Below are 72,089 nucleotides of genomic sequence, written 5' to 3' on the forward strand. Positions count from 1 at the left end.
AAAGATTATTCCATCGCATCGAAAATTAGAAGTGTAACGATAATTTTGAAATGTCAAAAATAGTTCATCGACCATTAAGGATGGCAAAAATTCCCTTAGGATCGGGTCCCTATCCCAATCCCCGATTTGACCGGGGATGGGGGCAAACCAAGGATCCTAATCAGGTCCCGGTCGAGGATGGGGAGGGTATCTCCACCTTGTCTCCGATTAAATTTTTATTTATATATATATATATAAATGGGGATGGGTCCCCGTGGAGACCCATTTACCCAACGGAGAATCCCTGTTCCCGTCCTTGCCTTCAATTGGCGGGGATGGGGAGTCTCTCGCCTCGTCCTGGCTCCGTTGTCAACCCTTGAGATATGCATTTTTTTTTAGTTGAGAGATTTAAATTTTCATATTCCAAAACCTACGGAAGAAATAGAAATTAATTCAAAACGTAGATCAAAAATGTATTTTTTTCCGAAATAAATTAATTCACTTTTTATCTTAAAGACAAACAAAATAAATGTTGTGACTTTTTGCAAACAAAATACAAATGGACAAAAAAATGGAAAAAGAAATTAAACTTTAAATACAAAAAAAAAAAAAAAAAAAAAAAAAAACAATTAGCCTTGTTGGAAGAAAATTTATGTCATAAAATAAGTAAAATGAGGTACAATGAAACACAAATATAAAAAAAAATATAATATAAATAAATAAATTCTTTCTTAATTTCCTTGATTTCTCATCGATAAACATCTATCTATAAAATCTAGAAATGACCGTTATTCATAAAAATTTTGACAACCAGAATTTGACATATTTAGACACTGAACATATGTAATTATATGACACATGTCAATACATGAAGTAACGAGAGAATAACACTTCGACATTTGAACATTAAACATAGACATCTATATTACACCTATATTATTATGGTATTTATAATAATTTGTATATATTTATCAGAGCACCCAAACTTTTGGAAACAATTTTGCATTTAATACTTATATTTGCATCAACCTACTTCGTTAGGAAGATAGTTCTTTTTAGAGGTTGAATTAACAAGAAAAAGGGAAAAAATAAAAAGAAGTTCCCACGATGAATTTGCCACTCAACTGTGACGAACAGAGTTCAGTAATGGCGTAAAAGAAAATCTGAAGATTCTCTCTGTTTCCTCTCTCCCATTTCCCACGATTTAGCTTTTCTTCTTTCCACCTCTCCACTTTTCCCAGCTTTCGCTCTTCCACTCTTCAACCAAACTCAATATCTTATCCCCATTTCCTCCATTGTTTTTCCTTAGCTTCCATTTCATCTTCCCTATTTTGCTTTCTCGCATTGCCACTCTCATTCACACTTTCAGGTAGCACCTCTCTCCCCCTATTACCTCTGTGTTTGATTACACTACTGAAAATGGGTTTGGAATCATGGGTTTGAGCGGGAATAGAAAGTAGCTTCACTGATTCTAGTTTGGGTTTCGTTTTATCGCGTCTCATTCTTGTTTGTTCTTCAATTTACTTCAAGAAATTGATTCGTGCTAATTGAAACTGAGACGGAATGAACGAATACTTGAAGAAAATAGAGGCAGGGACTCTGGATTGAGATGGGTTTGGAATAGAGTAGGAAAAAAAGAAAGCTGAACCGAAAAACTTTGATTACAGAGCTAGGAGAAGATCTTTGAGTCTCATCTCATCACTAATTTTAACAATGTTATATCTAATAGGGAATGTCTTCTTTCTTTTTTCTTCCATTTTCTGCATTTCTCTTGGTATGTAAGTGCATTTGTACAGCAAGCGGGTTCACTTTGTGTATATTTTTTGGTCTTTTCAGTGTGGGTTAAACACTCAGGGAAAGAAGATGGCCAAGATTTTTGTTCAGGTGGTTGTGATTCTGTGCTTGGGTTGGTTGTGGTGGGTGACAATGGTGGACGCGGAGAATTTGAAATACAAAGACCCTAAGCAATCAGTTGCTGTTCGAGTTAAGGACCTTCTTGGCCGAATGACTGTGGAAGAGAAAATTGGTCAGATGATTCAGATTGACAGGAGTGTTGCCAATGCTACAGTTATGAAAGATTATTTCATTGGTAAAACCAATAGATTCTCTTTCTCTCCTGTTCTCATGCTGTCAGTTTTATCTGTATGCTCTTCAAGATTTGCACATTTAATGATAAAAATATCTCATGCTCAAATTGTAAGTTTTGGTTTGGAGCAGTTCAGAGTAGTGTTTGGTGTTTTTTTTTTTTCCAGTTTTGTGAGTGTTATGTTCCTAATCTGGTTCTAGGCTCAACTACACTTGATTCTTGTGGCAAATAGTTGAGATGTTGAACAGGTTCCACTCGCCTCTTTGTCATTGATGCTCTATATAATGTCTTAGAACATTACAGTTCTTCTAAGTAATCCTTCAGTTCCAAAGAGAAGAAAAATAATACTAACTGATATCATTGTCATCATAACAAAATAAATACCTTTGGAAATTTTTAGGAGTTTAAACGTTACAATCTATTAGAATTATATTTGAAGCACTATTGCTGTATAATGTTGTGAGGTCTAGAGTTTTGAATACTGTACTTTGAGCATTAACCTCTTTTCACTAATTCAATGAAGAGACTTGTTTCCTTTTAAAAATAAAGCTCTGGAGTTTTGAAATTTATATTACTAAATATGCCAATTTGCTTAAGCAATCTCGAATTCATGGTCAAGGGCATATAGTGTTGAGGTTATGGCATTCCAGTATGACTTGTCACAAGTAGCAACTGATTGAAAAACCTCTCGTTCGTGCAACTGTTCAAATTTGTACAGGAAGTGTGCTAAGTGGTGGTGGAAGTGTGCCGCTTCCAGATGCTCGTGCTGAAGATTGGGTTAACATGATAAATGATTTTCAGAAGGGTTCTCTTTCTAGTCGACTGGGTATCCCAATGTTTTATGGCATTGATGCTGTTCATGGCCATAATAATGTTTACAATGCTACAGTATTTCCTCATAATGTTGGACTTGGAGCTACCAGGCAAGTGTTTTTCTTTTCTTTATAGCCCAGCACATAAAAGTTGTAATATAGTCAATGTTTTCTAGATCCTTTGCTTCATATATCCTTTTTATGTGGTCTTCAAGTTTAACCTAAACTTATGCTCGATTGAGCTGTGCTGAAGTTTGCCTACCTAGAAAGCTCCAATAAAATTTGTTCTGATAGAGCACGGTAGAATGAAAAATGTACAAACTCTTTACATTTGTTCCTTGTCTTTCCTACACAGAAACCCTGACCTAGCTCGAAGGATTGGTGCTGCAACAGCACTTGAAGTTAGAGCGACGGGGATTTCTTATACCTTTGCTCCATGCCTTGCGGTAAACACATGTTGCTTATTTAAAAAAACAGATGTTTGATTGAATCTCACTATTTGTTTTAGTGGTAAACTAGATGTATAACAGTCTCTTTCCCTGGAAACTTTCTTTTAGGTTTGTAGGGACCCAAGGTGGGGGCGGTGTTATGAAAGCTACAGTGAGGATCCAAAAATTGTGAAAGAAATGACGGAGATTATAATTGGCCTGCAAGGAGAGCCTCCTGCTAATTATCGGAAGGGAATTCCATATGTTGGCGGAACGTATGGCCTTTGAAGATGTAGAATTTTTTTTTTTCTTTTTCAATATAAAATTGTGAATCCATGCAAAATGTTTCCTGAAAGCCTCTTCACGTCAGTAGGGTAATGTTTTCCTCTAGTCACAAAAAATCGTATGGCATATCAAAGTGTGGGTCCATTTTATACAACATTCTGGAAGTTGAATATGGAAATGGAGCATTGCATCCTGCGAAACTGTTATTCTTCTACTAAATTACCGACAGAATGTCTGATTTCTTTGTAAACTCTCTTCCTCCGCTCTTGCAGTAAAAAGGTTATCGCCTGTGCAAAGCACTTTGTTGGAGATGGTGGGACAACTCATGGCATCAATGAGAATAATACCGTTATTAACAGGCATGGACTGCTCAGCATTCACATGCCTGCCTATTTAGATTCGATCATCAAGGGCGTTTCATCAGTAATGGCTTCCTATTCTAGTTGGAATGGAGTAAAGATGCATGCAAACCGTGAGCTGATTACTGACTTCCTCAAGGGCACCCTTAAATATAAGGTATTTCTGACAGTTTAAGTTTGTTTTGAAAAACTATCTTCTGTTTTGTTAAAACCATTTGCTGATATTTTATTTCTGAAATTATGCTACTGTCTGACATTTACTAATTTTACTATGTTTCAGGGTTTTGTCATCTCAGATTGGGAGGGTCTGGACAGAATTACTTCCACACCTCATTCTAATTACACTTACTCTATTCAAGCTGCAATTTTAGCTGGCATTGACATGGTTGGTGGTCTCTCTTTTAAGGGTCTCTTAAATCAAAATTGAACTGTTGACTGATTCGTAGTTTTGAAATGTTGGAATTGAGTGCAATATTTGATAATGGAAGTTGGGGTATTTGGCTTTTGTTCTTTTTTCTGCAGGTCATGATTCCTTACAAGTATGCAGAGTTCATTGATGATCTTACATTTCTAGTGAAGAGCAATGTCATCCCAATGGATCGCATTGATGATGCTGTTGGGAGAATTTTGTCAGTCAAGTTCACAATGGGTCTTTTTGAAAGCCCCTTGAGTGATTACAGCCTTGTCAATGAGCTTGGGAGCCAGGTCTTACTCCAACTATTTCAAAATATATACCTGACCCTTCTTTAGTTAGAAAGTCAGATGGGTGCCAGTTTAATCATCTTAGAAGCATTTATATCGTGTACTTATCTTTTCATTTCTATTGTCCTTGAAAAATTTCTCATCAATGGGTTATAACTTATAAGTATGAGAGGAGCTTAGTGGGAGAAACTTTTGATTTCTCTTAATACCCCTCTAACTTTATCTTAAAGTTAAATATAACCTTGTCTCTCAATTTAAACTTCTGATTTTTCTTAATGCTCGAATACATTCTTTTTCCTCTAGCTAAAGAAATCCCATGAATGTTCTCATGGACATAATTTTGCATTTATAATTAATAGGCACATAGAGACTTGGCAAGAGATGCTGTGAGGCAGTCACTTGTACTGCTGAAGAATGGGAAAAATGATAGCAACCCATTGCTACTACCCCTTTCTAAGAAAGCCCCAAAGATCCTTGTTGCTGGCACTCACGCTGATAATTTAGGATATCAATGTGGTGGATGGACAATTGCATGGCAAGGGTTCAGTGGCAACAATGGTACAAGAGGTGTGTTTCTTTTCACTTATTCATTAGAACCATAAATCAAGAGTTCTCCGAATTTGTGATTTTTCATACATTAAAAAGTATTTCCTGGCTAGTTAGGAAGATACCTGGGGTAAGTTTGAAACATTCTGGAGATGTATGCTAGTTGGGATACAGAAAACAACATTTGTTTGCTAGTCTAAACGTGCTGATAAGAACAATTTTATAAAATGTACATATCTATAGTCTAACTATACTTTTTTAGTCCCTGAATTCTAAAGAACATGTGCATCTGATCTATGAGTTGTCAAAATATACCTTTTCAGTCTCTGAGTTTTTAAGAATAGATGTATCGATTCTTAAAAATCTATTCTTAAAAACTTGAGGACTAAAAATGTCTACTTTGAAACCTCAAGCCCAAATGCACATATTCTTAAAAACTCGAGGATTAAAAAGGTAATTTTCCCTTTCAAAGTTTGTAGATAACAATGAGTTTTCCTTTTGGACTTCTTAGTTACCAAAACTTTCTCAGATAAGCCAAGATTATTCTCTCATTTACTCTCATTGTTCAAGTCTTTTTTTTTTTTCATATTAGAGTAGGAAACATTCAAGTTTTCCATTCTCTACTTTGCAGGAACTACCATCCTCGCCGCCATTAAATCAACAGTAGATCCAAGCACTGAGGTCGTATTCCGTGAGGATCCTGATAGTGACTTTGTCAAGTCCAATGACTTCTCGTATGCCATAGTTGTTATTGGTGAAGCTCCATATGCTGAGACTGGAGGGGATAGTACGACACTTACCATGTTGGATCCTGGTCCAAGCATCATAAAAAATGTTTGTGGTTCTGTAAAGTGTGTGGTGGTTGTCATTTCTGGAAGGCCAATTGTGATGGAACCATACATTTCATCAGTTGATGCTTTGGTAGCTGCTTGGTTACCTGGCACTGAAGGCCTAGGAGTCACTGATGCCCTTTATGGAGACCATGGATTCAGTGGGAAGCTTCCAAGAACATGGTTTAAATCTGTAGACCAACTGCCAATGAACGTTGGAGATCCACACTACGATCCACTTTTTCCTTTCGGTTTTGGACTTACAACTGGATCGGTTAAGGACTTTGTCGCGAGGTAAGTACTAATCTTACTCCATATTAACTGATATCCTTCGATTCGGTTTTGGGCACATTTTTGTTTAATGCCAAGTCACGATCTAATTTCCATTTTGAAATGGAGACCAGTATATTACTTTTCCCATTCTTTTGCTTGCATATTAAAATCGTACTCAGATTTTAAAATCACTTTTAGTTCTTAAATTTTCATAAAAGCAACCATTTAGTTTTCGTAACAATTTAGTCCTTATTGTAGAAATTAGTGTTAAGATTTAATGAGATTTTTTGAATAAATAAACCAATAAAGTAATTAGAGATTCAATATTTTTATAAAATACAAAGTTTATATCATAAAATAATAAAAATTCATATAATTTTGATGACTCGTTTTTACTTTAGGGACGAAATTGCTATAAATTTGAAAGTACAAGGATGAAATTGTATGTATAAAAGCTTAGGGACTAAATTGTTACAAAATTGAAAGTACTGAGATTAAATCGTTACAAACTAAAGTTCAAGAACTAAATTGTTACTTACATGAAAGTTTAGGGACCAAATGTATTTTTTTCATCTATAATGTTTCTGTGATTTTAAGCTTTTGCTAAAATGTTCTTTGTTGATCCATTGCATATGAATTTCAATTTCAACATCATTTTATTCCCAAAGGAACTTCAATGTCATTAAGATGTTGATTTTGTTTCATCCATAGGTCAACATCGGCAGGAATTTGTGGAACGCCATCCTTGATTGCAACGATCGTTGCTACAATTGCTTGTTTGTATATTGTAGGTACAGTCAGCCGCAGGCATTAGTTTGTTGAGGACTTAGTAATTAGTTCGGGAAATTTGAAGTTATGAGGTTAGGTTACGATATCAGCCTTGTAGGTTGAAACAATCTCAAATGCTTGGCCATTTATTCAGTGAATGATTTTATGGATCGTAGTAGTAAAAGCATCCATCTTAGTTACATTAAGCTTTACCTTATTTTAGTTTCTGATAATGTCCTTTGGCATTTAGAAAGCAACTCTTGGAATGATTCTCCATTCTCTGCTGATAGAAAGACATGAAAAAAGCAGAATAGTCACAAACCCATATCTACCAAGTATTAGAGAGAGACCCGCACAGAAGTGCTGTCTTCTAGTAATATATATATATATATGACCGAAAATCAATCGAACAAAACGGTTTATATATATATATGAGCTGAATATTTTTGGTTTCGTTTGGTTTGGAACAAACGGTCTGATCGGTTTGATATATATTCAAAACCATACCTAACCATGAACACCCCTGTAATTCCTATGAAGCCTAACAGTTGTTGATGGCTAAAATAGATGGTAACGAGGCTACCAAAACCAAATTCGAATTTTGGCACAAAGCTTTTTTTGAGGGAAGGTAGAACAAAATTTTTAGTTCTTTTGTTAGTTTGGTGGAAGAACACCAGAGTATGAAATTTTTTTGCATGAAAAAGTTGAAGGATGAAATTGCAACAATCACTTGATTTAAGGGCAGTTAATACGAAAAAGAAAATTAGAGAGAAGAATCTATAAGAAAAGAATTAGAGAAATAAAAAAAATGCAAAAATGATAATAAAAGATGTTGGAGAGAGATATTGTTCTAGACAATAATCTAATTCCAACAAAAGTATAGTTTAATTGATATAAATTATGAATTATCTACCATTCATTCCACATATTGTTGGACTTAAAAACAACTAAAATTTAATAAAAAATAAAAACCAGTTATCCTTCTAACTTTTAATCTCAAAGGGAGCCAAGCTAATCATTTGATTTTTGGTAAAACTAAGTTTATGAATATTATTTCTACCACTAGGCTTCTTTCTTTCTTTCTTTATTTTTTGTCTACTTTTTTGAAATCTAAGCCATACTTGGAAAACTAAAACAAGTCATTTTTTAAAACTTGTTTTTGTTTTTAAGACTTGGTTAAGAATTCAAATATTTATTTAATACTTAATAAAATGAAAACTAACAAGCATAATTTTTAAAAATAAAAAATTTAAAATGAAATTATTATCAAACAAAGCCTAAATAGTTATTTTCACCATCACTCCCTTTACAATTTGCATTCAAGTGATACAATCAATTCCAGGGTTGAACTTAACCATGGAAATAGATTTTTTGGATAATAACAGAAATAGATACATACTTGTTTAGGATATTAGTTCCATAATCAAACTGTTGAACATTGGGAGATTCTAATAAAACTGATTTTAGATGAAGCAAGTGTTGTGTTGTGGTTCTGAAGGTGAACCATCCAACCACGTGTGTTGTACGTGCATCCACATCAAACCACCCTCTGAAACTTTGCTCTGTTGCATATTCAAAGAGTGAGATGGATAAAAATGCCAAACATCAAAACAAAACCAACAATGGCTTATAGTTTTCACCTGTGAACTCATTAGAACTGTAGTGAAGCACCCCAAAAACTGATTCCCTGTATAAACAAAACAGGGTGTCAAGGGAGGAGACATAATATCTATTAAATCATCATTTTATAATGAATGGCATTGCAGAGATCAGAGACATAATATCTATTAAATCATCATTTTGTAATGAATGGCATTGCAGAGATCATATTCTTACCCGATAACCATGATGACGATGAACGTGAAGATGAAGATGAAGATTCCCATTTATTGAACCTGAGAAGCCATGAATTGGACCCGACCTGCGCGGATGAGAGCCCATCGAGCCAGGTCCGAAATGGAGTGGCCTTCATGTCACCATATAACCCTCTCATTCCATCTATCAATTCCTCCCTACTTCTCTCTTTCCCATTTGCATCAACTGCTATCCCTCCTGCAGGCTACATCATCAATCATCATAAATTTGAACTTCTCAAACCCCAAAAACCAACTCTATATTTTCATATTCCTAGCAGGGTAACAAATTAGAGATGAAGAAAAACTTGGTTCATAGTCACTCAGTGGATGATATTCCAGTAAAATGAGAAACACTGAATGAGATGAAAGCTTCCAAGATTGAATTAACTCCATATAACTTTGGACTATGCAAGACTTACAAAGATGGACTTAAGATATTCAAGATACAGCTCCGACTTCTCGACTTCACCACGTCTCCATCTCTCGTAAAGCACATAAAACTTCACAACTTCAAAACAAGGATCGATAGTCTCCACTTTGCAGCACCCTTTGGAATCTATAATGTCTCTTGGGGACAAATTAGGACCAAGTTGGAAGCTGCCAATAGCCTCTATGATCCCACCTGCACATCTCTCGCTAGCATGAATTACTTTTGGGTTGTCCTTTGCATTGTCCACATACCATTGTAGTAGCTCTTCCTGTGCATTGCTTACCTACACAAATGAGGAAAAAGATTATACCAGATAATCTAAGGTTTACAAGGACATGTTGACGATGATGCATCATCAGTAAATAGTTAGATAAGGAAGCTTTTTGAAGCTACAGACCATCACACCATAGACGTTGGGGACGCTGAAAAGATCAGTGTCATTTCCAGAATCGCCACAAACAAGAACATTGGTTGGAGCTTTCCGATCAGATTCAAACTTCTTAAGAAGATATGCAAGCGCCTCACCTTTTCCAGCACGTTTTGGCAATACGTCCAAAGCAATTCCACTGCTGTAGAGTACTTTTACATCCAACTGACACAGTATTTCAGTGAGTTAATAAAACGCCGTGATCCAACAACCTATCCTGCTCTATACATAATAATAAAAGGGAAACACAGGGCAGATTGTTTTTCTATTCTTTTCCTCTTCTTTCTTTAATGGGGCGTCGGAGATTGACTCTATCTTGGGGAGAACAAGCGGAGTGTTTAAAATGGCTAAACATCGAATTCAGTAAGTCTAGTTCAGCCAAAATAAAGAAAGAAATAAAAACAGATTTACCCCTCGTTTCTCTAAACGTTCAGATACAGCATTCACCACTTGTGGGGCTTTATTCTTCTCTACGAAGAAGCTAACTTTATGAGGCCGTTGCTCCGCTTCTGACTGTAATGTCCTCATATTATCGTGCAGGTTGAAGAAATATCCCAATCAAACCAATTAGGGCTAAAAAAAAGGAAATCCTCAAGAAGCAATGAGAATCGAAAACATCCATATAATACATAACTAGGAATGAAAACCCCAATATTTTCATCAAATCAGCATCTCTACCTGCGGCTTAAGTTCCGGAAATTTTAGGGTTTCCTCCATGACTAAATCTCGATTCCAGTTTCGATTCAGAAATCGTTCCCATTCTTCATCTGGAACCATCGATTCACCATACGCAATCTCCGTTCCGACAGACATTACCGTTATATCGGGGGTCAGCAGAGGCCTCTCCTCCCTCAATTTTCTATAACTCGTCGGCGATCTTCCGGTTGAGAATACGAGAAGAGAATCCCGACGGTAGTAGGCTTCCCATAGGGCATTAAACTTGAGAAGCGAGGTGTTGTGGTTATCATCGTGATCGACCTGTTAATTACAATCTCCATATCGAAATTTTCGAGAAGGAAAAAGGAAAATGATCACGCGAGGTAGTCGAAATTCAAACCATTGTGAGATCGAGATCGGAAACTATCATGAGCTTCGTTGAAGCATCCAGTCGATCCATTGCCAAACGATTAGAATAGAGTAATTGAATTGCTGAAACGATGATCAAATGGAAGCGTCAACATATTTGAAGTTTGGGGTTTAAATTCAAGCGCCAAAAGCAGATGAAGATTAACAGAATGAATTTTATTTTCATCTTTAAATCTTATTATATTTTAATCTCCAAATTTTATAATACGATTAATTATAGTGGTAAGATTATTTTTTTTAACAATTATTGCACTGTCAAATAAGTTAGTAATGCTAAAAAAAAAAAATCTAAATTTCAATTTCGAATAAGGAAATATAGACTTTTCATAGGAGATCTTAAAAGTCATTTTTCGTCCAAGATTTTGGCCGTTCACTATTTTAGCACATTTTTCTTGATATTTTATGTAACCTTCATCTTACTCAACTTATACGAGGAGCAATTTCATACTCAAACGAATTTATCTTTAAAGAGTTAAATTTCATACTCAAACGAATTTATCTTTAAAGAGTTAACATAATCTTAACAATAGGGACCAAACACTTTTTAAAAATTCAGAGACTAAAACAAACGTTTTTAAAAGTTTTGGGACCAAAATAGAACAAAGCTCAAAGTTCGGGAACCAAAATAGAATTTAAACCTATAATTTAAATGTTGATATCGATAAAAATGTGGCGGTTTCAATTCTATTAAAATATAAGATAAAATGTTGATGTCGATTGATATTTCTCAACAATATTAAAAAAAAGAAAAAGAAAAAATTGCTTAAAAGACTATATATAAACAAAAAATTCAAAACAAAATTTAAATTAGTAAATAAACCATTTATGTTTTTTAATATTTCATGATTTTTTTTACGATATAATATAAATATCAAATTCAACATTCATGTCCGTTGAACTCTAAAAATATAAAAATATTGATATGTCAGCCGAAGCTTAAAATTATAATTAGAATAATATTTTGGTATCTCTAATTTGGGGACCATTACGATTTAGTTGGTGCTTTTTTAATGGTGAAATTTTAGTCCTCATTCTTTCAATAAATATCTTAAGATTAGTTATTATATTTTCAACCACTCTTAAATTTAGGTCATGTTTGATAACTATTTCGTTTTTTTGTTTTTGATTTTTGAAAATTAAACTTATTTTCTCTCAATTTCTTACAATGATTTGCATTTTGTTAAGTATATTGGTTGAATTCTTAGCTAAATTTTAAAAACAAACACAAGTTTTTAAAAACTACTTTTTTAGTTTTTCTATATTTAGCTTTGTTTTTTAAACTATTGGTAAAAAGTAGAAAACAAAAGAAGAAAAATTGAAGGTGAAATAATGTTCATAGGCTTAATTTTCAAAAAACAAATAACCAAATGTTTACCAAACGGAGTCTTAGCTTTTCAAAATTAATCTTTATTGAAATTGGTCGAATAATAATACTTTTTAAACAAAAAAGACGCCATGTAAATATATTTTCAAATGTTATAAAGAAAACATTAATAGAAATTTTAAAAAAAATCAAGAATAAACTTACTGTTGGGTTTATTTTAGTATTTAAAAAAATACATGTAATAAAAATAGACATTTAATAAAAGTATAGATATCAAAATGGATGATTTTTTTATTTTTGAGGATGAAACTCAAAGTACATATACCAAAATAATATTTTAATCTATTTATGAGGATTAGGGACATAATATTACATTATTAGATGACTATTTTTTGTTGGGTTAACTAGCTTAATTGGTGAAAGTATTGACCAATTTCGGCCTAAGTTACGACAAGAAGTTAAAGATTCATATCTTCATTTTTAGGCATTAATTAATAAACTATACATCTATTTCTAGCATAGGCTGAGCCATGTGCCCCCCTCAATTTATTTATCTTTTGTATTTTTAATATAAATTAAAAAGTAATATATATAAAAATTCCAATTGAGTAACAAAAATGGAGTTGACTTGTTAGTGTCTAGTGTTGTTTGGATGGTAGGAGTTTGACTATTTTTCATCTCTAATGGGCTTTTAAAATCCAAGTCAGGTAAAGAATAATAAAGGAAAGTAGGTTAAACAATGTGACATTTAAAATATAATAATGTGTCGTTTTTTTAATAAACAACATGACATTTAGAATATAATAATGTGTCTTTTTTAATAAATAATAAAACAATATTTTCTTATCAACAACAAGGCTAGACAATTTATAGACTTGTTTCCTTCCGTTCGAAATTCATTTTTCAATCTCAAGAACATTCAATAAAAAATGTATCGTTCATGATTTTTATGTTCACATTACATTTTACATACTTTTGTTTGTTTCCATGTTCTTTTTACATTCACATTTACTCGTATAGGTTTTTAAAATTAATTTTGGAGTTCAAGCAAGAGGATTATTTGGTGCTACTCGTTTAGATCTACAAACTTGACAAGTAAATTTTAAAATCTTCTTAAACTTCAAGTTTTTATGCCTTTAAATCTATATAATAGAATGTAATATTCTTATTATTAGTACTTTTGTAGAGTTAATTCAAAATTAATATGGAGAGATATTATAAAAGAAAAATAACAATAGAGATTATAGAGGTATCATCTTAAAAAAAAAGATTTTAATCGATCTTATAAAAAAATCAATTTAGAAAAACTACCTGCACATCCCGATCTAAGAACCAAAATTTATTATTATAATTATAATATTCGAGATCAAGTTCATATAGTATATTTACTAAAAGGTCCTTATTAGTCTCGAAATCATACTTTTCCACTTAAAAATTTTGTACAAAGTCAACACGATTTAATATAGCTTGATTAAGTAAATATTCTAATTAGTTAGAATAACATTTCAAAAGATGCTGCATATTGTTTTTGTTGTTATCTATTCAAATCATAAGTAAGTGAAGAGTCAGGTTCAATTTCAAAACATGAAAATTTGTAGAGTAATATTGTAATGTAATAGATTAGTTAATATATGAAGTTATGAATATATATATATATTTACATTCATATATAGATTTTTTTTTTTTGTTAAACTTATACATATAGTATCCCTATATAAAATTTCGGGTTCCGACACTGATTCCTAGCTTTAGTTTTATTTTTATAATTTCAATATTAGTGTCTATCTTGTTTTATCATTTTTTAAGATGTGTGATTTTACATTTAAATACCTTATGGTAAAACTTAATATATATATATATATATATATATAAATAAGGAAAAAGTTACATTACACTACAAGTAACAATGTGAAATTTTGAATCTACATACAAAAAGAGTAACTATTAACGAATTCATAAATTTGTATAAGATTTAGATATGAACAATGAAATTATTTTCTTACGGATTTCGAATCTAAAATGGTGTGGCATTTAAGGGAATGGAATTCAAGCATAAATTTTAGGTTATGATTGATAATCATTTATTATTATTATTATTATTTTTAAAAATTATGCTTGTTATATAAATATATGGATTCATGGTCAAATTTAAATCACAAAAATAAGAACTCCAAGACAACATATTTAGACCATGGTTATTAGTTATCACAATTTGGTTTTTTTTTTTTTTTTTTTTTTTGAAAATTAAGTCTATAAATACCGTCTTAATATTTCTAAATTTCTTACTTCGATATCTACATTTTATCAATGTTTTCAAAAAAATCAAGCAAAATTTTGAAATAAAAAAAAAGGATAATTTTTAAAAACTTGTTTTTTGTTTTGTTTTGTTTTGTTTTTGTTTTTTTTTTTAAAATTTAGTTAAGAATTAACTCTTGCACTTAAGAAAGATTAAAAAAAGAGAGAAGAAATGAGCTTAATTTTTAAAAACTAAAAACAAAAAACCAAATAGTTATAAACGGGACTAGTTTTCAAAACTTGACTTAGATTTTGAAAACATACCAAAGAGTAGAACAAAGGCAAATAAATTTGTAGTGAAAAATAGAATCTGCAACAAAAAAATCAAAGATGTGTAAGATTATATATATATATATATATATGCCCTTTAATCTTTATCCTAAACTTTAGAATTCATATGAGCTATAATTTGAAAGAGTTAAATTTGAGTAAAATGTATAAATTAAATAGATAGTATCCGTTTAGACCTCCCTTGGAATTTTGTTTTAAAATTTTGACCCATAGCTTTGAGTTTCACACATATAATTGACTTCTTAAGGTGCAAATATTAATGTTAATTATAGAAAAATGCATTGGTCAAATCGAATAGATAGTTACAATTTTTCTTTAAACTTAGAATCATTTAAATTTCTTTAAACTTAACTTTCTTGCTAAGATTTTAAATTTTATTTAAGTAGTTCTAAGTTGATTTTAAATGAAATAATTTAAAAAACAATTATCAATGACCTAATTTTAACGGATATAATTATTAGATTGAAATTTTATTTTAATTGATAAACTCCAAAATTTATGGATATAAATTGAAATCTTCTTATAAAATATAAAAGTTAAGGAGATATTAAGCAAAGATTTCAAAGTAATTTTTCTATTTAAATTTAGTTAAAAATCAGTTTTTCACCCTATATTTGAGCTCAAAGCAAAAGAAGCTAAGGAGTGAACTCAAATATAGGGCGAAAAACTGATTTTTTAACTAAATTTAAATAGAAAAATTACTTTAAAAATCAGTTTTTCACCCTATATTTGAGCTCAAAACAAAAGAAGCTAAGGAGTGAACTAAATTTAATCTTAGTCATTGTACTAGCCAAATTTAATCCATGCACTATACATTTTGTTGTGAAATATGATATAATTTATTCTTTTTTTTTTTGAGTATACAAATATGCTATAAAAATTAAACAAGGGTAGATGGCTAGATACATTATTGGAGGCATAGATGATTCCAAGATTGGGAATCGAAGAATTTCAGAAAACAAAAGGGAGAATGGCCTTAACATGACGAGGAAAATCTTCAAATTTAGAAAGGTACCAATTCCTAGTGGTGTAGCTTCTTCCAATCAAGAACAATGTCGATCCGAGCACAAACACCATTGCGAACAATGTTTGCGAAACCAAAACGATTCCGAGAAATTCCACGATCTCAAACAGATAGTGAGGGCACACGATCACCTTAAACAACCCTCCTCTTGGAATTCTATACTCTCGATCACCTTCTCTTCTCAATCTCGACAGTAGAATATGGTGATAGAAATTACCAGTGATTCCAATCCCGTACATCACCAATCCCACCGCTTTCAGATCAATCTCTGGCTCTGCCAGATCCTGTGAAAGCATCTGAGCATAGATAGTACCAGTAGTGAAGAGTAGGTAGGAAATTGAGGTCATAATCGCGTCGTTCAGAGCCATCTTATTGCTGTATTTGTGAACGAATAGAACCTGAAACAATGGAGATTCATGATGTAGAAAATGTTGGGAAAAAAATTCCTACATTCATTGCAGGAATAAACAGAAAAGTAATAGAGAAATTAAAAAGAAAACGATAAAACTAGTAAACACAAGAATTTACATAGAAAACTCAAAACTCAAAACTCAGAGAAAAACCACAACAAAGAATTCCACATATGTGAAAAAATTGTTACAATCATATAGAATAATTATTCATCTCAATCTCAATTACAAGAACACTCTTTTATACTAGTCACATCCTTTTTCCACTCTCAAACTCTAAATATCAAGGTGAAGTAAAAAGAATTGAGTAAGAACAACGATACCAAAATGTCGAAGATCTTGAAGGGAATGATAAAAAAAAGACCTCTCTCTTAAATTTAACGATTGACCTAAAAACCTAAATCGATAGGTGACAAATTTAATATCATATCAATTTAAGATTACTCATTGACCAAAGAAACAGCAAACAACAAGAGAGGATAAAATGAATAGAATAATTACACACATGTACCTCGAAGATCCGTTTGAAGAAATGGATGAAAAAAAGCGAATTGATGAGGAAAATTCTGGAGAAGTGAGGAAAGTGGTGGGGGAAGAGGAAAAGAGAGGAGATGGATGAGAGAGAGAGAGCGGGGAAGTAACAGAGGAGCATGGCGGAACGGGAAGGGAGGTGGAATTTGGAATTAGGAGTCCAGAATTTGGAATACCGCAAGTGGCGGCCGAGAAATTCAGCGGATGCGAGGAGGAGAGTGACGAGGAAAGTGAGGAAAGAAAGAGCCAGCAGGAAAGAAGAAGAAAAGGGGGAGAAGAGGAATGTGGAGGCCATGGCAATGACAATGGCGGAACCGGTGGTGGTGTTAGTTTATTATTGCACACAAGAGGAATGGGAATTTAGTGGTGAAACACGATTGCCTCCTCATTATGCAATTTCCATATCTCTTTCACTTTCGCCTCCTTGATTTTGTTTCTATTAGGAGGATTTAAACGTTATTTATATCTTCTTTTTTTTCTTTTTCTTTTTGTGAAAGAGTTGCAAAAATCACCGATAAAGTAAGGTGGTAGCTAGTAGGGTTCTAAATATCGAGGTTCTCATTTATCGTGTATATATGTGTAGATGTCGATGCGAGAGCAAAAATATAAAAATAAATGGTAAAATAGTTACAAAATAATATCAAATATTGGTTTACAAAATTAAAGTTGACATGTATTTGCATGCAAAATAATTATGGATGGTTCATTATGGGATGTAATGTACAATACAAGAAAGATGATCTTGGAGCATCTAATCCTATGGTAGAAACTACATATTGCTCTCAAGTCATCTTATAATAAAAATGTTAAGATTGAAGATAGTTATCCAATTGGTAGATACAGAACATTGGTTGATGATCTTTCTCCTTCAAATGGATAATATTTATCGAAAATACTTAGGTGCATCCTGGAGAGCATCCATCTTTGTGCATCCCACCAAATTGTCCTACCATAATTTAATATGTGGCAAATTATTCTCATTTATTTTTTAAAAGTATTTTAATTATTTTTTTTATGTGAGTGATAGGAGAGGGAAGCATAGAGATGAGTGTATCTTGAGATGCACCTAAGTATTATCCATATTTATCTAATGAAAGTCGAGTTGGAAATTACTAGAGTCAAGTCGGAAAAGACCATCATGAATATACGTTATTTTCTCAAATTCGATATCTTGGAAATGAAAGGTTTGGATGGTAAAGGAAATAAAACTCACATCAATTCAATATTGATGTGAAATAATGTGAAATTTAATAGAAAATGTTTGAATGAAGTTAAAAATAAATATGTGGTTTCTTGAAAATGAAAATTTTGGATGGTAAAAAGAACAAAACTCACAACAATTCGAAGTTGGGGTGAAACTATACATTGACCTTAAACTACACAAGTCGTGTTATTAAGACCATAAAAAGTATGGTTCAAATAATTATGTTTATATATATAACTATATGTTATATCAAATATAACACATAACATATAGTTTATATTGTATCAAATACAATATAATCCATAGTTTTATTTCTCTCATATGTGTATGGTATTTAATATAATCCTACTGAGTTGCCTGGTAAGCCGAGGGTTGAACTCAGGGACTAAGGAAAACAATATTCGGTGGTAATTTTTAGATCACTTTGCGGTAACAAATAAATCAAGGAGTTGGTTGGTTTGTTGTTTACAGTATAAAAAGTATGTGGCGAAATTGAGAAAAGAGCAATTATGCGACAGATACACTGAGTGAAGGAACGGGTTGAGAAGGTCTTTAGTTAGCATTTCTCGAGAATGCGGTCAAGCTATGCGATCATGCTACACTCATGCGACCGCAACTCATTTTTCAATGCAAATACGATGACTCCTAATTTTAGGATGCATGCGATGAATGTGATAATGTCTATAGAACTTATTCCTAAGTCTCTACTTCTTGCCTATGCAATGACGATGCATGCAAGGACAAGGGGCCGCATACAATCATATTCTATCTTTAGGGTGCATGCGATGCGTTAATAGCAAACAGAGCTTATTCCTAAGCTTCTATCTCTTGATTATGCGGTTATAATCTGACTCTCCCGAGCCTAGATTCTAATCTGACTTTTCCAAGCCTAGATTCTATCCTTAGACTACCCTCCCGAGTATCTCTAATGGACGAATGACGCATACATAATATAAGATAATCACATAGAATGAAGATTCCAAGTTATGCTAGCTAATTGCTTCTCAACCTATTCGACAAATCTAACTACCCATGCGTAATGTACAAGGAGTGGACAGATATAAAGATGCAAATCCCATTTTATAAATAAGTTCAAATTACAAAATGACAATGGAAATAAGGATAGAGAGCTGGTAGCAATTCCTTGCTTCCCAAGGCTTTTACACTGTGTTCTCTATTCCACCCAAAAGATGTTCTTACTTCCGTAAGAGTTGGCCCTCTCTCTGCTTTCGACGCTCCCCAGCACTCTTCCGAGTTCACCGTGACGATCTCTTGGTGTAATCTCCCCTCTCTCGCTTCTACCTTCTAAGTAAAAGAAAACTATGAACAAGGCTACTTTTATCTATAAGGAAAATTCTCTAAAACTGAACAAACTCCCTCACTGAAGGTGGCCTTTCGGTATAGAGCTTCGGGGTGAAAGGCTTCTTCACTCTTATGATTGCACTGATGGGATGGCATTAATTCTTTGTCTGATGTGTTGAATATTTGTCACCGAAAAGTTGAGTGTACTTGCTACAGTAGGTCATTGACGGCTTGTCAACTTAATTCAGAATTGACCGTCATCAGCTTTCTGCTCATCGTGATTTATTAGGCTTTCACCCAGATGCGCCCACCATAATGTGCCAGCTTTATACGGCCACCTACTCGAGCAGATTTTAGAATGCAAACGATCGCATAGCCTTGCGGTCGCAATCTTGATTTCGCGAGCGCAAACGATCGCATAGCCTTGCAGTTGCAATCTTGATTTTGCGAGTGCAAATGATCGCATAGCCTTGTAGTCGCAATCTCTTATGCGTCCAGACGTTAATTTCTTCGGATTGCATTTCCGCTTTGCGTCAACGCATTTTTTTGCATAAAATACATAAGTTAGCTGTTTTAATGCGATGGACGCATGCGATCGCAATGTTGTGAACTTAATGCTTTTGGATGCAATGTTGTATATTTTTACCATCACAATTCTGCATTGTTTTATAATTTTACGCTATAATAACGTGCATTTCTGTCCGTTATCACACCCCCAAATTTAAATAATGCTTGTCCTCAAGCATAAGCTAAAGATTTTCTTTAGGAAGTCAACCGTCTTCTCTTTCTTAGATTTCTCAAGGATGCCTTATTCAAATCCTATGCACAAAATCTCCTTAATTTTTATCCAGGCCTCTTAAAATATTTCATTTAGGGACTGCAAGTTTAACCTTCAAAAAGACTTTACTAGATTCCAGGGCATTGCATGATTTATTTCAAAAAAAACTTTTCCAACTGAAGTGTTCTCAAATGATTTTTATCCTTGCGTATTTGACATAAATATTTTTTTTTCTGACCTTACGCTGATCTAAGTGCCCAACCTTTGTTTTGGCTTACCCTCACGTATGTCATGCAGACATCCAACTACAAGCAAGACACTCTTTCTCAGTCTAAACTCATGCCCATTTGGCAGTGGAGTTGCAATCATTTATTTATACGTTGATCACGATTCCTACCTTCATTTTCGCTTGCCCCCACGTGTGTCATGCGGACATCCAACTACGAGTAGGATCCGATCGCAACGTTATGAATTTTTTTAAACTCAAAATAGCAAGGTTGAAAATGAATACTGCACCCCCAAATTTAAAATGCGGCAATGTCCTCATTGCTAAAAGAGTGAAAGAAGTCATGCGATGTTCTTAAGAAGTTTCGTAAAGGGTCAGTTTGAAAAAAAGCTAGCAGACCACTAACTTCTAGAAATATTTCATGAGGTGATTATCCTAAAATTAAGTTGACTCTAGTATATACGAAGAAATAGAAGCATGTGTTTCATCATTGAAATCATAATTGGCAAAGATAAATCATGCGGTGACTTACTAAATTAATCGATGTTAAATGATTGCGCCGACTAAAGAGGATGCGATTATAAAATTTTTAAATTTAAAATGCGATGCGATAGTGCAAAATTTGGAAATAACGAAGTCAAGGAAAGATACAACCCCCAACTTTGCGTTGTCGCCCGCATTATTTGTGGATGCTGACTTTACGGCGATCTGCTTTCTTTGATTGGGGTGACAAAATAAAGTAGTTGCGTCTTCGTGTAGCACCTCTGCAATCGTTCCCCTCAATCGTTGCATAAAAAACATTGAGAGGGTCAAATAATAATAAAACAAAATTAACAGAACGCCTTTTTTTTTAATATATATAAAGATAAATAAACGATAATCGAAATAACATAAGAGAAGGAGAGTTCATGAATCATTGGTAAGAAAAGGATACTCCAAAAGACTTACGCCTCTGATGATTTTCTGTTGCATGCCAACGCAGGGGCCACTCGATTTTTCTTCATTCCGAATTTCTTAGGTCTACAGAGGTCTTTTCCCGATGAAAATCACCCCCGCAATATGTCTTGACTCTTTACCCGTTAACCTTGAATGTGCGGGTCCCTTCCTCATTAATCAGTTCAACTGCACCATCGGGGAATATTTCTTTGATTATAAAGGGTCCTAACCAGCATGACTTTAATTTGCCGGGAAAAGCCGTAGCCGCAAATTGAAAAGTAAGACCTTTTGTCCAACGTGGAGATTTTTTCCGCATAGCTGTTTGTCATGCCAACGTTTTGTTCGTTCTTTGTAAATTTTGGCATTTTCATAAGTTTGCGTTCTCCACTCATCACGACCAATTGGAGATTCCTTGCTTCCCCTGCTGCCTTTAAGTCGAAGTTAAGCTTTTTCACCGCCCACAATGCTTTGTGTTCCAGCTCTAGTGGTAAATGACATGCTTTACTAAACACCAACGCATACGGAGACATGCCTATAGGTGTCTTATAGGCGGTCCTGTATGCCCACAGCGCATCGTCTAGCTTTGTTGCCCATTCTTTTCGCGAAGGCTTTACCACCTTCTCTAATATCAGCTTGATTTCCCGGTTGGACACTTCAGCCTGGTCATTCGTCTGTGGATGGTATGCAGTGGCCACTGGATGGAGGATATTATATTTGAGCAGCAAGTTGTTGACTATATGATTGACACACTAGAAGAAATTTGGGCTTTAATATTAGTTTAAAACCGACATCAAAGATCCATTTTTTTTGTGTTTAAAACCGACATTATACATTCGATTTCACTTTTTCCAACCGACATTAAAGCCCAAAATTCTTGTAGTGACAAAGTATGAGCCTTCATCACTTATTATGGCACGCGGAGTGCCAAAACGAGTGAAAATATTTTTCTCCAGGAATTTGGAGACTACCGCCGCATCGCGTGCAGCGCATGCTACCGTTTCTACCCACTTGGAAACGTAGTCGACGGCTAACAAAATATATTTGTGACCATTCGATGGTGGAAATGGTCCCATGAAGTCAATACCCCAGACATCGAACAATTCCAGTTCTAAAATGATGTTCATGGGCATCGCATGCTTCCATGAAATATTACCCGTGCGTTGGTACCGGTCACACTTCATCGCATAGTCTCTTGCATCCTTAAATAGTGTTGGCCAATAATACCCACTTTGTAATACTTTTTCTGCTGTGCGTTAACCTCCAAAGTGCCCTCTATAAGGCGAGTCATGACAGTGTGATAATATGCGTTGATGAGCAGCATCTGGTACACACAGGCACAGAACCTAGTCTGACCCTATCTTATAAAGATTTGGCTCATCCCAATAATATGATCTGCATTCATGTTTGAGCTGCCTCTTTAGGTGGTTGGTATAATCTTCGGGGAATTGCTTGCAAACCAGTTATTCCCTTTGTATTCTAGCCTAGGTTAAATTAAAATAAATATCCGTCAACTTTGCTCTCATTTGAAAAATACCCTATACTTTCTAAAACTTCTACAATATTATCCTTGATATTTCATAGATTAAAAAATTAGATTACTACACCTTTTTTAGTCTTAAGATTTGTATTACCACATAGGATTGTAAAGGATTTTACTCAAAAGATATTTTTAAAAAGTCAAAGATAATATTGCCACTTTTAAAAGCGTACATGGTACTTTCAAAATTAAACAAAGAACAAAATTGAAGGTATTTTCTATAATTTGTTTGTTATTGTTCTTTATATTGTATCATGTGCGTTCGTTCAATATCTCTTTATAACATCATACAAAATGTTAAAATTTGTGTTTTGTGGCCGGCTTTACGAGAAAGATAAACTATGGGAGTTGTTGCATTATAGCGTCTACATTGAATAATTTTCCATACATTTGGAGTTGTATTATTTTAGGAGGGGTTTTGGGTAATTTCACTTTATGTAATCACTGTACTGTATCTAATTGTGTCTTTGGCCATAATTCAATAATTTTCTTTTTTCTATTTGAAGAAAATACCATTGACTTGTATGGGATTGCTGTTATAAAATTTATAATCACATGTCACAGTATGGGGCCATTTTTAATTGTTCATATCAGGTCCAATCACATTATATATATATATATATATATCTTAGTATTATTTATAGTCGCTATGTTTTGATTACTCTATAGTCACCATATACCTATCCCTTTATTTATTTAAACTACTTACGACATAATTAAGCGAAATTCTTATAAATAGAAAAATTTCAACTATATTTACATTTTATAACAAAACGTTACGAAGTATTTTATACTTATTAAACTTTTTACTATAAAATGTAAATATTTTTAAATATTTTCTATTTTTTTCGTTTTAGTGGGTAGAAAACTAAGTTTAAAACTAGCTTTTGGGTGGGTAATTAAAAAAAACACGTTTGTTGTTTCAATGAGAAGAAATAAATAAAGTTATGTTTTAAAGAAACTAGTTTCATAACACGTGCACATATTTTATAATGTTTAAAATAGGTACATGTAAACTTATAAACACATGTGTAAGTTGACTTATAATAACTTATCAGTACGTATAATTATTTTATTTCTATTTTTTTTTTATAAAATATAGATAAACTCAATATAAAATACATTGTATAGAAGAATGTGTAAATTAAATTAAAAAATTGAAATTATCCTATTTTGAATTATTTGTGCAATTTTGTGACATTTTCATAGTTTTGATGTTTATTATTTTAAATATTTAAGTTTGTTTTTACTCATACCCTTGGTTTATAAATAATTATATTATTTTAAGAGCGACTTTTATTAATTAAATTTAAATATAATACGTTTTAAAATAACATGTATTATTAATTTAAATTAAATAGGATAAAAACGTAACATGATTAGTTACAGATATTAATTTATACGTAGATTTAGGATATAAGATAATATTAAAATCATTTGGATACAATGATATTTATTAAAATACTCTTAACCTTTTTCATACAAATTTTCACTAGACGTGTTTTATTATCAACACATAAATTATTATTATTACTATTTTGTGTTTGGCCGGATTTTATATGTTAAAATTATGGAAAAAAAAACAAACCAAAAAAAGATTGTGATTAAAGATATTTTTACCAACAATTCTGATATTGTACTACATTTAAAATGTAAAACTTACACTTCTAACAAAATTTAAACCTCAAACAATTTTTTCTCCACAAATCTCATCATTATAATTATCACATTTATTTCACTATTTAAAATATTTCATTAAAAGAAAACTCCTTCATAATCTTTTTTCGTTGTATTTGATTTACAAAAAAGCTCATAATTATTATTTTTAATGTAATTTCTAAGGACTCGTTTGGATTGAATTAAAAAAAATGTTTTTAGAAAAACTAACATTTATTTAAAATACACCTCAAAATCTATTTTAGTAACACACCTTAAATCTCAAGTAACAAACACTTTTTTACTCCTATATTAAAAGGGGCTATGTGGGGAGAATCTTTCTCTCCTCATTTTGTTCTTCATTTTTTGTTAAATACCCATTATATCCTTCCCATTAATTATGTGTTTTTTTTTCCAACAAATTAACCTCTTAAGCATCACATGAGTGGAAGAGAGAGGAAATAATATGAAGAGTGAAGAGATAGTGAAAAAGTAACTTTATAAAATATAATTAAAAACGATTTTATTTGTATTATTTAGATTTTTTATTGATATGTTTAACTTTTTCTTTTTTGTTGATATGTTTAACTTTTCTTTCCCACAACTACTAAAAAAAATTGTATCACTTTGTGTTAATTTTAATTTTAACTTCACATAATAACTAAATATTTTTTAAATAAATAATGATTACATCTTTTCATCTACCATAAAATCCTCTTGATTTATCACTTTACACAAAAACTAAAATTCAAATTGACACATCCGTTACAAATGGTACACAACCCTCCATATAATAACTAAATATTTTTTAAAGAATAAATATAAGCTTTCCTACTTCTTTGGCTCGATCTCCATTTTTAGGATGTCATGATAGAAAGAATTGTAGAATGAGAATTGAAATTTTTGTTATTCATAAAGAAAATATTAGATCATGCCAAAGTGAAGTCTATATATTCCATAGATGTTGGGTTTTATATCCTAAAAATTCGCAATTTGTAAAATGATAAACATTTTCTATTATCAATATACTTGTTATTGATCTTATAAATTGTATGAGAGTCTAAATCCAATAAACTGACCCATGACTATTGTATGAGTACTTGAACTTTATGTGGAGACATAAAAGTGGATCGGATTCCAGTAAATAGTCAAAATGATCTATGGTATATGAATGAGGTTGGGTACCTTATTCTAGTAACACCATTGGATGCGGCCTACTCTGTAGTTGTTACAAAGAGTTGTAAAGTGCTACATACGATGTGATCCTAATTCGTACATGTTATGACATGAGGAATGGGGGCATCCTATGCAACGAGTTTGCGTAAGATTCGGACCAAGAAATAAGTCACTCTTACTTTATAACGTTGTTTACTGTTTAAGATTGATTATTTCACCTAGATGACCTAGGTAACTCGATCTTATTCCTGAGCTAACTATGAACTCCTGTTTATTCGGGATTGCCCTTAGATTTGCATAGTTGAGGGTTGGCTCAACAGCGCCGGCTCAATAAGACTCCTATTTCAAAGGTAAGATCGTTGGAGCCCATGATTTGTAGGTCCGCAAGGTCCCCCTACTAGCTTGTAACGGACTAGCTCTATAATAGCGTGATAAATTAATTTGAAACGTTCAAATTAAAATTATGGGAATTAGTAATTATATGAGATATAATTATGTTTAATTTTAGAATTAAACGGTATAGGAGAATTTATATATTTAAATATGATTTAAATATATAAAGATAGATATGTGTTAAAATTAATTTAATATTTGATATTAAATTAATTAAGTTTTATTTATTTATTAATTAATTTATCATTTTTAAAACCAAATAGATTTATTAAATCAAATTTTGATTTTTAGATAAAATTGAAAAAGAAAATAAAAACACATTTAAATGGAAAAATGGAATTTTCCATTATCCATCACTTAACTAGCCCACTCATGAAGCAACCATTCGGCCTTGTCTTCTCCAAGCATGAGCTGCAACACATGCAGCTCTTCTTTTTGCATGTGAATCTGCAATATAATGAGAAGATTGGAGTGAAAAAGGGGCATGCAATCAAAAGGTTTTTGAGAGAAAAACTGGTTTGAAGAAAGGTTCTTCAACCTTATTGCAGCAGCTTTTCTCCTTCATTCCTTGATTCAAGCTTGTTTTGAGTCCCACAACTCAATCTAGAGCACCAAGAGAATAGTGGGGAAGATCTTGAGGTGGTCTACAATAAGATATGGAGAAGATTGCAGCTGGAGATGGAGCTTGAAGAAGTTCTTCAAGAGGTATGTCTTGAAATCCATTTTTCTGCAGAAGCATGCTTTATATTATGCCAAAATTAGTGACTTTTAAAGCTTAGATGATCATTGTTCTTCCGCTGCATTTGATACAATCCTACAATATACTTATTTTCTACGACGAAAAGGTATGATTGTTATCTTCATATTTAAATTTTGATTTATTATTATCTATTAACCGTTATATAATTAAAATGTTATCGTACTTCATTAACTTAAGAAACGTGAAGAGTGTTCATTTAACGTACGTTGTATTAAATATAACGGTAAATTTATGGTATCAAGAAAATTGATAGAGTAAAGAAAAAATAATAAAATAATTGAATTAACAAAAAGATTGACTTCTTCGTAATTATCTCCTCCCTATTTCTTCCTCCTCTTCCCTAGATTTCTTGCCCTCTCCCTACATCTCCCTCTTTTCTATTTTTCTTTTCTTTATTTTAAAAGAGAACACCTACTTAAAATAAAAAAAGGTTATTTATATCTAAATTTATCAGAATTACATAAAAAATCAAATTGGATGGAAATCATAATCTATGAAATCAAAATGTACATGCTTGGCTTTCCATTCTCATATTCTTTCTCCTAAGCTTTTTCATGTTAATGCAAGATTAAAAAAAAAAATGAGTCAATAAAAGTTTTAGAAAATAATTAATTAATTAAATAGACCAAGTAAGCATGTATCCCTAATTTTAATAAAGTAATATATAAGAAAAAAAAAATGCAATAAGTCCCTAAATTGAATCCAACACTAAAAGTAAATAGGTTCATAGAAACATTTACATCTTTCATGAGATTGATATGAATGGATATATAGGAAAAAAACCTGCAAAGACTTATGAAAGATGTTCATTAAATTGTATATTAAAATATTTAGGAAAAAAATTTAAATATTTTGTAGGAGTTATGGCCCCTGAAATCTATGATGAGTGAGACAGATAAATAATCCTCTCAATCAAATGCCTTCAAAAAAAAAAAAAAAAAAAAAAACCAGAATAAAAAACCAAAACATCATTAGATAACCCATGGATTATTTTCATTCATAACCAATTTTAGACATCATTCATTTTTAGTCTAATCATTTAAATTTATTGGCAAAAGGAAGAATATCAATAACGAAAAAAAGAGCTTCTATTTTATTGTTAGATAGAAACAAAAGAATAAAAAACTAATCGTTGAATAAATACTACGATGCCGGTAAATATTTTCTCCTATGACGATCATCATCACACCACAATTTCTTTTGAGAGATATTTTGAAGACAATCTAAATTTATTCTACTTTTTCAAGCAATCTTCTATTTATAACTCTTTATGATATTGTTAGGATTAAGATCTTTTTATAATGAGGTGTCATCCAAAAAAGGTGATTGTATGTACGGTAACTCTTCATCATATTGTTAGGATTTACATCTTTTTGTGGATGAGATATCTTTTCGAGAATATGATTTTAGAAGTAATAGACAACGATAGACATCCATCATTGTAGAGATCTATCATTGTAGATACTGTAGACATCTATCATTGTAGACATTGTAGACATCTATCATTGTAGACATTGTAGACATCTATCAATGTTAATGATAGATGTCTACCGTGATCATTATGAATAAAAGTGACATTTTACTATATTTATAAAGAAGTTATTTTCATTTATTTTTATCCTTTAATGGTGAATAAAGCTTTTTATAATTAATTTTCAAACTTTAGAAAGTACATAAAATGGGAACAAACGCCCCTCCCTAATTTTTTGGGAAAATTTTTAATATACAATTTAATGACATTTTTGCTATATTTGAAAATATTTTCAATAGTTTTACTGTTTAAAATAATTATTGAAAAATAAATTACACTTCTTTTTCCATTAAAAAAAAAAAACTAAATGACACTTCATTTAAGAAAGGTTTGTTTGATTAATAATTGAAACCAAGTGTTTTTAACTGAATCAAAGAGTTCACAATTTGATTATAATGAGATAATGTAAAAAGGAGAAGCAAGATGATCATAGGAGTGGATCCAAATTCCAAAATTAAAAGAAGGCTGCACAATCTTTTAAATTAACAAATAAATGTATTCAAATAATTTAAAATTTGAAAATATTTTATATAGTTCTATCAAAGTAATATTATTATATTCGTCTATTTCAAAAAATATATCATTTTATTTGTCTTTAAAATAAGTAATTATTATTATTATTATTATTATTATTATTGCAAATGAGAGAATAATTTTTAGCAATATTTTTATTCTTAATGTTCTAGCAAAAGAGGATAGGTTTTCTTAAATAACTCAAAAGTATTATAAATATTATAAAAATAAATAGATGTTCATTGCTTAGTATCTTAAAAATCATGTGTCAATCTTCATGTTGTACATGTGCTTTGTAGTTATTAATGTATGATGTCTATATAAGACCACATCCTACTTGCCACTTTACCTATAAATAGTGACATTTTGTGGATCTTAAAACCACATATATATTAGTGAGAAATTCACTTCAAATTTCCATTAAATTTTCATATTATTAAATTTTAATAATGTTAGTTATTATATTTATTTATTTATTTACTATATTTATATATTATATGTTCTTCACATCTGTTGTGCACCTCAATTTTACAACATGTTATCATGATGAGCTCTTATTACTTCCTCGCTGAAGGTAGGTCCTAAAGGTAAGTCGATTTTTTTCTCTTTATTATAATTAATAAATTAAATATTATTTCTCATATTTAGTACATATTAAATTTCTAATATAAATACAATATTTTGTGATAGTGTTGCCACGACAACATTCCAAAATTAGAATTTGCAGCCATTGACATTAATGACAGTAATTATTTGTCATGGGTGCTCGATGCTGAAATTCACCTGGATGCTATGAACTTAGGAGAAACAATTAAAGAAGGAAATATGACATCCAATCAGAACAAAGCAAAAGCTATGATTTTCCTTCGTCATCATCTCCACGATGAATTAAAAATGGAGTATCTTACAATAAAAGATCCCTGTATCTTGTGGAAAAATTTGAAAGAAAGCTATGATCATAAAAAATAGCTACTCTTCCTAAAGCTCGTTATGAGTGGATGCATTTGATGCTACAAGATTTTAAATTAGTAAGTAATTACAATTTCACATTATTTTAAATCAGTTCAAAATTGTTGTTATGCGGAGAGAAAATTATTGGTGTTGATATGTTAGAAAAAAACATTTTCTACATTTCATGTCTTCAATATGCTCTTGCAGCAGCAATATCGAGAGAAAGGTTTTAGATGATATTCTAAACTAATTTCGTGTCTTCTCGTGGCCGAATAAAGTAACGAGTTATTGATGAAGAACCATAAATCTCGGCCAACTGGAACAACACCATTCCCTGAAGTGAATTCTGTAAATGTTAACAATCGTGGTCGAGGTCGTGGTCGTGGTCGAGGTCATGACCATAGCAGAGAAAGAAATAATTATTATTTTCGTAGTGGTCATTCTAATCATTCAAATTTCAAAAGAACCACACAAAATGATGATCACAGAGGAAAAATTTCACAAAATAAGAGTTTAAAGAGCGTAGAAAATAAATGTTTCTACTGCAAAATGACTGGGCCTTGGTCATGTACCCCTCGTACGTCAAAATACTTAGTTGACCTCTATCAAGCCTCCGTGAAGGAAAAAGAGAAAAATGTGGAATAAAAATTTTGCATACTAGGATAATGACATATTTGATTCATCCCATATGCTAAATTTAGATGTGGCGGACTTATTTAAATCTCCTAAAGAGAAAATTGACACAGTTGATGGAACTTCATGTGTTTTTTTTTATTTGAAAATATCTAGACTTAATGTTGTTGTTTTCTTTTATCAATCTTCATGGTTTTTTTTAGTAAATTTTGTATATTTTAATTTTTTTTCCTTATTGTAATGATTTTCTTTTAATGAAAAACATTGATCATTTTCATATGTTGCATGATTAAAAAAATGAGCAAAGAAGATCTATGTCTAGCAGACAGTGCAACTACACACATAATGTTGGGTTGTATGTTCTAAAAGTCGCAGTTTGTAATGTTAAATGTATTCTATTATCAATAAAGATGTTATTGACGCTTATTCAATAAAATTATTGCTAAATATGTGAATTGCACTTATAAAGCCTAAATTCAATAAACTAAAGATCCATGACAATTATTTGAATACATGAATTTTATGTGAAGATATAAAAGTGGATCAAGTTCAGTAAAGCCAAATTCAGTAAATATCCATGGCTGGGTACCTTATTCTGGTAACATTATTGGACGCGGCCTACTCTATAGTTGTTACAATTTATTGTAAAGTGCTATAAACAAAGTGATCTTCATTCGTTCAAGTATTGACATGAGGAGTGGGGGCGTCCTATGCAATGAGTTTTCATAAGATCGGACCAAGAATTAAGTCACTCTTACTTTATAACGTTGTTTATTGTTTAAGATTAACTATTTCAAAGCAATGACTTAGGTAATTTGACCTTAATCCTAAGCTAACTATGAACTTGTGTTTATTCGGGATTATTCTTAGATTTGCATGGGTGAGGGTTGGCTTAACAGCGCCAGCTCAATAAGTTTCCCATTTCAAGGGTAAGACTGAGTAGATAGTTGGGGACATAGGGTGTAAGACGAAATTCACTCCTACCCGCTTTTAGAGATAGTAGAGAGGTTGTTCCCTTAAGTGCTGAATTCGGGTCTTGAATAAGGGGCTCCACCCTCTCATTGGCTCGAGAGAGACTCAGTTTAGTGATTGGGTCACAAACCAATTGTTGATTAAAGAATTAGTAGGATTTAAAGGGGTAAAACAGCTTTTGACCCAGCCATTATTACGAATAACCTGTGAAGGGTAACTTACTAATTATGGTTATATCGAGTGTGTTAGGGATGATGCCCTAAACACTCGTTGGGTCCTGTCGTTTGTAAACACAGTTTTGAACAAACGCTTGTGACGTAATAATACATGATATTTTCTTCACTTTTGTCTATGGAACATTGGGTGTTTTAATTGCTTTACCACAAACCAATAAACTAAGATCCCTGGTTGTTGTTGTAGCTTAAGCATGTATGTGGTGACATAAAGGTGGATCTGTCTTAAGTGATAATCAAAATGATCAGTAGTATATGGATATAGGAGGGAAACCTTATCCTAGTAATGCTAAAGATGTGGCCTGCTTTGTAGAATAGTTACAAGTAGGGGTATTCGTGGGTTGGGTTAGGTTGGGTTGAAGGACTTTTTGGATCCAACCGAATTGTTCGGGTTGTTAATTTCTTCAATCCAAATAACCCTTCTTAAAAGATGAACCCAATCCAACCCAACCATGAAACATTTGGGTTGGGTTTATCAGGTTATTTTTGTTCTAAAAGAAAGTAAGTTATTAATATGTAAAAATTTGATTAATTATTTTCATATATTGAATTAAGATTAACAACTCAATTTCAATTTATATAATGAATATTTTCTTTCCAAAGTGCTAAAACACTGTTTTTAGGAGTTGTTGGAGAATAAATTATAAAAAAAAAATGATAAAACTTAAATAAATATATGTATATATGATTGTATCATAAGTAAAAATATACATTATAAAGTTAATAATAAGTTCGGGTTGGTTTGGATCATTTTAGGTGAACCCATGAACCAACCCAACCCAAAAAAATTTCATTTATTTGAACCCAACCCAACTCAAATGTGTTGATAACCCAACCCAAACCGCATGGGTTGGGTTGGGTTGATCGGTTTTTTCGGGTCATCGGGGGTTTTGAACACCCCTAGTTACAAGTGTTGTGACTTGCTACAGATGGTCTAATACTGATCATTCATATGGAGACATGCGAGCGGAGGCGTCCTATACAAAGGAGTTTGTATAAGATCGGACCACGAAGTGTTATAGTTTCGTTATATAACGTCGTTCATGATAGAGACTTCACTTCACTAGGATGACCATAGGTAACATGACCTCAATCCTGAATGAGTCAAGAACTCCTGCCTTTGAGGACGGTCCTTTGATTTACATGGGTGCGAATGGCCAGATCGCCGACTAAACCTACCACTTTGGGGATTCGTCTGATTTGGGAGTTGGGAACTCAGCTACACAAGATGAAATTCACTCCTTCCCAGAAGCAAGGGTAAGTAGATAGATTGCTTCTTTAAGGGCTGATTCCGGGGCTTGAACGATGTGGTGCCACACACCTTCTCATGGCCCGAGAGGTGTCCACACATAGTAGGACTATGTTGTATTGTTCATTAGAGGGATCAATGGTACTTAAGGAGTTAGATGTAACTATAGGGGCAAAACGGTAAATTGGCCTAACTGTACTTACAAGCATCTGTGAAGGGTTATCGTACTGTTGATTGGTTATATCTGATGGACATAGAAATATATCTGTGGTGAGAAGGGTGTAGCTGTCGATCTTTAGTGGAATACCTGACATGAACGGATGGTAGATCTCATGGTTAAAGAGTTTAGTCAGCTATTCACGTACAGTTGGAGCTTCGAACTATAGGTCCATAAGGTCCCCTTGGTAGCTCAATGGATTCAAGTTGAGAATCAGTTTTTGGGTCAGTTTGTAGTGTTCAAATTGACAAGAGGGAATTCGATTATATAAGATATGATTGAACTGGTCAATTATATATGATATCGTTGACATGATGTATGAGATACATTAATTGGAGAAAAGGGATATAAATATGATTTATATCTAGTGAAGGAGAAAATGACTATGGTTTATATGTTGCATATGATGTGATATTAAACCATAGGTTATAAATATAATATGATTATATTTATTTTTTAATTTAAAAAATTATTGGATAGTTGTTTGCGGTTTTTTCTCCGTAACCGAATGAGTTAGTGGGAGGTTGTATTCAGTTTTCGTAATTGAAGGATAAAATGAAAATGGTTTTCATTTTGTAAAGAGATCATATATTTGCTCATCGATTGAGTACATTGCCCATCGCCTAGCAAATCGAGAGCATACACGATAGCTCAAAGTTTACTAAACGATCGTGTACATGCGCAAAACTACTAAACGATCGTATAGAATTACCTAAACGATCATCTAACGTTTTCTAAGTTTAAACGATTGTCTATACGATCAGCACACTACACGATCATGTACCTTTACCTAAACGATCAAGCATCAGTCTATGCAATAGACTTCCGATATCTCCCACTTGTTTGGTCGTGGTAAACGATCGTTCCTTCCTCCTTCGCTCTACCAAATCCAACAGAGCCCACACCTCCTAGATTCTCACTCTGAGAATACCGGGGTTTTCGAGTGGTGGTGACATCCCTGCTATCTTTTTCGTCAGAAGTTCGTTCGTGGGTAGACGACAATGAGATTTGGTGGACGATTGGTTTGGCTTGCACAACGAGAGCGAAAGGTGCAATCCTTTGTCGAGAGCGAGATTTTTATGAAGAAAAGTTCTTCAACTGGTATGTATCTTGTTCTCTTTGTTGTTTAAAGTTTAAAGCATGCTGTAATTTTTTATTAAGTGCATAACTTATCTGTTTGACATTCCATAGAGGTTCGATCTCTGGGACTATGTCTGCACCTTCTACTTTTAACACTATCAAGTGGAAGAAGAAGAAGGGTGGTAAGGGGAAGAGGAAGGCACCTGCTAACCTACAGCCTGTCACCCAACGAGGGAGGCCTCCAACGTCGGTTGACAAGGGAAAGTGTTTCCACTACAACCAGGACAGGAACTGGAAGAGGAATTGTCCTTGCTAGTTGAAGGAGAAGAAGGCGACCAAGGCTAAGACAAGGCTAAGGCAAAACAAGATAAGTATGATTTACTAGTTTTAGAAACTTGTTTAGTGGAGAATGATGATTCTGCCTGGATTATTGACTCTGAAGCCACTAATCATGTTTGGTCTTCTTTTTAGGGGATTAGATCCTGGCGACAGCTGGTGCCTGGTGAGATGATGATGTGAGTAGACATCGGGCACTTCGTCTCAACTGTGGCAGTGGGAGGAGTCCAGTTGACTTTACAGAAGAAATTTCTTGTTTTACATGATGTTTATGTAGTTCTTGAGTTGAGAAGGAACTTAATTTCTGTAAAGTGCTTGTTACAGTGTAAATATATTCATGAATTTCAATTGAATAAAGTGTTTATTCATAAAGATGGAGTTGAAATTTGTACAACATATCTGGAAAATAACTTGTATGTGCTAAGGTCGTTAGCAACGAGTTCCCCCCATAACATAGAGTTGATTAAAACTGCCATAACTCAAAATAAGCGACAAAAGATTTCTCCAAAAGAAAATGCACAACTTTGGCACCTTCGATTAGGGAACATCAATCTCGATAGGATTGAGAGGTTGGTGAATAATGGACTTCTAAGTGAGTTAGAGGAAAATTCTTTACCGGTGTGCGAATCTTACCTTGAGGGTAAGATGACTAAAAGACCTTTTACTGGAAAAGGTTATCGAGCCAAAGAGCCTCTAGAGTTAGTGCATTCTGACCTCTGTGGTCCGATGAATGTGTGAGTTGGGGGAGGCAGTATTTCATCACTTTTACTGATGATTACTCTAGGTATGGGTATGTTTATTTGATGCAACAGAAGTCTGAATCCTTTGAAAAGTTCAGAGATTTCAAGGCTAAAGTTGAAAATGAATTGGATAGATGGGTTAAGACACTTCGATCGGATTGAGGTAGAGAGTTTTTGGATTCGGGATTCCAAGACTATTTGATAGAACATGGAATCGTTTCCCAACTCTCAGTGTCGGGTACACCTCAGTAAAATGGTATAGCGGAGAGGAGAAATAGAACCTTGTTGGACATGGTTCGATCGATGATGAGTTACGTCTCCTTATCGGACTCATTTTGGGGTTTTGCAGTGGAGACTGTAGTGTATATACTTAGCTGTGTTCCTTCCAAGAGTGTTGCGAGAACACCTCTGGAGTTGTGGAACGTGGGATTGCCTAGCACATTTGCTTGAGGCTAATTCAAAGAAATTGGAACCACGGTCGAGGTTGTGCCTCTTTGTAGGCTACCTCAAAGGTACACGAGGGGTTACTTTTATGATCTAATGGAAAACATAATGTTTGTGTCTACGAACGTTACCTTCCTGGAGGAGGATCATATTAGGGAGCACAGTCCACGTAGTAAGATTGTGTTACATGAGCTTTCCAATGAAACTACTGAAACTTACATAAGAGTTGCTGAATGACCTATTTCATCAGCAAGAGTTGTTGATGATAGTTCATCTGGTAGGTTGGTTCCACCTTAAGAGTTGAGGAGTCCTCGACACAGTGGGAGGGTTGCAAACCCACCTTATCGCTATATGGGTTTCATGGAAATCCTGGCTATGGTAGCCGATGGCGACATTAAGGATCTATTGTCTTATCAGAAGGAAATGGAGAATGTTGACTGGGATGAATGAGTTAAAGCCATGAATCTCGAGATGGAATCGATGTACTTCAACTCCATGTGGGATCTTGTAGATCAGCCTGATGGGGTAAGACCTATAGGTTGTAAATGGATCTACAAGTGTTGTGACTTGCTACAGATGATATGATCCTGATCATTCATGTAGAGACATTTGAGTAGGGGCGTCCTATACAAAGGAGTTTGTATAAGACCGGATCACGAAGTGTTATAGTCTCGTTATATAACATCGTTCATGACAGAGACTTCATTTCACTAGGATGACCATAGGTAACATGACCTCAATCATGAGTGAGTTAGAAACTCTTTCCTTTGAGGAGGGTCCTTTGATTTGCATGGGTGCGAGTGGCCAGATCGCCGACTCAAACCTACCACTTTGGGGATTCGTCTGATTTGGGAGCTGGGAACTCAACTTCACAAGATGGAATTCACTTCTTCCTCAAAGCAGGGGTAAGTAGATAGATTGCTCCCTTAAAGGCTGATTTCGGGGCTTGAACGATGTGGTGCGACATACCTTCTCATGGCTCGAGTGATGTTCACACATAATAGGACTATGTTATATTGTTCATTAGAGGGATTAGTGGTACTTAAGGAGTTAGATGTAACTATAGGGGCAAAACGGTAAATTGGCCCAATTGTACTTACGAGCATCTGTGAAGGGTTATCGTACTATTGATTAGTTATATCCGATGGATACAGAAATATATCTGTGGTGAGAAGGGTACAGCTGTCAGTCTTTAGTGGAATGTCTGGCAATTAACGAATTGTGGATCTCGTGGCTAAAGAGTTTAGTCAGGTATTCACGTCCGTCGAAGCTTCAAACCATAAGTCCATAAGGTCCCCTTGGTAGCTCAACGGATTCAAGTTGCGAATCAGTTTTTGGGTCAATTTGAAGTGTTCAAATTGACAAGAGAGAGTTTGATTATATATGATATGATTGAATTGGTCAATTATATTTGATATGGTTGACATGATGTGTGAGATACTTTAATTGGAGGAAAAGGATATAAATATGATTTATATCTAGTGGAGGAGAAAAGGACTATGGTCTATATGTTGCATATGATGTGATATTAAACCATAGGTTATAAATATAATATGATTATATTTATTTTTTAATTTAAAAAATTATTGGATAGTTTTTTGCGATGTTTTCTCTGTAACCGAATGAGTTAATGGAAGGTTGCATTCAGTTTTTGTAACTGAAGGATAAAATGAAACTGGTTTTCATTTTGCAAAGAGATCAGATATTCGCTCAGCGATTGAATACACTACCCATTGCCTAGCAAACCGAAAGCATACACGACAGCTCAAAGTTTGCTAAACGATCGTGTACATGCGCGCATCTACTAAACGATCACATAGAATTACCTAAACAATCTTCTAGCATTTTCTAAGCAATTGCGTGCACGAGTGTTTTACTAAACAACCGTCTATACGATCAACACCTGTTTACTACATGATCATGTACCTTTACCTAAATAATCAAGCATCAGTCTATGCGATAGACTTTCGATATCTCCCACTTGCTTGGTCGTGGTAAACGATCGTTCTTTCCTCCATCCCTCTACCAAATCCAATAGATCCCACACCTCCTGGATTCTCACGCTGAGAATACCAAGGGTTCCGAGTGGTGGTGTCTTTCCTGCTGCCTTGTTCGTGAGGAGTCCGTTCGTGGGTAGACGATAACGAGATTTGGTGGACGATTGGTTTGGCTTGGATAGCAAGGGCGAGAGGTGCAATCCTTTGTCGAGAGCAAGATTTCTGCGAGAAGAGTTGTTCAACTGTTATGTATCTTGTTATCTTTATTGTCAAAACATGCTGTAATTTGTTGTTAAGTGCATAACTAGTATGTTTGATTGTAAATACGGTAATTTTGTCACAATGAGTTTGGAATGATCTTGCTTCCGCTCAGAGGTACTCTTGAATAAGTGTTCCTTCAGAGTGGACATAATATATCTACAGTGAGAGGATTACAACCACTAGGATTTAGTGGAGTTACTCGGTAGTTAATGAAAGGTGGTTAATTAGGTTAAAGAGTTTAGCCGGTAAATCGCAGATCGTTGGAGCCCATGATCTGTAGGTCCATGAGGTCCTCCTACTAGCTCAAATCGGACTAAACCTTAGAATAGGGTGACAAACAAATTAAAGTGTTCAAATTTGGTTTTTGGAGAAAAGTGGTAAATATATAAGATATATTTAACGTAATATTTAATTGTAAATTTAACATAAAAAGAAATAAAATAGGAGATCTTTAAATAAGATTTAAATATCAAGATTATGAATAGGGATTCATATTCGTTGGGATTATTGTTGGATTTGATATTAAATTAAATTAATTAAATTATTTAATTAATTATTTAATTTTAAAATTGACTATTAGAATTAATTTTGAAATTAAATGGAATTGGTTAAAATTGATTAGAAGTCAAATTTTGACTAGATTAAAAATGCAATGAAAGTCAAATTGTTGACTTTTGACTTTGAAAGTCAAATTGTTGACTTTTGACTTTGAAAGTCAAAAAGTCAAATTTGTTGACTTTGGACTTTGAGAGTCAAAGTTTGACCAAGTTAGTGGAAAGATTCAACATTTGTGAGTGAAAGATGCCAACTTTTGCATGGCTAAGTGTTATATTCATTTGAAGACACTTGTCCCACTAAATCCCACTTTGAGTTAGTGGTGAGTGTTAAATTCTCATCAAACTCAAAGTTGCATCTTTTGCATGTAATGTCCTTTAAAAGAAAGAGTTTCTTATTTGTTTAGAACTCTTAGCCAAGTGGAAATTGATGAGATTATGTGATAATCTCATTAGCTTTTTCTCTCAAAAGACTCAATATTTTCCTCTCCAAATTAGTCACTCACCAGATTCTAGCATTCTGTTCTAAGGCCGGAGAATAGTCAAGAAGACTCTTGTGGTGATTTACGAACCGTTCGTGAGGAGACTGAAGCTAATTTGGAGAAGATTTAAAGCCTATAAAGGTTATATTATTCTTCCATTTTTTACTTTATTTGATTGCATGCTTATTTTTGTAATTAAGCTAATTAGAATACTTTAAATCCGTTTCCCTTCTATTGTGCATGTGTTCGTTCCATCACACAATACTTACAAATAAAAAAATATTTTTCCAAATTGACAATGCTAAAAGCAAACATAAATACAATATCAGGTTCTGCAAACTTGATTGACGGTTTTGAAAAAGCAAATATTATTTTGTATGGAGGAACGAAATTTACAATTGACAATGCATTGTCTTCTAGTCAATCAAAGAGAAATCTTCTACGTTTTAAAAATATACATTACAATGGTTATCATATTGAGACTGATAGTGAGACTAATGTGGAATATCTATATAATATCTCTACTGTCTCAAATAAAAAACGTATATTAGAATTGAAACATATGCAACAATGAACCTGAAGTTCATGAATCTAGATATATTTTATATTTGATATGATAGATTCGGTCATCCAGGGTCTATAATGATGAGAAAAATTATTGAGAATTCAATTGAAAAACCATTGAAGAGTTAGAAGATTCTATAATCCAATGATTTATCATGTGAAGATTCTTAGAGCGGAAGTATCATCTGATCCGCGAGATAGTGCATCGAGGAGACGTGATCGTCACGTAGATCGCTTCGGAGCACAATGTTGCTGACCCATTTACGAAGGCTCTCACGGCTACAGTGTTTGAGGGTCACCTATAGAGCATGGGTCTACAGGATCACCCATAGCTGGACTAGGGCAAGTGGGAGATTTTCTTGTATTGGGCTTTTATGCCTTAGTTTATTATTTTGACTAAGTTTTTTGTACACCCCACTTCGCTTTAGGACAAGTGGGAGATTGTTGGGGTTGATGCCCTAAAGTCTCGTTTCCTGTAGTTTGTAAACGGTATGTACAAACACTTGTGTTGTTAATATATGATATTTACTTCACATCTTGTATTTTGCTCGGTTAATTGTTTTATTTGCTTTACCACAAACTAATAAACATAAAATCCCTGGTTATTTGTATGTGACTCAAGCATGTATGTAGTGACATACAAGTGGATCATGTCTTGAGTGATAGCCAAAATGGTCTGTAGTATATGGATATAGGAGGGAAACCTTATCCTGGTAACGCTACGGACACGGCCCGCTTTGTGGAATGGTCACGAGTGTTGTGACTTGTCATAGATGGTCTGATCTTGATCATTCGAGTTTGGGACATGTGAGCAGAGGCGTCCTATACAAAGAGTTTGTATAAGACCTGACCATGAAGTGTTAACGTCTCGTTATATAACACCGTTCACGACAGAGACTTCACTTCACTAGGATGACCATAGGTAACATGACCTCAATCCTGAGTGAGTTGGGAATTCCTGCCATTGAGGGCAGTCCTTTGATTTGTATGGGTACGAGTGGCTAGGTCGTCGATTCAAACCTACAATTTTAGGGATTCGTCTGATTTGGGAGCTGGGAACTCAGCTACATAAGATGGAATTCATTCTTCCTCGAGGCAGGGGTAAGTAGAAAGATGGCTCCCTTAAGGGCTGATTCCGGGGCTTGAACGATGTGACACCACACACCTTTTTTTGGCCCGAGAGGTGTTCACACATAGTTGGACTATGTTATATTTTTCATTAAAGGAATCAGTGGTACTTAAGAAGTGAAATATAACTACAGGGGCAAAATGGTAAATTAGCCCAACTGTACTTACGAGCATGTGTGAAAGTTCATCGTACTCATGATTGGTTATATCCAATGGACACAGAAATATATCTGTGGTAAGAAGAGTTTAGCTGTTGGTTTTTAATGTAATCACTGATAATTAACGGATGGTGGATCTCGTGGCTAAAGAGTTTAGTCAGCTATTCACGTACCGTTGGAGCTTCGAGCCACAGGTCCATTAGGTCCCCTGGGTAGCTTGGATAAAGTCGAGAACCGGTGTTTGGGTTAATTTGAAATGTTCAAATTGATAAGAGGAAGTTCAATTATATATGATATAATTGGACTGGCTAATTATATATGATATGATTGGCTAAATGTATGAGATACATTATTTTGGAGGAAATTAGATATAAATATGATTTATATCAAGTAGAGGAGAAAATATTATAGTAGATATGTTATATCAAACTATAGGATATAAATATAATATGATTATATTTATTAATTAGTTAATTGATTAATTATATGATAACTAATCATTTTTTCCACGTTCGGATGTGGGTAGTGGGCAGCGTTGGTTATGGTAACCGATGGGTTAAAAATGAAAAGAGTTTTTTATTTTGCAGAGTGCATTCAATATTTCTTCAACCGCCCAAAAGAACTCGTGAAACGATCGCCTAAGAGCCTATACGATAGTTGTTTCTCCGTTTAAACGATCGTCTACCTCATGATTTATCTAAATGATCGTATACGCTTTTCCTAAACGATCGTTCAGCTTTTCATACACGATCATGTAGCTTCTCTATGCGATAAGCACTTCTGCTATACGATAGCACTATTTTATCTCCCACTTGCTTATTTTCTACACGACTCGTTATCCTCCGTTCTTTATCAAATTCACCAAAGCCTACTCTTTGGGTTTTCACTCCGAGAATACCCAGGGCTCATTACTGTTGGTGTCGTCCCCGTTGCGACATTCGTGTTCGCGTTGATCGTGCTGCTGCAGTCGACGTTCCCGCCGGGTGTTGGTAGATCTGTTGGAGGGATTCGCTGCGTTGGGGTTCAGAAGGAGTCTTCAACTGGTATGGAACCCTTTCCCTGTTATTTATCATGTTCTGAGTATGTCGATAATTAGATTTATGTGCATAACTGTATGTGTTGAATGTATATCATTTGTATTTCGGTCACTATGAAATCGGAGCGATCTGAACACGCTCATGGAACTATCTGTATGAGATCCTTCAATTGGTATCAAAGCCAGGTTCTGATACTCCGATTTCATCTGTTGCAACAAAATGACATATACATTCATGGTGGGTGCATTTCTACGCAGTTTTAATTGTTAAATCTGCTGTGGATGTGCCAGATTAATGGATGTTTTCGGGATGATTAGCCTCGGTTTGTTTAAGTTCCTTTTACGTTTGTATTTATTTGTAAAGGCCCCTGCGTTTTTGGGCATTAATAATCGTTATCGAGTCTGTATTCAATGTTTTTTGAAGTTTTGAGTCGTTCGTTGAAGTTCTGGGCAAGCGTTACGGCTCTTTGAGGAAGGAGGTGATCAAGGATTGATCGCATCGTGTAGAAGATGTTCTATGCGATCTCCGTTGATTGCATCGTAAAGATGAAGGTGTACGCGATTACGGTTGAACGCATCAGTTAAATGATGGGGAATACGATCAAGAGTTGGTTGCATCGGGTTGACGATCGGGTAGCGATCGCCGAGTATCGTTTAATGCATGCTCGCGCTAGATGATCGTTTAGGTCGACAAGCTTCATCGCTTAGGAACTGACTAAATGATCGCTTAGCATCGCAAGATAAATCATTTACCAAGTTGCACGCATCGGTTAGATAATGAAAGAACCGCGTATCATTTAAAGCGCGCGCGCTAGACAATCATTTATGTCGGCAAGCTTCATCACTTAGTAATTGACTAAACGATCGCTTAGTAACTCAAGGTAAATCGTTTACCTATTGTTTCGCTACACGATCGCATGGACGGTCAGGCTTCGCAGCCTCGTCGTCATCTACGTGATTGTTTACTTATGCTCTTATCATCTAGTGCGTGCTGAACGATCGTCTACCTGTTGAAGTTTGCTACACGATGAAGACCTCCTAGCGGTTCAAGACCCGGTTCGCCTGTGAATCGGTTTTCTCAATGAAAAATGTAATAAGATAGGGTTTTTCATGTCGGGTTTTTTTTTTGTAAAGGCTCATCCCGGTCCATTAATCCTTTGTTTATTACATGCGATTTATGTTTTTTATATGTCATATGGTATGTACATATAGTAAATCTCACCTGAGGTTATGCAATAGTCATGTATCATCTCTCTATTGTAATTGTTATAATTTAGAGAAGCATGATTTAATTATGTTAGAGCATGCTCATGCATCATATAATATAAAAGTTATATTTATGCATGCATAAAAGGCATTGACATGCATCATCTTTATATTATAAATGTTATAGTATAAGGGTGAATTAAAGCATGTTTTCTTGGTTGTTACGAATTATATAAAAGTTATATATAGTAATGACCAGACATTGCATGAAGCATGACATATAGATTAATTTATAAATATTATAAACGCCTTGTTGTGCGCAATGGTTTTAGTTGTTTCTTTTTAAAAGTTAAAGAGAAATTAGAACTAAAAAAAAAAAAAAAAAAGAAAGACATGCATGCTCACTTAGGTTTAATTCATGGTTTTAAAATGTTTAAAACTTGGATCACATAGACCTAAGATCACAGTTCTAATATGATTAGCAACCCTAAGGTTTTAATCTTTTAATTAGTTTAATAGGATTAAATTTGCTAATAAAAGGTTAAAGTGTAGTAAATCTATCTATAAGAGACCTTTTGTCTAAGGCGGGTTCTGTCAAGGCTGGTGTATTTAAGTTGACGGAAACGTAACACCCTTACCTGGGAACTTACCTGGAAATGTGAATTAGATAGATTTGATGAATACATGCAAGTTAAGGACAATCCATTAAAGTGTTCAAATGTGACTACTTGAACTTGTTCATATTTCATAGACAAACGTTGTTTATGAGTAGAATTTAAAAAGGTGACTTAGACTAAAATCAGTAGCCGGATTGTCTAGGTTAATGAATCCCTAGGTAGAACATTCAGTGGGAGGTACTTGGGGCATGAGATGCTTCACTTAAACCTTTTACTTTTCTCCTAAATAGTCCACACCATGAGATCTATCCTCGGCCTCGTAGTACCTTTGCGTATCCCCCCAACGGATGGTGTTTGGGTAGATCAATATCAAGGTGGATGGAGAGAATGTTCATAGTAAGTGGGAGCGGGAAGTGCGACAGCATATCCCTCGGCTCCCTCGTTAGGTTGAATAAAGTTACTGTGCATCGCCTCGAGGCACCCTGGGAGTGTCCCCCTAAAGGATGGCAGTTTTGCGCGTTTCTTTATTTGATCTCCTGTAAGAGGATAAGGTAACTTAGTCTCTTATCATAATCTTTCTTTTCCCTATGATAAGAGCATTAGGGCGAGACTCTGGCACCGAAAGCGAGGGGTTACACTTACGCGGAATAGTTAAAGGTTAACGATTCTAGACTGAAAAATGGTGGCTGTAAGGTTCAGTTTAAAGAGTTGATTCTACCTAATGGTTGAGAATGTCTCATCTCAGTGAAGGGGCAACTGATCACCCCACCGGTGGTGTTTGTCCTGACTCACTGAGGCATCATTGCAAAATAGAAGTCTATAACTTAGGGTACTTGAAACTGTTTTGCAAAACTGATTAGTTTAAAAGTGGTTTAGCAAAATCTAATAAAATTTTGTTCGTATTTTCAGCAACTTTTTCAAATGGCAACAGCCACCTTATTGTTGTTAAGCGTCGAAAAACTAACTGGCGATGATTTTTCGACATGAAAACACATGATCACGATGATCCTAATCATCGAGGATCTCATGTTTGCTCTCACGAAAGCTTGTCCTCCTATTTCAGCTCCAAATGCCGCTCGAAATGTTCGGGAGGCACATGAGTGATGGACAAGGGCGAATGAGAAGGCTCGAGCCTACATCTTGGCGTGTCTTTCTGAAGTCTTGGCCAAGAAACATGAGCCTATGGTCTCAGCGCGTGAGATCATGGAGTCCCTGCGGTGGATCTTTGGACAACCGTCTGAACAACTTATGTATGAGGCTCTTAAATACATATTCAACTCCAAAATGCAAGAAGGCACCTCTATGCGTGAACATGTGCTAAACATGATGGTTCACCATCGATGAGGGCAGCCAAGTTAGCATAATCCTGCATTCTTTGCCAGAGAGCTTCCTGCACTTTGTTAGTAATGTGATTCTTAACAAAGTGAAGTATAACCTTACAGCTCTCCTCAACGAGTTACAAACATACCAATCTTTACTGAAAAGTAAGGAGAGGCGAAAGGGTGAGGCAAATGTTGCTTCATCCTCCAGGACGTTCCATAGAGGTTCGACCTCAGAAACGAAGTCTGCACCTTCTGCTTCTAACTCTACAAAGAGGAAGAAGAAGAAGGGTGGTAAGGGAAAAGAGAAGGCACCTGCTAACCCACCGCCTGTCGCCCCAAGGAAGCGTCCACAAGTTGCTAAAGGATAGTGTTTCCATTGCAACCAAGATGGACACTAGAAGAGAAACTGTCCTCGGTATCTGAAAGAGAATAAAGAAGCCAAGGCTAAGGCCAAGGCCGATAAAGGTAAATATGATTTACTTGTGCTTGAAACTTGTTTAGTGGAGAATGATGATTCTTCCTAGATAATTGATTCAAGCGCCACTAACCATGTTTTTTCTTCTTTTTAGGGGGATTAGATCTTGGCGACAGTTGGAGGCTAGTGAGATGACGATGCGAGTATGCACCGAGCACGTCGTCTCAGTTGTGGCAGTGGAAGGACTCTAGTTAGCTTTACAAAATAGGTTTTTTATTTTAAATGATGTCTGTTCCTGAACTAAAAAGGAACCTTATTTCTATAAAGTGTTTATTGCAATGTAAATATACTGTCTCTTTTGATTTGAATAAAGAGTTTATTCATAAAGATGGTGTTTTAATTTGCACAACAAATCTGGAATTGAATTTATATGTTTTAAGGGCGTTAGCCATTAATTCCCTTCATAATACTGAAATGTTCAGAACTGTCGTAACTCAATCAAAACATCGACGAATTTCTCCCAAAAGAAAATGCCCAACTTTGGCATCTTCATTTAGGACACATTAATCTCAATAGGATTGAGAGATTAGTGAAGAATGGACTTCTAAGTGAGTTAGAAGAAAATTCTTTACCTGTGTGCGATCAAGATCGAGAAAAGGAAGTTTTCTAATCATTGACTCAAACCTGAAAGACGAAGGAAAACTCAATGAAGAACAAATTCAGCAAGCTCTCCTGAATACGACAGATTCAAAAGTGGCTAAAGAAGAATCTTGCCTTGAGGGTAAGATGACTAAACGACCTTTTAGTGGAAAACGTTCTATAGCCAAGGAGCCTCTTGAGTTAGTACATTCTGACCTTTGTGGTCCTATGAATGTGCGAGCCCGAGGTGGCTATGAGTATTTTATCAGTTTTACTGATGATTACTCTAGGTACGGGTATGTTTATCTTATGCAATGAAAGTCTGAATCCTTTGAAAAGTTCAAAGAGTTCAAGGCTAAAGTTGAAAACGCATTAGATAGACGGATTGAAACACTTCGATCGAATTGAGGTAAAGAGTTTTTGGACTCGGCATTCCAGGACTATTTGATAGAACATGGAATCGTTTCCTAACTCTTAGTGCCGAGTACACCTCAGTAGAATGGTGTAGCAGAGAGGAGAAATAGGACCTTGTTAAATATGGTTCGCTAGATGATGAGTTACGCTTCCTTACCGGACTTGTTTTGGGGTTTTACGGTGGAGACTGCGGTGTACATACTCAACTGTGTTCCCTCCAAGAGTGTTGAAAGAACACCTCTGAAGTTGTGGAATGGGCGTAAAGCTAGTTTACGTCACTTCCACATTTGGGTTTTCCTTGCACATATGCTTGAGGCTAATCCCAAGAAGTTGGAACCACGGTTGAGATTGTGCCTCTTTGTAGGCTACCCCAAAGGTATACCAGGGGGTTATTTTTCTAATCCAACGGAAAATAGGGTGTTTGTTTCAACAAACGTTACTTTCCTGAAAGAGGATCATATAAGGGAACACAGTCCACGAAGCAAAGTCGTATTGCGTGAGCTTTCCAATGAAACTACTAAAGCTTCAACAGGAGTTGTTGAAGAGCCTGCTACATCAACAAGAGTTTTTTATGTGAGTTCATCCAGTAGGTTGGTTCCACCTTAAGAGTTGAGGAAACCTCGACGTAGTGGGAGGGTTGCAAACCCACCCATTCGCTATCTGGGTTTCACGATAATCCCTTCTATGGTAGCAGATGGCGACGTTGAGGATCCGTTGTCTTATAAGAAGGGAATGGAGGATATAGACTGGGATGCATGGGTCAAGGCCATGGATCTCGAGATGGAGTTGATGTACTTCAACTCAATATGGGATCTTGTAGATCAGCCTGATGGGGTTCACCCTATAGGTCGTAAATGGATCTACAAGTGCAAACGGGGTACTGATGGGAAGGTACAGACCTTCAAGGCTCGACTTGTGGCAAAGGGTTATACCCAGGTAGAGGGAGTCGACTATGAGGAAACTTTCTCACCTGTTGCCATGTTAAAGTCGATCCATATCCTCCTGTCCATTGCAGCTTATTATAATTATAAGATTTGGCAAATGAAAGTCAAGACGGCCTTTCTGAATAGCAATCTTGAGGAAACCATTTATATGGTGTCGCCTGAGGGATTCATAGCCAAAGGCCAAGAGCAAAAGGTTTGCAAACTAAATTAGTCCATTTATGGACTGAAACAGGCATCTCGATCTTGGAACATACGATTTGATACAGCGATCAAGTCATATGGCCATAACGTTGATGAACCTTGTGTCTACAAGAATTTCATCAACGCTTCAATATTCTTCTTAGTGTTATATATAGATGATATCCTACTCATTGGGAATGATGTAGGTCTACTGACTGCAATTAAGAACTGGCTAGTGACCCAATTCCAGATCAAAGATTTGGGAGAGGCTCAGTTTGTTCTAGGTATACAGATCTTTCGGGATCGTAAGAACAAAGTGCTAGCACTGTCTCAAGCATCGTACATTGACACGATGTTGATCAAGTACTCGATGCAGGACTCCAAGAGAGGCCTACTACCGTTCAGGCATGAAGTCACTTTAACTAAGAAAATGTGTCCTAAGACGCCTCAAGAGGTTGAAGAGATGATCTAGGTCTCATATGTGTCTGCCGTTTTCAGTTTGATATACGCGATGCTCTGTACTCGTCCAGACATCTGCTACGCTGTGGGCATAGTCAATAGGTATCAGTCTAACCCAGGCTAGGGTCACTAGACCGTAGTGAAGAACATCCTCAAGTATCTTCGGAGAACAAGGGACTACATGCTCGTGTATGGTTCGAGGGATTTGATCCTTATAGGATACACGGATTCTAACTTTCAGACTGATAAGGACTCTCACAAGCCCACATCAAGGTCAGTTTTTACTCTTAACGGAGGAGCTATAGTGTGGCGAAGCACTAAGCAGGGGTGCATCACCGACTCCACTATGGAGGCAGAGTACGTAGCGGCTTGCGAAGCTGCTAAGGAAGTTATCTGGCTCAGGAAGTTCTTGACAGACCTGGAAGTTGTTCTAGATATATCTACGCCCATTACCCTCTATTGTGATAATAGTGGGGCCATGGCGAACTCCAAGGAGCCAAGGAGTCACAGGCGCGGAAAACACATAGAGCGAAAGTATCATCTGATCCGCGAGAGTGCATTGAAGAGACGTGATCGTCACGTAGATCGCTTCGAAGCACAATGTTTGAGGGTCACCTACGGAGTATGGGTCTACAGGATCGCCCGTAGCTGGACTAAGGCAAGTGGGAGATTTTCTTGTATTGGGCTTTTATGCCCTAGTTTATTGTTTTGTACTAAGTTTTTTGTACACCTCACTTCACTTTAGGACAAATGGGAGATTGTTAGGGTTGATACCCTAAAGTCTCATGTCTTGTAGTTTGTAAACAGTATGTACAAACACTTGTGTTGTTAATCTATGATATTTACTTCACATCTTGTATTTTGCTCGGTTATTTTTTTTTTATTTTCTTTACCACAAACCAATAAACATAAAATCTCTGGTTATCTGTATGTGCTCAAGCATGTATATAGTGACATACAAGTGGATCATGTCTTAACTGATAGCCAAAATGGTTTATAGTATATGGATATAGGAGGGAAACCTTATCCTAGTAACGCTACGGACGCGGCCCGCTTTGTGGAATGATCAAAAGTGTTGTGACTTGTCATAGATGGTCTTATCTTGATCATTCAAGTTGGGGATATGCGAGCAGGGGTGTCCTATACAAAGAGTTTGTATAAGACCTGACCATGAAGTGTTAACGTCTCGTTATATAACACCGTTCATGACAGAGACTTCACTTCACTAGAATGACCATAAGTAACATGACCTCAATCCTGAGTGAGTCAAGAACTTCTGCCATTGAGGGCGGTCCTTTGATTTGTATGGGTACGAGTGGCCAGGTCGCCGATTCAAACTTACCATTTTGGGGATTCGTCTGATTTGGGAGTTGGTAACTCAGCTACACAAGATGGAATTCACTCCTTCCCCGAGGTAGGGGTAAGTAGAAAGATGGCTCCCTTAAGGGCTGATTCTGGGGATTGAACGATGTGACGCCACACATCTTCTCTTGGCCCGAGAGGTGTTCACACATAGTTAGACTATGTTGTATTGTTCATTAGAGGAATAAGTGGTACTTAAGGAGTGAAATGTAACTACAGGGGAAAAACGATAAATTAGCCTAACTGTACTTACGAGCATCTGTGAAGGGTCATCGTACTCATGATTGGTTATATCCAATGGACACAGAAATATATCTGTGGTAAGAAGAGTTTAGCTATTGGTCTTTAGTGGAATCACTGATAGTTAATGGATGGTGGATCTCGTGGCTAAAGAGTTTAGTCAGCTATTCATATACCGTTGGAGCTTTGAGCCATAGGTCCATTAGGTCCCCTGGGTATCTTAGATAAAGTCGAGAACCAGTGTTTGGGTTAATTTGAAAGGTTAAATTACCAAAAGGAAGTTCAATTATATATGATATAATTGGACTAGTTAATTATATGTGATATAATTGGCTAAATGTATGAGATACATTATTTTGGAGGAAATTAGATATAAATATGATTTATATCAAGTAGAGGAGAAAATACTATAGTAGATGTGTGATATCAAACTATAGAATATAAATATAATATGATTATGTTTATTTATTAATTAATTGATTAATTATATGATAATTAATCATTTTTTCACGTTCGAACGTGGGTAGTGGGCAGCGTTGGTTATGGTAACCGATGGGTAAAAAATGAAAAGAGTTTTTCATTTTGCAGAGTGCATTCAATATTTCTTCGACCGCCCAAAAGAATTCGTGAAACAATCGCCCGAGTGCCTATATGATAGTTGCTTCTCCGTCTAAACGATCGTCTACCTCATGATTTATCTAAACAATCGTATACGTTTTTCCTAAACGATCGTTTAGCTTTTCATACACGATCATGTAGCTTCTCTATGCGATAAACACTTTTGCTATACGATAGCACTATTTTATCTCCCACTTACTTATCGTCTACACGACTCGTTGTCCTCCATCCTTTACCAAATTCACCAAAGCCTACTCTTTGGGTTTTCACTCCGAGAATACCTGGGGCTCATTAGTGGTGGTGTCGTCCTCGTTGCGGCGTTTGTGTTCGCATTGATCATGCTGTTGCGGTCGACGTTCCTACGGGTGTTGGTAGATCTATTGGAGGGATCCGCTGCGTTGGGGTTCAGAAGTTCGATGAGAGTCTTCAACTAGTATGGAACCCTTTCCCTATTATTTATCATGTTCTAGGTATGCTGACAATTAGATTTATGTGCATAACTGTATGTGTTGAATGTATATCATTTGTATTTTGGTCACCGTGAAATCGGAGCGATCTGAACACACTCATGGAACTCTCGGTATGAGATCCTTCACCCTATACCCTAGTATCATCTCCCACTTGCCCTAGACAAGATGCCACATGTCTCGTAGACACAGACTTTCTAGATGACTCTCGAACACTTTAGCCGTGAGAGCCTATGTAAACGGATCATCAACGTTGTGCTCTGATGCGATTTCTTGACTATCACATCACCGCGATGCACAGTTTCCCTAATCAAGTGATATTTTCATTCTATATGATTTCTCTACGATGACTCCGAGATTCCTTCAAATTTGCCACAGCCCCGTTGTTATCAGAATAAAGAGTGATTGGCAAAGACATATTTGGAGCAACTTCCAATTGGTAAGGAATTTCCTCAACCAAACAACCTTCTTAGTTGCTTCACAAGCGGCTAGGTATACGGTTTTTGTAGTGGAGTCTACGATGCATCCTTACTTGATGCTTCACCATACCACAGCCCCTCTGTTTAGAGTGAACTCTGACCCTGATGTCGATTTACGAGAATCTCTATCAGTCTGAAAGTTAGAGTCTGTGTATCCTGTAAGGATCAAATCCTTATCTCCATATACAAGCATGTAGACCTTCATTCTCCAGAGATACTTGAGGATTGTTTTGATCGTCGTCCAGTGATCTAATCTTAGATGGGACTGGTAACGACTAACAATCCCTACTATATAGCAAATGTCGGGTCTGGTACATAATATTGCATACATTAAGCTTCCAACAGCTAAAGCATAGGGAATCCGTCTCATCTTCTCAACCTCTTGAGGTGTCTTAGGACATTGATCCTTAGACAAAATGATTCCATGCCTGAAGGGTAACAAACCCCTCTTGGAATCCTGCATCTCTTACGTGACCAACATTTGATCAATGTACGATGCTTGAGACAAGGCTAACCTCTTGTTCTTACGATCCTGAATAATCTAGATCCCTAGAACATACTGCACCTCACCCAAATCTTTCATTTGGAATTAGGTGGCTAGCCACTTCTTTATGTCAGTCAGAAAGCCTATATCATTCCCAATGAGTAGGATATCATCCACATATAGTATCAGGAAAGCTATTGAGCTGTTGATGAGCTTCTTGTAAACACAAGGCTCATCAATGTTCTAATCAAAGCCAAATGATTTGATCATACTGTCAAATCTAATGTTCCACAATCTAGACGTTTGTTTGATCCCATAAATGGGCCTATTAAGCTTGCAAACGCTTTACTCTTGAACTGGTTAAGCCATGTAGATGGTTTCCTCAAGATTATCATTAAGAAAGGAAGTCTTTACGTCCATTTGCCATATCTCATAATCATAAAATGTGACTATGGACAGGAGTATCTTGATAGACTTCAACATGACAACAGGTGAGAAAGTTTCCTCATAGTCCACTCCCTCGACCTAGGTATAACCATTTTCCATGAGTCTAGCCTTAAAGGTTTGCATCTTTCCATCTACACCTCGTTTTCATTTGTAGATCCACTTACACCCTATAGGTTTTACCCCATCAGTTTGATCCACAAGTTCCCAAACGTTATTGAAGTACGTAGATTCCATTTCCTAGTTCATGGCCTTAATCCACTCATCTTTGTCAACATCTTCCATGGCTTGCTTAAAAGACAATGGATCCTCGACCCCATCATCAGAAATGATGTTCTAGGCTTCAGTCAAATCCACGTAGCATTCCGGTGGGTTCATAACCCTCCCACTACGTCGAGGTAGTCTCAACTCTTGAGATAGCTGACTAGATGAATCGATGTCAATAACTCTTGTTGATCTATCAGTCTGTTCAACAACTCTTGTTGAACCCTCAGTAGTCTCACTAGAAGTCTCACGTAAAACAAGCTTACTTCATGATTTATGATCCTTGATGTGGTCTTCTTCCAAGAAGATAGAATTTATAGATACAAAAACTTTGTTCTCACTCGGATCATAGAAGTTTCCACCCCTCGTTTCCCTGGGGTAGCATATAAAGAGGAAAAATTTTGAACACGGTTCCAACTTCTTCGGGTTAGCCACAAGTACGTGGGTCAGACACCCCCAAATCATGAAGTGGTGTAAACTACCTTTACGGTCTCTCCACAGCTTAAAAGGTATTTTAGAAACAATTTTCGAGGGAACATTGTTCAAAATATAACAAGCAATCTCCACTGCAAAATCCCAAAACGAGTTTTGAAGATGAGCATCACTCATCATAAACCGAACCATGTCCAACAAGGTTCTGTTTCTCCTTTCTGATACACCATTCTGCTGAGGTGTACCTAGGGCCGAGAGTTGTGATAACGAGTATAAATGCACATTATCATAGTATTAAGTTCTTAAATAATGTCGGATTGCATTGATAGAATATGTTAAATTATGTCCATTAAGCATAAATTCTATAATATTACGGTCGCATGTGTCCAACGCATTAGAGCAGTTGATCTCTATATTTTTGTGCTAATGCGTTAACGTAATTCAAAGAATTCGATCATAGGAATACATTGATCGAGCGCAACTTCACCGCAAGACTTTGAGTTGATCGTGCTGGCAAACATCCACCCAAGAAGAATCACCGCAACATGATAGGCGCATCCGGACGAAAGGACAATTAAGATCGATGGGACGGAAAGCTGATAGTAGTCAGATCCAAATTAATTAATAGCCGATAACGATTACAAAGTACATCCAGCTTTATCGGTGACAACTATCGACGCATCAATCAGGAATTAAAGTTGTCCCATTTGTATAACCAAGAGAGAGAAGTCGCCTTTCACTTTTGATGCCCTAAAAATACCAAGTGCATTCTTCAGAGAAGGGGTTAAGCAGTCGATTACTTCATCACCTTACAAGTCTACACCTCTGTTCATAGTTTTCTTTTCCATTTCACAGCGGAGCTAGAGAAGAGTGGTGATGCCGGAGATCATCCAAGGCGACTCGAGAGAGAACCTTGGGGCATAAGAGCAGAGAACGGGTTGACTCTCGCAAAATCGAGAATATCTTTAGAGCACGAGTAGAACAGTGTAACACCTAGTGGCAAGAAGTTCCTCTACGCTCTTTACTATAATTGAATTGTTATTCTGTATTTCATTTTTTATCTATTCAATGGAAGTTATATTTCTACATCCGCTTACTCTCTTAATACGCATGAGTAGCTAAACTAGTTGAATGGGTTGAGAGGAACTAAGCTAACATGATCTAGGAAGTTTATTGCTTGCGATTGTCTTGTTTTATGCTGTGCGAAACATCCCTTTAGAGTTGCTTGAGAGAGAATCTAAAGAAAGAACCTAATGTCTCGAGAGAGCTAGGTTAGAATCTGACTTGAAAGAGCAAGATTAGGCCTGCATAAGCAAGAAATAGAGACTTAGAGATAAGCTCTGTTTGTCAACTTGCATCACATGCATCCTAGGAATAGGAATGATATTATGCAGTCGCATATTTGTGTGAATGTCATGTTGTCATCGCATAAATAGAAATAGAGGTTCTTATGTAAACACTGTAAACTTATCGCATATTTATCGCATGTGTTCTAGCCTTCGAAGTCGTGGCATTCACGCTGAGAGGTGGTTTACTATTATATGCATGTTGCATGATCGCAAGGCATGAACGCATCCTAGGGAGTGTTAGCCAAAACCCTTCTCAACTCGTTCACCGCATATTCATCGTATTTCCCATTTATCAACTCTTTTCGAACTCTGCAGCATTCATTATTAGTTTCATTAATGCAACAACAACCCAACACATTTATTCAACTGGTTATCGCAAGTTTTCATAAAAATCTCCAACGCAACTATTTTCACAAGTCCCTGTGTTCGACCCTGGACTTACTAGGAAACTCAGAGGAATTTACACTTGAATTCCGCTGGGAAAACTTGAGTGCACAACGTAATTCCATCAACGCATATCATACATTTTCCATATTTAATAAAATAACGCATCAAGTTGGGACGTAATTCCATGTTCTATCTTATAGTTCTGGAATTGGAGGTCCATATACTCTCCACCACAATCAGATTGTAGTGTTTTTATCTTCTTACCTAAAAAATTTCAAACAGCCTTATACTCCTTGAACTTGTCAAGGGCTTCAGACATACGTTTCATTAGGTAGAGATACCCATACCTTGAATAATCATCTATAAAAGAGATGAAATATTCATACCCACCTCGAGCCCTAATATTCATCGGACCACAGATGTCATAATGTATAAGCTCCAAGACTTCTTTGGCTCTCAAACCTTTTTCAATAAAAGGTCGTTTTTTCATCTTGCCTTTAAGGCATGATTCACACACCGGCAAGGAGTTTTTTTCTAAACTCTTTAGAAGTCCACATTTCACCATTTGCTCAATCCTATTGAGGTTGATGTGACCTAACCTTAGATACCAAAGATGCGCATTTTCCTTATGAGAAACCTTTGGTCTTTTAGCTATTTTCGCCATACTAAACATTTTAGTATTAAGCAAGGCTTTTATGACTAACGGCCTTAGTACATATAAGTTATTTTCCATTGAACCAAACCCAATCTCCATACCATTTTTAAAAATAAACATTTTACTCTCAGAAAAGAAGATGGTATAGCCTTGTTCAATGAGACAAGAAATCGAGATTAAGTTCCTCTTGATATGAGCAACTACAAAAACATTATCCAGTAACAGATAACGTTTCTTGTCCAAAAATAACTTCAGCCTACCTATAACAACAGCTGAAACAACTACACTAGTACCGACTCGAAGAGTCAACTCTCCCTATGGCAACATTTTCTAGGAACTAAATCCTTGGTAAGAGGAACAGACGTGTTTAGTAGGACCCGAATCAAGGATCCAGACAGAATCATCATTTTCTACCAAATACATCTCCAACACCAATAAATCATATTTATTGTCTTTAGACTTCCTCCTCTTTTGGAGAGTAGCAGGATCAACATCAGAACCTAAATAAGCTCCAAGTTCCAATTCAAAGAACACTTCTCGTCGATGAACTTTAACAGAGTTAGCAACACTTGCTTTCTCTTCCTAGAGGTTATCTTGGGAACTGACACTACTAGTGTCTTTGTCATCCATCCCTTAGTGCTTGAAAGGTAAGAACTGACGTTCAAACAATTCTTGCAACGAGTCTATGATTTCATGTGCAATAACCATGTTCTCAACCCTTTTGGCCAAAGCATCAGGTATACTAGCCAATATGTGAAGTCGAGCCAATGAATTAGCCTTCATCCGCAACTCATATGCATTACGAACACTTCGCGGTGCATCAAGGGTCGATACTTGAAGAAACTTCTCAACCATGACAAACGCGAGGTCGTTTACCACGAAATATGTTTTAACAGACTCTTTACACTATATGTAATCGATCAAACTAGAGGCATTTAACGGAAAATCAAACATGTTGGTGAAAAAGAAACACATTGACCTACGTTAGGTTTTAAGCAAATACTCGTTGAAAAACATACAAAATCCAATACAGTTTAGCAAAACTCAAATGAACCCCGTGTGACATCTAGTTTCACAATGACGCTCCAAAGGTTTAGGAAAAAAGCCGCCGAAGAGTGGTCAATTTATCCCTCTTCTGAATTGAGACATTCTCAACTGGTCATTAATACCAGAACAACTTTTGGTCCTATAACGGCTAGCCATGATTGATTTGGTCAAGAAATCATTAACTTACTTAACAATTTCCCATAAGTGTGACCCGTCATTTTAGACCCTAAAGTTTCGCCCTAAGCATCCAATCGAAGGGAAAAATCCAATTGGGGAAAAAACTAAAGTGACCCTATCCATTTCAAGAGTTCACCTTGATATTGACCAACTGCACAAAACCCATCCGAAGAGGGATACTTCCAGGGTGCCACGAGAGAGTGCAAGAATGATCTCACAGTGCGAACCAATGAAGGAGACTGCAGGACGTGTTGACACACACCCTTCACCCACTTACTATAAATACTCTCTCCGTCCACTTTGATATTGACTCATGCAAACAACATCCGAAGGGGGATGCTCCCAAGGCACCACGAGGCCGAGCATAAATCTCACGACATGAACATTCAAGGAGAAACGTAAGTGGAATCATTGACATATCATATATATCTCTTCCTCCCACTGAGTATTTTATAACATAGGGTTTAGTTTACCTAGAAAAAACATGGCTAAGGATTTTAACTAAGTGACTTTTTAGGTTTCCCCAAGAGTAACTCTTACCTTGGAAAGGTGAACAACTTTTAATCATCATCCATTAAACTCTTTAATGGAGTCTTTGATTAACTAACGCATGCTTGTAGAAAATCTATCTAATTCACCTTTTCAAGTAGGTTCCCAGGTAGATGTGTGATAACGGGCAGAAATGCACGTTATTACAGTGCTAAATTTTAAAACAATGTAGGGTTGCGTTGATAAAAATATACAATATTGCGTCCAAAAGCATTAAGTTCACAATATTACGATCGCATGCATCCATCGCATTAAAACAGTTAACTTATGTATTTTTGTGTAGAATATGTGATCCAAAGAAATCAATGGTCGAGTGCATTAAGAGAGAAGGTTGCCGCATAGAGCCGGCACATCATGGTGGGCACATTTGGGTGAAAAGCGTAATAAATCATGATGGGACAGAAAGCTGATGACTGTCGATTCCGAATTAAGTTGACAAGCCATTAACAACCTACTGTAGAAGGTACACTCAACTTTTCGGTGACAAATATTCGACACATCAGACAGAGAATTAATGTCATCCCATCAGTGCAATCATAAGAGAGAAGAAGCCTTTCACCCCGAAGCTTTATAAATACCAGAGGCCACCTTCAGTGAAAGAGTTTGACAGTTAGATAATTTTCCTTTAGATAGAAGTAGCCTTGTTCATAGTTTCCTATACTTAGAAGGCGGAGCGAGAGAAGGGAAGAGACGCTGGAAGATCGCCCTGGTCAGCTCAAGAGAGAACCCAGAAGGTGTGGAAAAACAGAGAGAGGGCCGACTCTTGCAAGAGCGAGATTATCTTTTGAGCAGAGTAGAGAAGAACAGTGTAAAAGCCTTGGGAAACAAGAGATTGCTACCAGGCTCTTTATTCTTATTCCGCATTTTTATTCTGTATTTCAATTCTATATCTATAAAATGGAACTTGCTTATCTATATTTGTTCACTCTCTTAAAAGCACGCATGAGTAGCTAAATCTATCGAACGGGTTGAGAAGAACTTAGCTAACATGACCTAGGATTTTCATTGCATGCGATCATCTTGTCTTATGTTACGCTCAACACCCTTTAAAGCTACTCGAGAGAGAGTCTGAAGAAAGAACCAAAGACTTGAGAGAGCTAGGTTAGAATCTAGAGCAAGATTAGATCTGCATAAGCAAGAGATAGAGACTTAGAGATAAGCTATGTTTGTCAACATGCATCGCATGTACCCCAAAGATAGTTTATGATATTATGTGGTCACCTTGTATGTGTGAATGTCAATTGTCATTGCATAAACAAGAACTATAAGCCGTAGCATTTGCATTGAGAGATGATTTGCTATTGTATGCTTGTAACATGATCGCATAACATGAACGTAATCCTAGAAAGTGTTAGCTGAACCCCTTCTCAACCCGTTCCCCTGCATATTCATCGCATCTTCCGTAGTATTAACTCTTTTCTTAACTCCGTCACATACATTTTATACTGTAAACAACAACCCACCAACTCTTTGATTTATTGGTTACCGCAAACTCATCTTAAAACTTATTGTCGCATAGTGTTTTTCTTAGTCTCTGAGTTCGACCCTGGACTTACCAGGAAACTCAGCAGGATTTATACTTGGGTTTTGCTGAGAAAACTTGTTGCACAACGCATTTTTCATTACCACAATTCCTTTCATTAACTCACCGCATAAAATAATGCATCAAGTTTTAGGCGCCATTGCCGGGGACTTCGGCAGTTTAGTGTGCTAATAGTAATTTTTCTGATTTCTTTGCAGCTTTCAATCTCTGGCGAATTACGACTCAGAGATTGAAAGAACGTTTCGACGAAGACTAAGAGATAGCCGCCAATAATAAGAGAAAGATAATATGGCGGAACAACCTGGAAACAGAGCACCGAATGAAAATAATGTCATGGTGAATTCCATCTTATTGGCAAACGATCGCAATAGGCCCATTCGGGATTATGCATCACCCAACCTCTACGATTTCTCCCTAGGAATCATGAGGCCTGCTCTTGATGAATCTTGATTCAAAATGAAACCGGTGATGCTGCAGATGATCCAGACTGCTGGACAGTTTGGAGGGAGGCGTGGCGAAGACCCGCACGCTCACCTCCGGAGCTTCATAGAGATCTACAATACTTTTGTGTTCCCGAAAATTTCCACCGAAGAAGTTTGACTAACTTTGTTTCCATTTTCGTTGTGTGACCATGCACGAAAATGGGTTTACTCTCTCGAGTTGTGGGAGATTACTTCTTGGGAACAAGTACTAGAGAAGTTTATGAAGAAAATATTTCCCACCAACGAGAATGCCAGGAGAAGAAAGTTAATAACCAATTTTGAACAGGACATGGACGAATCGCTCAGTGATGCTTGAGCGAGGTTTAAAAGGCTGGTAAGAGACTGTTCGCACAACGAATTGTTAGACTGCTTACAGATGGAAATTTTTTTATCATGGATTAAACCCTGCTTCGCAGACCGCTACCAACGCGGTAGCCGCTGAAGGTCTGTTAGATAAAACGTATGATGAGGCCAAGAACATCCTTTATCGCATCTCTAAAAATCACGAGGACTAAAGAGAGAGCGATAAAAGATTGAAAATAAAGAATAGTGATGCAAACAATGGTCCTATCACATCCCTTCAGAGTTAGATGATTGCGATGATGAACTTGATATAGGGAATCGTAATCAACAACCCAACAACGCATAATGGGCAAGTGAACGCAATCAACCAGACGACTACAAGGTGAAGGACACGCAATGGAGGAATGCCTGCAAAACCAACAGTCAATTTATTTTGTGAAGAATGACCCGTTCTCTAACACGTACATTCCTGGGTGGAGAAACCACCCCAACTTTGCATGGAAAAATCAGCAGCAAATTTTTCAATCAGTGGCGGAAAAAGAAGGGCACCCAGATTTTTCCCACGAAACAACGGTCAGACGAGTAATCAAGCCAGCAATTCGCAGGCGCCACAATCTTCCTTTTTGGAAAGTTTGTTGAAGCAATATATTGAAAAGAATGAAATTGTGTTTCAAAACCAAGCGACGTCTATCTACAACCTGGAAATAAAAATAGGCTAGATTGCGGGCGAACTCAAGAACAGACCGCACGGGGCCCTACCGAGTTCAACAGAACTCCCACACAACCCAGGGGGTACGGGTAAAGAGCGGTGTCAAGTGGTGACATTGCAGAGTGGAAAGACTCCAGTATGGGAGAAGAATAAGCCTAGCCAGACTGCTTTTATTGCGCTAGAACCAAAGATTGCGGTGACTCGAGAAGAAGCAGGAGAAAAAGAGGCGATAGAGTCAGAGATTGCATCCACCTTAGAGCCAAAAGAACAGGGGACTGTGAGAGTATAGTTGCCACCTTTCTCACAAATACTCAGAAAGAAGAAAAATGATGAGGTACAATACCAATGCTTCATGAATATGTTAAAACAATTGAATATTAACATTCCATTCACTGAAGCAATTGAGGAGATGCTCACATATGTGAAGTTTCTAAAGAATATGGTGACAAAGAAGAGAGGCACTGGTAAGTTCGCCGCGGTGGCTTTGACGCAAAGCTCAAAATCTATAATCCCACAAAAAATGCGCGACCTCGGGAGTTTCAGTATACCTTGCTCCATTGGAGGATTGTACGTCGGGCAAGTGCTATGCGATCTTGGAGCCAGCATCAACTTGATGCCTCTATCAATTTTCAAATAGCTGAATGTGGGGCACCTTGCACCCACGACTGTGATTCTGCAATTAGCAGATAGATCTCTGGTGCATCCGGAGAGGAATGTGAAGGACGTGCTGGTTACAATTGACAAATTTATATTGCCAACAGACTTCATCATCTTGGACTACGAAGCAGACAAAGATGTGCCCATCATCCTGGGGCAACCATTTTTATCAACCGGTCGTGCTCAGATTTATGTGCAAAAAGAAGAGATCACCTTGAGCGTGAATGGACAAAAGCTCAAATTCGACATTATCCGTGCCATAAAATATCCTGATGAAGAAGACCTTAATGAATCCGATGATGAACATACTTTGAATGAAGAAGAGAAGCCTGAAGATGAAAACGAAGATGAGGATGCGATCACATCCATTGTTGCATGCAAAGCGATCAGAGAAAAAACCAACAAGGAAGATGAGGTGATCACAACCCAAGAAGATGAGCCGACAGTGAATGAAGAAAGAAAAACAATGCAACCATCCTTAAAACAACCACCAATACTAGAGTTGAAGACCCTGCCTAACCACCTAAAGTATGCGTTTCTGGGACAGAATGAAAAGCTACCAGTAATCATTTTCTTCGCGCTTAATGAAAACAAAGAAAATGCGCTGCTGAGCATTCTGAGAAAACATGTAAAAGCAATTGGTTGGACGCTCGCAGACATTCGAGGAATTAGCCCCGCATACTATATGCATAGAATTCGTCTTGAAGAGAATCACAAAGGATCGATCGAGCATCAGCGCAGACTCAACCCTGCGGTGTAAGAGGTCGTAAAGAAGGAGATAATTAAGTGGTTAGATGCGGGCATCATCTATCCGATAGTAGATAGCACGTGGGTCAGTCTTGTGCAGTGTGTGTCGAAGAAAGAAGGGATGACGGTAGTCCCTAACACAAATAACAAGCTGATACCGCAAAGAACCATCACCTGATGGCGTATTTGCATGGACTACCGCAAACTAAATGTGGCAACAAAGAAAGATCATTTCCTTTTACCTTTTATTGACCAAATGTTGGACTGTCTAGCTAGAAATGACTGCTACTGCTTCTTGGATGGGTATGCCGATTATAATCAGATCATGATTGCTCCCAAAGATCAAGAAAAGACCACATTCACCTGCCCATATGGAACATTTTATTTTTTTCGCATGTCGTTCGACCGCTGCAATGCGCCGAGCACTTTTCAAAGGTGCATGATGGCCATCTTTTCAGAATATCTCGAAGAATCTGTAGAAATATTCATGGACGACTTCTCTGTATATGGGCACGCTTACGAAGTTTGTCTCAACAACTTGGAGAAGATATTGAAAAGATGTGAGGAGACGACCCTCGTGCTTGATTGAGAGAAATGCCATTTTATGGTAAACGAGGGCATTGTGCTTGGGCACAAGGTCTCTAGGGACGGGTTGGAGGTGGACAAGGTAAAAATTGAAGCGATTGAAAAGCTCCCACCTCCAACAAGTGTAAAGGCACTGTGGGTGGTGAAAAAGCTTAATTTCAACTTAAAGGCAGCAGGAGAAGCAAGAAAACTTCAATTGGTCGAGCTGAAGGAATGGAGAATTAATGCATAAGAGAACGCAAAGATCTACAAAGAGTGCGCAAAGCACTGGCACGACAAACAATTATGCGACAAGAACCTCCAAGTCGGGCAAAAGGTCTTACTATTTAATTCACGGCTACGACTCTTCCCTGGGAAGTTGAAGTCACGTTGGTCCGGACCCTTCATAGTCAGAGAAGTATTCCCGCATGGCGTGGTCGAGTTATCCAATGATGATGGGACCAACATATTCAAAGTTAAAGGGCAATGAGTGAAAATATATCGCGGAGAGAGTTAGCATTGCAAGGTTGATGCTTGATTTTATGAAGTGAATTATGGATGATATGTGATGGTGAAATTGCATTGTGCACTCAAATTTCCTCAATAGAATCCAAATGTAAGTTCCACTGAGTTTCCTGGTAAGTCGAGGGTCGAACTTAGGAACTTAGGAAAATAGATTGTGATGGTAATTTTTATGAAAACTTTGCGGTAACCGGTAACTCAATTAATTGTGGGTTTATGTTGATTGCGTTGATGAAAAATAAACAAATGCGGCAGATTTGAGAAAAGTCAGTTGTATGATAGATACACTGTGTATGCGGATGAATGGGTTGAGAAGATCTTTAGCTAGCGTTACTTGGAAATGCGTCAAACTATGCGATCATGCTACCACCATGCACAGCAAATCATTTTCCAATGCAAATGCAATGCTTCTAAGTCTAGGACGCATGTGTTGAATGCAAAAGTGTCCATAGAGCTTATCCCTAAGTCTCTACTCTTGTCTTATGCGATGATGCAAAATGCATAAAGGCAAGGTGACCGCATACAATCATATTGTATCTCTAGGATGCATGCGACACGTTGATAACAAATAGTGCTTATTCCTAAGCTTCTATCTCTTGATTATGCGTTCTAATCTGACTCTCCTGAGCCTCGATTCTAACCTGACTTTCCCAAGTCTAGATCCTGTCCTTAGATTACCCTCCTAAGTATCTCTAATGGACGAATGAAGCATACATAATACAAAATAATCGCATAGATGAAGATTCCTTAGTTGTGCTAGCTAAATGCTTCTCAACCCATTCAACTGATTTAGCTACTCATGCGTGAATAACAGAGAGTGAACAAATATAGAGAAGGAAATTCCATTTTTATAAATGAGTTTGAGTACAAAATATCAATGGAACATAAAGGTAGAGAGCCTGGTAGAAATTCCTTGTTGACCAAGGCTTTTACACTGTCAAACTCTATTTGGTTCCAAAGATGTTTCTGCTTCCGCAGGCGTCAGCCCTCTCCCTATCCTTGAAGCTTCTAGCGCTCTCCCAAGCTTATCAGAACGATCTGCCAGCATAACCTCCTCTCCCGCGTCCGCCTTAAAATAAAATAAAATCTGAGAACAAGACTAAACTACGAACAAACTTCTAAACTGGTGGTATGGTGAATTCGTGAACCCCTTTTCTGAAGGATGCCCTTGGTATTTATAGAACATCCATGGTGAACGGCGTCTTCTCTGTCATGATTGCACAGATGGGACTGCTTTAATTCCTGACTGATGCGCCGAATATTTGTTACTGAAAAGCTGAATGTACTTGTGATCGTTATATGCTGTCAATTTAATTCGGATTCGACTGTTATCAGCTTTTTGTCCCATCGCGATTAATTAGCCTTTCACCCAGATGCGCCCACCATGTTGCACTGACCAAGTTGCCGCGATCCTTCTTGAGCAAATATTTGCGAACACGATCACCGCAAAGCCTTGCGGTAATGCTACGCTCGACCAATGATTTCCTATGATCACAATTTCCACCTTGTGTCATCGCATATTCTGCACAAAAATATAAAAATTAACTATTCCTATGCGATGAACGCATGCGACCGCAATATTATGAAATTGATGCTTGATGGATGCAATTTAACATGTTTTATCAACGCAAGCCAACATTGTTTAAGAACTTAGCACTATGATAACGTGCATTTCTGCCCGTTATCACACCCCCAAATTTAAACAATGCTTGTCCTCAAGCATAAGCTAAAGACTTCCTTTAGCAAGTCAACCACAATATTCTTTTCCTAGATTTCTCAAGGATATTTCGTTCAAATCCTATATCCCAAAGTTTCCTTAAGTCTCGTTCAAGCCTCCTCTCAAAATATTTATAAGACATAGGGAACACAAGCTTAACCTTCAAAAATACTTTACTAACTTCTGGAACATCGCATGATTTATTTCAAAAAGAAAATTTTCCACCGGGGTGTCAAATGATTTTATCCTTGTATATTTCTTATCATTGTTATTCTTTTTTTCTTCTGACCTTAAGTCGATCCAAGTGCCTTGTCTTCATTTTGGTTTGCCCCAAGGGTGACATGCAGACATCCAACTACGAGCAATGCACTCTTTCTCAGACTAAACTCATACCTATTTGGCAGTGAAGTTGCGATCATTTATTTTTGCATTGATCTTGGTGACTTACTTTCATTTTGGCTTGCCCCCACGTGTGTCATGCAGACATCCAACTACGGGTAAGTGCCTTTCACTACTTAACTCTTATCAACGTGGGTTTCCCACTGCGTTGACAGTGAAGTTGTTATTCTCATTTTTTTTAGAAGGAATAGCAAGGTCGAAAATAAATACCTCACCCCCAAATTTAAAATGCGGCAATGTCCTCATTGCTAAAAGATTGATATAAGTCATGCGATGTTCTAGAAATAGAAGCATGCGATGTCTTCCAGCTTCGTAAAGAGAGTTTGAAAGAAAAATAGCAAACCCCTAACCCCTAGAAATATTTTATGAGGTGACTATCTTAAAGTTAAGAAGGCTCTAGTATATACGAAAGAAATAGAAGCATGTTTTTCATCATTGAAATCATACTTGGCAAAGAAACAACATGCAGTGATTCACTAAATTTATCTATGTCAGAGGATTGCAGTAATCGAAAAGGATGCGGTGATAAAAATTGTAAAGACTAACATGCGATGCGATAGTGCAAAATTTGAAATAAGGATAAGGAAGAATACACCCCTAAATTGCGTTGTCGCCCACATTGTGTATTGACGCATCCATCTTTGCGGCGATCTCTCTGTTTTTTTTTTTGGATTGTGGTGATGGAGTGAGATAATTTACTGCTTCATGTAACATCTCCGCAATCCTGTGCCTTAGTCATTGCAAGAAAAATAGAGAGAGGGTCAAATTATTTTAAACAAACCAAATTTCTTCATCGCAATCTCGCCATTTTTTTTAGAAATAGGAACGATGCTGGTAACAAGAAGGTAATTGCGATAATAAGTACGAGATGATAAAAGTTCATGAAGTATTTGATGCAGGAAAGGGATATTCAAAAGGATTGCATCCCTGGTGAGGTTAAATCATATAATACTCAGGGACCACTTATTCCAGGCTGGTTTGTTCACGTCCATGGTGGCTTTTCTCTCTTTTCTTTGTCCTCTGGGATCTTTACTGCCTTAATTCGAAGTTTTTCCCCATGAATGCTCATTACAATTTCCCCCTTGCACACATCAATTTGAGCGCGACTGGTTGAAAGGAATGGTTGTCCTAATATGATGGGCACATCTTCATCCGCTTTATAATCCAAAATGAGGATGTCGGCTGGCAGGATGAATTTATCGATTGAAATTGCGGCATTTTTCAACTCTTCTTGAGGGTGTATTTGAGATCTGTTCGTGAGCAGGAGAGTTTTCTTTGTGGGCATAAGTGTGCTGAAATTCAATTGTTTGAAGATTGATAGTGGCATTATGTTTATACTTGCCTCAAGATCGCATAGTGCTTGGCCACTGTAGGTCCCTCCGATAAAGCATGGTATCGTGAAGATTCCTGGGTCGCCCATTTTAGGTGGGATCATAGCATTTTGCACTGTAGCCACTATCACAATCTTTTCTTCCTCATTTTGTTCCTTTTTTCATCTTTGCGGAGTTGCTAGTGGTTGGACTTCTTCTGTCTCAAGATCTAAAGGCTAAAGGGTGGACGCAACTTCAGGGTCTATTTTCTCGGGCTTTTCCAAACTATAGGTCAACGGGTCTTCGGTTGTCACCGCATTCAAGTTGGTCGCAATGGGCTTTTCCCCTACTTTCACAGTCATGTTGTCGCTTAGCAGAGAGACTGCTAAGCATTGTTCCTTCCCGTTACCCCCAGCATTGCGAGGGAGCTCAGTTGAGCTCGACAACGCTCCTTGCGGTCTATTTTTCAGCTCGCCCGCAATTTGTCCCATTTGAATTTCGAGATTTCTAATGGATGTAGCTTGATTCTAAAGCATTGATTCGTTTTTCTCAATGTATTTCTTCAACAAGCTCTCAAAGGACGAAGATTGCAATGTTTGTGAGCTGCTAGCTTGGCTATGCGTTGGACCGTTGTTTTGCGAAAAAAATCCAGGTGGCCCTCCTTTTTGGGCCACAGGTTGAAAGCTTTGTTGTTGGTTTTTCCACGCAAATTTGGGTGGTTTCGCCACCCGGGGTTATATGTATCGGAATAGGAATTATTTCTCATGAAGCATACCGACTGCGGGTTTGTTGGGCATTCTTCCATCAGGTGAGCTTCTCCGCAAATGACACAACTTGCGGTCGTTTGAGTAATTGCGCTGACCTTCCCTTTCTTCGCTCCCGTATTATTAATTGTGATGCCTTGTATCAAACTCATCATCGTAGAAATTTAATTTTGCAGGGATGCGATGGCACCGCTGTTTGCATCATTATCTTTTATTCTTAATCTCTGATCGTTTTCCCGCCAATCCTCGTGATTTTTGGAAATGCGATCAAGTATGCTCTTTGCCTTCTCATATGTTTTTTCGAGTAGACCACCAGCGACTGCTGCATTAGTAGCGGTCTGCGAAGAGGGATTCAGTCCTTGATAGAAGATCTCCATCTGCAGGCAGTCTGGTAAGCCATTATGTGGATAGTCTCTTTCCAGCCGCTTAAACCTCGCCCAAGCATCGTTGAGCGATTTGTCATCTTCCTGATCAAAATTTGTTATTAATTTCCTTCTCCTAGCATTCTTGGCGCGATTTGTCATCTTCCTTATCAAAATTTGTTATTAATTTCCTTCTCCTAGCATTCTTGGTTGGTGGGAAATACTTCTTCATAAACTTTTCCACCACCTGTTCCCACGACGTTATCTCCCCCGATTCGAGAGAATATGCCCATTTTCTTTCTTGATCGCACAAGGAAAATGGGAACAGGGTGAATCAAATTTCCTCGGTTGAGATATTCGGGAACACAAAAGTGTTGCAGATTTCTATGAAGCTCTAGAGGTGGGCGTGCGGGTCTTCGCCACACCTTCCTCTAAACTGCCCAGTAGCCTGGATCATCTGTAACATTACCGGCTTCATTTCAAACCTCGATCCATCTAGTGTTGGCCTCATGACTCTGGAGAGAAATCATAGAGGTTTGGCGATGCATAGTCTCAAATGGGTCTATTGCGATCATTCGCCAGAAGGATGGGGTTGGCCATAATATTGTTCGCGTTCGCGGCCCTTTTTTCCAGTTACTCCGCCATTCTTAATGTTCTCTCTTGTTGTTGGCGATTGCCTCTTAATCCGCATCTGAATGTCCTCTCAATCTCTGGGTCATAATTTGTCAGAGATTGAGAGTCTGCAAAGCAATCAGAAAAATTACCGTTAGCACACTATTTTTTCGAAGTCTACAAAGAAATAAGAAAAATTACCGTTAGCACACTATTTTGCCGAAGTCCCTAGCAACGGTGCCAAAAACTTGATGCTTGATTTTATGAAGTGAATTATGGATGATATGCGATGATGAAATTGCGTTGTACACTCAAGTTTCCTCAGCAGAATCCAAGTGTGAATTCCTCTGAGTTTCCTAGTAAGTCCAGGGTCGAACTCAAGGACTTGTGAAAATAGATTGCGATGGTAATTTTTATGAAAATTTTGCAGTAACCGGTAACTCAATTAATTGTGGGTTTGTGTTGATTGCGTTGATGAAAACTAAACAAATGCGGCGGATTTGAGAAAATTCAGTTGTGTGATAGATACATTGCGTATGCGGATGAACGGGTTGAGAAGATCTTTAGCTAGCGTTACTTGGGAATGCGTCAAACTATGCGATCATGCTACCACCATGCACAACAAATCATTTTCCAATACAAATGCGATGCTCCTAAGTCTAGGACGCATGTGTTGAATGCAAAAGTGTCCATAGAGCTTATCCTTAAGTCTCTACTCTTGTCCTATGCGATGATGCAAAATGCATAAAGGCAAGGTGACCGCATACAATTATATCGTATCTCTAGGATGCATGTGACGCGTTGATAACAAGTAGTGCTTATTTCTAAGCTTCTATCTCTTGATTATGCATTTTAATCTGACTCTCTCAAGCCTAGATTCTAACCTGACCTTCCCAAGTCTAGATCCTGTCCTTAGACTACCCTCCCGAGTATCTCTAATCGACAAATGAAGCATACATAATACAAGATAATCACATAGATGAAGATTCCTTAGTTGTGCTAGCTAAATGCTTCTCAACCCATTCAACTGATTTAGCTACTCATGCGTGAATAACAGAGAGTGAATAGATATAGAGAAGGAAATTCCATTTTTATAAATGAGTTTGAGTACAAAATATCAATGGAAGATAAAGGTAGAGAAGCTGGTAGCAATTCCTTGCTGACCGAGGCTTTTACACTGTCAATCTCTATTCGATTCCAAAGATGTTCCTGCTTCTGCAGGCGTCGGCCCTCTCTCTGTCCTTGAAGCTTCTGGCGCTCTCCCAAGCTTACCGGAACGATCTGCCGGCACAAACTCCTCTCTCGCGTCTGCCATAAAATAAAAGAAAATCTAAGAATAAGATTGAACTACGAACAGACTTCTAAACTAGTGGTATGATGAATTCGTGAACCCCTTTTCTAAAGGATGCCCTTGGTATTTATAGAACATCCATGGTGAATGGCGGTTTCTCTCTCATGATTGCACAGATGGGGCTGCTTTAATTCCTGACTGATGCGCCAAATATTTGTCACCGAAAAGCTGAATGTACTTGTGATCGTTATCAGTTGTCAACTTAATTCGGATTCGACTGTCATCAGCTTTTTGTCCCATCCCGATTAATTAGCCTTTCACCCAGATGCGCCTACCATGTTGCGCTGACCAAGTTACGGTGATCCTTGTCGGGCGAATATTTGCGAACACGATCACCGCAAAGCCTTACGGTAATGTTGCGCTCGACCAATGATTTCATATGATCGCAATTTTCGCCTTGCGTATTCGCATATTCTGCACAAAAATACAAAAATCAACTGTTTCTATGCGGTGAACGCATACGACCACAATATTATAAAATTGATGCTTGATGGACACAATTTAACATGTTTTATCAACGCAAGCCAACATTGTTTAAGAACTTAGAACTATGATAACGTGCATTTCTGCCCGTTATCAAAGGTCACCTCTGTGGACCTGAGAAACTCTGAATGAGAAAGAAGTGGGCAGTCCCTACGCTATCATGCAATTCAAATTCATCAGGATGTTGGACGCAAGTTTTTTGAAGTATCCGTTGAAATCCTAAATTCATAAACTTACCTCTACTCTCTTTTAGTATTATGATTTCACTATCTTCTTGCTTAATAAAATGGACACATAACATATCTGTGGTAAGGAGAGTTCAGTTGTCGGTCTTTTGTGGAGTGCCTAGCAGTTAACAGATGGTGGATCCCGTGATTAAAGAGTTTAGTCAGTTATTCACGTACCGTTGGAGCTTCGAGCTACAGGTCCATGAGGTCCCTTTGGTAGCTCAATGGATTCAGATGAGGATCAGTTCTTGGTGTTGATTTGAAATGTTCAAATTAACAAGAGATATTTTGATTATATACGATATAATCGGGATGATGTATGAGATTCATTTAGTGGATGATTGATGTAAATAATATTTACATTAAGAACCATGGAATAGAAAAAGAACTATAGTTTATATGTTTCATGAGATGATATATTAAAACTATAGGTTATAAATATAATATGATAAGTTGGTTATCATTTATATTTAAAATAATATAATTATTAGATAATTAATTCTTTTTCTTTAAATAACCAATTGAGTGGGTGGTTATTGTTTTCAATGTAACCGTGAGATAAAAGAAAAATGGTTTTCCTAATTTTAGTAAGATTTACAAACTGTTGAAAAGTTTTTGAGATTTCTCTCTCGTAAAAAAAGGATCTCATGGAGTTGTCAAGTAAATACAGATTTACTAAACGATAGTTTGGGCTAGCTAAACGATCATGCAGTGGCGAGCTAAACAATCGTATAGTATTTACTAAATGATCGCATAACTTTTACTAGATGATCGCTTGCCCAAAATAAACGATCGTGTAGTGTCTGTAGGCAACAGACCAAGCTAAACAATGAGCTAAACGATCGCATAGCTTTTGCTAGATCGTCGCATAGCTTTATCTAAACAATTGGGCATCGACTTATGCGATAGGTCTTCGCCATTTCCCACTTTCCCAGTCGTGTACATGATCGGTGTTTTCTCCTTCGTCTGCCTCATACCAAGTCCGAACAGTGCCCACCTTCTGGATTCTCACCCGAGAATACCAAGGTAGCCTTGTTGGTGGTATCATACTTAAATCAACATCGTTGAGGTGCTATGGAGGCCGTTCGTGCTGTTGCTGAGGAGTTCGTGGCCGAGGCGATCGTTGAGGATGAGAACGAAGTATTTGTGCTGTTTCATTTCTGTGTTGTGATCGTGTAGATCGAGCGTTCGAGGTTGTTGTTGTTTGAGTGGTCGTGCGCAAAGGAGCGTGGAGACGCATCTTCAAATGTTCGTTGAGTTTTCTTTTTGTGCATTTGAGTTTTCGTGATGTAATTTCTGTATTATTTGTATAACTGCTTGTTAGAAGTCGACTGTAAATGTTATGTTCATTCATGATTATGATTTGGATTAATCTTATTTTCGCTGCTTATCTCGGATTCGATTTCCTTCAGACTATGCGATGAAGCATGAGGCACGTGATTGTGCAGCATGCAATGCATAACGCAAGCCTTAAACGATCATTTAAACAACAACGATGTGGTGAAGCATAATCGTCTAAACGATCGCTGAGCAAGCGCGATCGTATACTAGGTGATCGTGTAGTTAGTGACTATGCAATGACGCATGCTAACTACATGATCGTTTAGTGTGTGTGCCTTTTATTAAACGATGAGCATCAAATGCTCCCACTCGATTGTTTACCTCCAGCGACCATGCGATCGGGCAATCAACGCTACGCGATAGAGCAAACTCTTTATCCCATCATTTAGCATTAGCTAAACGATCATTTAATAAATGCAACACGATCGTGTAGAAAAATCTACACGATCGTTTAGCTAAATCCCAATGATAGCTTACCTTAGGCTACACGATACGACCAACATTTGGTCTTCTTCCTCGCTGAGAACTGCATCTCCAAGCTTCGAAACTTCATCACGAACGACACAACAAACTCAAACACTTTGAATTACAGACTTGATTGCTTGTTAATTATGCCCAAAAATGCAGGGGCCCTTACAAATTAACACTTTGTAGCTTCAAAGAATGTTTTAAACAGAGGCAATTAACCCATAAACATTCATAAACATCATCCACAAATGCATTTAACACTTAACACAATGCAGGAAAAAAAATCACCACAACTGTAAAAGAAGTTCAAAACATAAGTGAAATTTGGAATATTAAAACAACCTGACTCTGATACTAATTCCAATCGAAGGAAATCAGACATGAAGATTTTCATGAGCAGCGAAAGGATCATTCTAAATTCCATTCGACATTGAACATAAACAATTACAGTACACAAATGGAAACTTACTGGTCATGCAACAACTATAAATTACTGAATCAACTCGTATACAAGAGTACCTATGAGCGGAAGCAGATCTTTCCAATTCTTTGTGACAGAATTTCCACATACACATTCAAACAAATAGAT

At 36.3% G+C, this 72,089-nt stretch overlaps 3 protein-coding genes across 6 annotated transcripts; 1 reads left to right on the plus strand and 2 right to left on the minus strand.

Annotated features, from left to right (window-relative positions):
• Positions 1-1,028: 1,028 nt before the first annotated feature.
• On the plus strand, positions 1,029-7,274 carry LOC120081540 (uncharacterized). The gene is made up of 11 exons (XM_039036510.2): positions 1,029-1,348; positions 1,816-2,068; positions 2,784-2,988; positions 3,233-3,323; positions 3,435-3,580; positions 3,863-4,106; positions 4,230-4,334; positions 4,472-4,654; positions 5,011-5,218; positions 5,829-6,321; positions 7,012-7,274. The coding sequence occupies exons 2-11, from the start codon at positions 1,843-1,845 to the stop codon at positions 7,112-7,114; spliced, it is 2,004 nt and encodes a 667-aa protein (XP_038892438.1). The 5' UTR covers positions 1,029-1,348; positions 1,816-1,842; the 3' UTR covers positions 7,115-7,274.
• LOC120081542 (sucrose-phosphatase 2-like) lies at positions 7,188-11,008 on the minus strand. 3 transcript variants are annotated; one of them, XR_005482877.2, is made up of 9 exons: positions 10,839-11,008; positions 10,460-10,759; positions 10,193-10,294; positions 9,752-9,946; positions 9,344-9,637; positions 8,905-9,127; positions 8,709-8,755; positions 8,468-8,630; positions 7,188-7,348 (listed from the first exon to the last, which is right to left on the minus strand). XR_005482877.2 is itself a non-coding variant. In XM_039036513.2 (8 exons), exons 1-8 carry the CDS (start codon positions 10,896-10,898, stop codon positions 8,532-8,534), a joined length of 1,320 nt encoding a protein of 439 aa, XP_038892441.1. In that variant the 5' UTR covers positions 10,899-11,008; the 3' UTR covers positions 8,300-8,531. The 3 variants fall into 3 exon arrangements, 1 of the variants encoding a protein (XP_038892441.1); XR_005482876.2 differs by having other exon boundaries at positions 7,188-7,351; XM_039036513.2 differs by lacking the exon at positions 7,188-7,348 and having other exon boundaries at positions 8,300-8,630.
• Positions 11,009-15,592: 4,584 nt separating this feature from the next.
• Positions 15,593-17,174, minus strand: LOC120081703 (steroid 5-alpha-reductase DET2-like). Of its 2 annotated transcripts, none has more exons than XM_039036795.2 (2): positions 16,723-17,174; positions 15,593-16,199 (listed from the first exon to the last, which is right to left on the minus strand). In XM_039036795.2, the coding sequence occupies exons 1-2, from the start codon at positions 17,035-17,037 to the stop codon at positions 15,729-15,731; spliced, it is 786 nt and encodes a 261-aa protein (XP_038892723.1). In that variant the 5' UTR covers positions 17,038-17,174; the 3' UTR covers positions 15,593-15,728. The 2 variants fall into 2 exon arrangements, with proteins under 2 accessions (XP_038892723.1, XP_038892722.1); XM_039036794.2 differs by having other exon boundaries at positions 16,717-17,163.
• Between the last annotated feature and the right edge of the window lie 54,915 nt (positions 17,175-72,089).

Source organism: Benincasa hispida, chromosome 7, assembly GCF_027475165.1.
Source record: "Benincasa hispida cultivar pf3 chromosome 7, pf3_genome.v1.1, whole genome shotgun sequence".
Classification (NCBI taxonomy): Eukaryota; Viridiplantae; Streptophyta; class Magnoliopsida; order Cucurbitales; family Cucurbitaceae; genus Benincasa; species Benincasa hispida.

Bases quoted from the DNA above. Each gene is read 5' to 3' on its own strand.
- LOC120081540 (XM_039036510.2), top strand. From the start codon at position 1,843: ATGGCCAAGATTTTTGTTCAGGTGGTTGTGATTCTGTGCTTGGGTTGG. The intron at 3,324-3,434 runs GTAAACACATGT...ACTTTCTTTTAG, and splicing joins CCTTTGCTCCATGCCTTGCG to GTTTGTAGGGACCCAAGGTG. The intron at 3,581-3,862 runs GTATGGCCTTTG...CCGCTCTTGCAG, and splicing joins ATTCCATATGTTGGCGGAAC to TAAAAAGGTTATCGCCTGTG.
- LOC120081542 (XM_039036513.2), bottom strand. From the start codon at position 10,898: ATGGATCGACTGGATGCTTCAACGAAGCTCATGATAGTTTCCGATCTC. The intron at 10,295-10,459 runs GTAGAGATGCTG...AGGACATTACAG, and splicing joins TTCCGGAACTTAAGCCGCAG to TCAGAAGCGGAGCAACGGCC. The intron at 9,128-9,343 runs GTAAGTCTTGCA...TTGATGATGTAG, and splicing joins AATATCTTAAGTCCATCTTT to CCTGCAGGAGGGATAGCAGT.
- LOC120081703 (XM_039036794.2), bottom strand. From the start codon at position 17,037: ATGGCCTCCACATTCCTCTTCTCCCCCTTTTCTTCTTCTTTCCTGCTG. The intron at 16,200-16,716 runs GTGTGTAATTAT...CCATTGTTTCAG, and splicing joins AACGGATCTTCGAGGTACAT to GTTCTATTCGTTCACAAATA.